Here is a 72,089-nt window from a genome sequence, read left to right on the forward strand (position 1 = left end):
TATATTGTTATAGGTTCGTGAATCAACCAGTGGCCAAGTCTTACTTCCCGACGAAGTAAAAATCTGTGAAAATGAGTTATAGTCCCACTTTTAAAATCTAATATTTTTGGGATGAGAATACATGCAGGTTTTATAAATGATTTACAAAATAGACACAAGTACGTGAAACTACATTCTATGGTTGAATTATCGAAATCGAATATGCCCTTTTTTATTGAAGTCTGGTAATCTAAGAATTAGGGAACAGACACCCTAATTGACGCGAATCCTAAAGATAGATCTATTGGGCCTAACAAACCCCATCCAAAGTACCGGATGCTTTAGTACTTCGAAATTTATATCATATCCGAAGGGTGTCCCGGAATGATGGGGATATTCTTATATATGCATCTTGTTAATGTCGGTTACCAGGTGTTCACCATATGAATGATTTTTATCTCTATGTATGGGATGTGTATTGAAAGATGAAATCTTGTGGTCTATTGTTATGATTTGATATATATAGGTTAAACCTATAACTCACCAACATTTTTGTTGACGTTTAAAGCATGTTTATTCTCAGGTGAATATTAAGAGCTTTCGCTGTTGCATACTAAAATAAGGACAAGATTTGGAGTCCATGTTTGTATGATATTGTGTAAAAACTGCATTCAAGAAACTGATTTCGATGTAACATATTTGTATTGTAAACCATTATGTAATGGTCGTGTGTAAACAGGATATTTTAGATTATCATTATTTGATAATCTACGTAAAGCTTTTTAAACCTTTATTTATGAAATAAAGGTTATGGTTTGTTTTAAAAATGAATGCAGTCTTTGAAAAACGTCTCATATAGAGGTCAAAACCTCGCAACGAAATCAATTAATATGGAACGTTTTTAATCAATAAGAACGGGACATTTCAGTAGGTCCGGATGGTTAAGTGACAAGGATCACGAGGACGTGATCGAGTTTAAGTGGGGGAGAGTTGTAAGACCCAAATATTTATGGTACATAATGTATTTATGGTGTACGATGCGTGTATGAGGTGTACGAAGCATGTACGTGTTACTTGCTCGAACGTCGAAGGAAACTGGACGTTGTCAGAAGTGACAAGGTGTGTACGTATCTTTTAAACCCCAAATAAAGTTTGTGTTGATGTTTCAAAGCCTTACCATTGGAAAGAAAATCTTATTACGTTTCCAACGATATTTGATTCATCGAAAACGGAGCTACGGTCAAAAAGTTATGGCCAAAATAAGTTTCTGAAAACTGACCTGAAGGTTAGAGCGGCGCTCCACTTATGGCGCAGCGCTCCGATCACGTCAGAAGCAATTTTCAGCCTTTTTAAAAGGTTTAAATGAGGGGTACTTTGGTCTTTTCAATTGAGGTCGGTTTGGGGTCATCAAGACTGATCTAGAACTCCATTGGAGCTCATTTCTCACCCACACAAACACTCTCATCCACATCTAGAGAGAGAGGAAGAGTTCTAGAGTGAGAGAGCTTGGTTTGGAGAAGAAGGAGTCGAATTCTCGCCAAAGCTCGGGTTTTAAAGTTGTTCATCTCGCTCCTAGCTATGTTTTGGTAGTATTGGTAAGTTCTAACTCCGAATTTCATTTGTTAGATTTGATATTCAAGTTAGGGTTTGAGATTGTTAGTTGTAAAACCCATTTGGTTGATGAAGAGGGTTTATGGAAACTTGCTATTTTGATATTTGGCGGGTTTTGGGTTGGTTAATGATTTAACCATGTTTAAGACTTGTAAATGGTGTATAATCACTAGTGTTAGTGATTATTGGTGTTTTGAAAACCATTAGGGTTCTTATGGTTGACTAATTTTGACTAGAGTCAAAATTAGGGTTTGTTGATGATTATGACTCAATTGCCGATTTAATAAGGTTTATAAACTTAAAATGGATTAAGTTGAAGCATAGAACCGAGTTAAATATGTTTTGGTGTCAAAACTTGCTAATGGCGTGATATTGACTTCTTATGGGTCAAATTAGGGTTTAAGTGTCATTTTGGGCAAGATAGGTGTTTAACACCTATGATTGGGTTTGATTGCCATATTAGGACAATTCTCACTTATGTTAGTGATTATTGGTTAGTTTGGGCGCGGTTTGTGCTTGGAAGTGCATTTGGGTCGAAATTGCACTAGTTGTCAATTTGGGTTGATTTGTATATCCACCCTAATTGTGTTACTTGTTATGTGATAAATGGATTAGGTACATTTCCATCGGCGATTGCAGATTATTCGGTAGCATTCTTCAAGGCGACAAGGTGAGTGTTAATATCCTATATGCATATGTATGTGTAGGATGGCTGCGGGTCGGGTGAAGGGGTTCTCGCTTGTAGAGCTCGCTTCTCGTATTGGTGGAATTGTTGGAGTTGTGTATAGGTTCAATTGGCACGGTTATGCATTTTGGTTGACCACTTTGACGAGGTGCACACTTTGTGTGTACGTTATCACATGGGCGGGTGATATGGATTATATAACCCCAATGGCGAAGGGTTAATATTGTGAGTGGAATAATTATGCGTTCATGTTTATGGCTTATTTGTTTGTGGATGTTTTGGTAGCATCGAGTGTGAACCACTAGCCGGTAGCACTATAAAAATAGAAGTGAACCACGAGCCGGTAGCATCGAGTGTGAACCACGAGCCGGTAGCACTGTAAAAATAGATGTGAACCACGATCCGGTAGCATCGAGTGTGAACCACGAGCCGATAGCACTATAAAAATAGATGTGAACCACGAGCCGGTAGTATCGAGTGTGAACCACGAGCCGGTAGCACTATAAAACGAGGCGTGAACCACGAGCCGGTAGCGTCGAAGTGTGAACCACGAGCCGGTAGCACTATAAAAGAGTATGACTCAAATACGTATGGTTTGAACCACGAGCCGGTAGTACCATAGCGTTATGGTTAACCATATTGTGTTTGTGATTGTTTAGCATGTTAAATATTGTATACGTATAATGTTGTATCGTCGTGATGTAGCTAACCCTCCGGGTGTAGCTTATTGGCATTTGCTCACATTGTCGTTGGTGAACTTACTCATTGTTGATGTTGTTAGCTTGTTGCTTAGTGATCGTACGGTATGCTTAGATTAGCTTGCCTTTATGCTTGGATGCTTCGGTATGCGGTATTTGTTTATTTGTGTGGCGTGTCCATTTTATGCATATATATGTATGTAGTATATTCTCACTCACTAAGCGTTAGCTTACCCTCTCGTTGTTTACCTTTTTATAGATTGGCATGGATGCGGTGGCTCGGGTAAGCATGGGACTAGTGGACTCGCGTAGTTGCTTTAGAAGGCTTGCTTTTGGATTAATTAGGATTGGGTAGCGTATCCCCAATCGCCATGCTCGGCTCTTATTTTGTGTTTAAAATTGTGGGGTCGAAACATGCAAATTGGTACTTAAAGGGTAATTTGGGCATATGTGGGCCCGATGTCGTAAAACCCTTTTTATTGATGGAACATGTTAGTTTTAACTATTATAATATGTTGTGAAAACCGTTTAGTCTAAATGTGTCGCGAAGTGGTCAAACATTTTCGCATTTGGGACTTTTTGGGACAGCAGCCTGTCCAGGCTATTCTGCGCGCCGCGCAGAAAGGTGGCGCGCCGCGTCATGTGCTGTACCAGCAAAAAAAAAAATTATTTCGCGTTATTGGTTGGTTAACGGGTTGGGTTGTTACACATTTTGTAACATCCCAATTATTTAAGGTATTATTTTATGTGAAATTTTATTGCTAAGAAATTAATTGGTAAAAGTTATTTTATGTTAAATGGACAAAAGTTAAGTTTATTAGTTAAGTTAAGAAGGACTAATGGTGCAAAGTTAGAATTAAGGACCTTCCTAGCTATAGAAGTGATGGGAGGGTAGAAAGTGCAATTAGGCCAAAGTTAATTTAAATAAAAAGGAATTAAAATGCTGGAAATTGAGTTATTCACAAAAATTATACAGAAAAACCTCCTGTATGTGTGTGTATGTCGATGTTGAGGGAGAAGGAGGAAGAAACCACAAATTGTTGAAATTAGACTCATGCAATTGAAGATTTGTGAAATCTAACACACCTTAATCACTCTAGCAAGCTTTAATCTTCCAATTTCACTCTCTTTGTGCATAATTAGGGTTCTTAAACTCTAAAAGTCAAGGTATGAATTTTATGTCTATGTATTGCTTTTATTGTGTGATAATGATGAGATTTATGCTTAAGAAGTTGCTAGTTGTTGAATGGTGCACAATTGTTTGAGTTAAAATGAAATTGTCATTGATTTTGGAAGAAGAATTAAGCATGAACTTTCATTTTGGATTTATGGTATGAATATGATGAATTTAGTGATGTTCTAGTTAAATTTCTAGTCATGCACACCAAGTGTTTGATAAAATGTCTCAATGAGATGTTCATGTGTTTTAGTTAGTAATTTTGAAGAAGGATGTTCATGTTTGAGTTATTGTTATTATTGTAAGTTATGAAATTTGATTAAGTAATAACTTAAGGGTGTTAGTAATGGAATTGGATTGTATGCAACTTATTAAATGAATAATGAAAAGATTGGTGGAAAGTTGCATGTATTACTAAAAGAGATGAACTAGTAATGTACATGATTAAAGTTATGAAGTTTAATTGGTAATATTCCTATCTTAGAAAAGATGAGATCAAGGCTAGAATGTATGTATGTTGTGATTAGGGGGTTAAGTGTATGTATAAGTATAGAAAGATGCAATGATTCATGAAAGTTGTGATTTTGTTGAGTTGTGTGATTAATGGGATTAGCTCATGTATAGGTGCTAATCAAGGAAAAGAGGTTACAAGTGATCAAGGAAATTCAATTAAGCAAGGTGAGTTTATAGGGGGTAATATGGGCGGGTCAATAGTGGCTTAGTGTTCTCGGATTGCATCCGTGCAAGAGAGTAACGACTAAGTGCACTATATATGTAGCTTAGATAGAATTATTAGGTTAGCCTAATAATTGTATCTATGGTTGATGTTTAGCTTAGGCAAGGTTATTACATTGCTAGTAATCTTGCCTATGGTTTGTTTTAGCTTAGACACATTAAATGTCTATGTTTGAAATGATGATGAAATGAAATGATGATAGCTTAGGCATATTTAGTATGTCTATGGTTAGCTTAGGTATGATTACTAGGGTTGGCCTAGTAAGTCATGCCTATGGTATGAATGAATCGGATCCGAAAGTAAGCAAACAACCGATGGGTTGAAGGATAAGTGTTATGTTTTATGTTTTACTACTTTCCTATAACTCACTAAGTGTAAAAGCTTACTCCCATGATGTTTTATGTTTTAGGTGCTAAGGTTCATCGCGAAGGTAAGGAGCCCGTTTGAAGCGCTAGGGGAGCATTGGCATTAGTGTAAGTGGTATTGCAAGTCCCTTTTGTAAACACGCTCTACGGTTACCGCTTATCAACGCCTAGTGTTTTGAATGTGTCATGTTTGTTATTGCCAAATTTGGGACCAAATGATGGTTTAGATTATGAAAACATGTTTTGATGTTTAAAAGATGTTTGCGAATGTTTAATGATATTAGAAACTGTTTCCTTAAGTTTGTGTATGAATTATGCAGTTTTGATTGTGTTGGAAAAATGATGAAAGGTGTAAAATTTGGTTTAAATAAAAAGTTGCAGGTCAGATCCTGGACACGAGTTGTGTCGCGCCGCGGCAAAGCCCTCCGCGCCGCGGCAATGGCCTGAAGTTGATATCAGAAACTGGGTTAAGATGTGTAATGTTTCCCGCGTTGTGTCGCGCCGCGACAAGGCAAACCGCGCCGCGGCATATGCCTTGTCCGGGCAGTGACTCTATTTTTCAAAAAAAATAAAAAATTTACTCGTTTAAAGGCGTTAAAAGTTGGTATCAGAGCTGTGGTTTAAGGGACTTGGATAACCCACGATAGGGATTATCTAGGCTTAAACCATTGTTATGAAATGATAAGCGGTTTAGGACTTGCATAAGTGTTAAGGTCGAATAGTTGTGCCATGCTCCATAGGGTAGAGTCGTTGACGAGACTTGTAGTTTAATGATTGAGATTATGATTGGTTTATGTAAGGAGTTTGATACTCGTTAGCCATGATGTCTTAGTAGATTAAATGTGTAATGGAATGGTGTAATAACAACATGCCATTGTTATTACTTCATTTTAGTACACATGAACGTCTACTATGGTCATGGTGAATCGAGTTAGGAATTCTTTCGATTTGTTTGGTTATGATGATGATGTAGGTATTTGAACTAACGAGTTGAATGTAATTTTCAGAATGGCTATTGTATCACCGAATAGAGGTAATGAAGAGGACGACGAGTACGTCCACACCCCATCCATGGAGTCTATTGAAGACTCTCAAAATGAATCCGAAGAAGTTAACATGCCAAATGACATTTCGGGGCAAATAGGGCAAGCCTTGATACGTTATACCCCAACCTTGTTAGAAAAGATCAAGACAATGATAAACGATCAATTAGACGAGAAGTTAAAGACTCTTATTGCTAATAACCCTACTTTAAGAGGCGAAGGGGGAAGCGGGGTAAGACAAGAAGAGGTAGAAGCCCCAAGAAGGAAGGATGATCGATTTGAATATAAGAACTTTGCAAATTGCCATCCCCGGAGTTTCATGGTAAGGTTGACCCAATTGTTAGTCAAAGATGGATCGATGAGATTGAAGAAACTTTTATGTTGTGTGAATGCCCCGAGCATTTAAAGGTAATTTATGCGGCTCATCAAATGAAGGGTAGTGGTTATGAGTGGTGGAATTTCATAGTTAAGTCTCATGGGCGAGACGTGGCTACAAGTTTCTCATGGGACAAGTTCCGTGAAATGTTTATGACCCAATTTGCTCCACCCGCCGAGGTTAGTAGGTTGAAATCCGAGTTTATGAATATAGAGCATGGAAGTAAATCGGTGACCGAGTTTAATGCCGAGTTCAATGATAAGTCTCGTTTTTGTCCGGACTTTGTGTCAAGTCCCAAGTTGATGATGGATCATTATCATGAAAAGTTGAATCCCGAGATAAGTGAATTTATCGACAAGAGCACTTATAAGACCTTAGCCAAAATGATGAATAGAGCACTTGTTAGAGAGCATGAACTTAGGAAGAAGGCGGCGTTTAAGCGAAAGTTAGATCAAGACTCTAAGGCGATGCATAATGTTAGTCCGAAGAAGGGTAAGTTTGGTTCCGAATCCCCGCACAAGTCAAAAGGGAGTTTTGTGTCGGGTAAGAGCGGTGGGAAAGAAGCCAAGTCGTGTACTAGGTGTGGTAAGAATCATACGGGTGAATGTAAAGCGGGTACCACTGATTGTTACTCTTGCGGGAAGCCGGGTCATAGGGCCGTCGAATGTCCTAAGAAAGGTAAGCAATGTTATTATTGTTTTGAGAAAGGTCACTTTCAAGCCGAATGTCCGGAATACAAGAAGGATTTAGCTAGTGGTAGCGTTAAGAAAGAGGTTAAGACAGAACCAAAGACTAGTGATAGCCGACCAAGGGCCCGAGCTCATCAGATTACCGCACTCGAAGCGAAGGAGTCCCAAAATGTGGTGTCAGGTACCTTTATTGTAAACTCTTTACCTGCGCATGTTTTATTTGATTCCGGTGCTACGCGGTCGTTTGTATCGTATTCTTTTTGTAAGCATTTTAATATGACCCCAAGTATGTTAGAACACCCATTAGAGGTTGAAATATCGGATAATAAAACCGTGATGGTATATAGTATCATTAAGGGGTGTGAAATTGTTTTGGATGATGAAAAGTTTGTCATTGATTTAATACCCATGCATATGGGGGAATTTCAAGTAATTGTGGGTATGGATTGGTTAGATGACAATGAAGGGATAATCTTGTGTCGTAAGAAAATTGTGTTAGTTCAATCGCCAAGTGGGAAAGTTATATGGATTTATGGGGAGCGAGCTAGGCGTGCTATTCCTATATGCACGTATGCTAGGGCTAAAAGATTTTTGTCTCATGGATGTTGTGCGTTTTTGGCACATGTTGTTGATAATTCGAAAAAAATTGTTGAATTAGATGATGTACCGATAGTTAACGAGTTTCCGGATGTGTTTCCAAGTGAATTGCCCGGTGTACCTCCCGAACGAGAGGTAGAGTTTAGAATAGATTTGATACCCGGGGCCATGCCAATTGCCAAAGCTCCCTATCGATTAGCCCCGTCGGAGATGAGAGAAATGATGACTCAATTACAAGATTTGATAGATAAAGGTTTTATACGTCCCAGTAGTTCACCATGGGGAGCTCCGGTTTTATTTGTGAAAAAGAAGGATGGAACTATGAGAATGTGCATTGATTATAGAGAATTGAATAAGGTCACTATTAAGAATAAGTATCCGTTGCCGAGGATAGACGATTTGTTTGATCAACTACAAGGTGCAAGTTTCTTTTCAAAGATAGATTTAAGGTCGGGTTACCATCAATTGAAAGTGAGGGAAGAAGATGTTCCTAAAACGGCTTTTCGAACGAGGTATGGTCATTATGAGTTTGTGGTTATGCCGTTTGGGTTAACAAATGCTCCGGCCGCGTTTATGGATTTGATGAATAGAGTTTGTCGACCGATGCTTGATAGATTTGTAATTGTATTCATTGATGACATTTTGGTATATTCTAAGAATGAAGAGGAACATGCGGTGCATTTAAGACAAGTATTAGAGACTTTAAGAAGAGAAAGGTTGTTTGCTAAGTTCTCTAAATGCGATTTTTGGCTTCGTGAAGTTCAATTTTTGGGTCATGTCATTAATAAGAAGGGTATTTGTGTTGATCCGGTAAAGATAGAAGCAATTATGAGATGGGAACCACCTACGAATCCTACCGAGGTTAGGAGTTTTCTAGGCTTAGCGGGGTATTATCGACGGTTTATACAAGATTTTTCTAGAATAGCCACCCCACTCACCAAGTTGACTCGTAAAAGTGTGCCATGGAAATGGGAAGAAAAGCAAGAACAAGCGTTTCAACTCCTTAAGGAGAAGCTTGTTCAAGCGCCCATATTGGTTTTACCGGAAGGGAATGAGAACATGACGGTTTATTGTGATGCTTCTAAGAAAGGCTTAGGGTGTGTATTGATGCAAAATGGGAAGGTCATAGCTTATGCTTCCCGACAATTGAAGGAACACGAGAAACGTTATCCTACGCATGATTTAGAATTGACGGCCGTAGTTTTTGCTTTAAAGATTTGGCGTCATTATCTTTATGGTGTTAAGTTTTCCATTTATACCGATCATAAGAACTTAAAATATTTATTTGATCAAAGGGATCTGAATGATAGGCAAAGGAGAGGTCTCGATTTGGTGAAAGATTATGATTGTGAGATCTTATATCACCCCGGAAAAGCGAACGTGGTAGCGGATGCTCTTAGTAGGAAGTCGAGTCATCAACCGATTAAGATAACGAGTTTGGCCATGGTAATATCACCTCAAATATTTGATGATATTCGTGTTGCACAAGGTGAAGCATTATCACCCGAAAACGTGAGAAAAGAAAGGATCAAGGGGCAAGTTGATGATTTTGTGGTAGATTCTCGTGGATTAAGACTTAGATATGGGAGAATTTGGGTACCTTTGCAAAGTGGTGTTAGAAGTGAGCTCCTTGACTTAGCTCACAAATCTAAATATTCGATTCACCCCGGTGCTACGAAAATGTATAGAGATTTAAGGAAAGACTATTGGTGGCTGGGAATGAAGAGGGATATAGTTAAGTATGTGCACAAGTGTCTTACTTGTCTTCAAGTGAAAGCCGATCATCAAATGCCTTATGGTAAGATGCAACCTTTAGAGGTACCGGTTTGGAAATGGGAGCATATTACAATGGATTTAGTGACTAAGTTGCCTAAGACCCCTAGACAACACGATGCAATTTGGGTTATTGTTGATAGATTGACTAAGAGTGCATTATTCTTGGCAATAAGAGAAGCTTCGTCATCGGAAGCAATGTCTAAGTTGTATATGAAGGAAGTTGTTGCAAGGCATGGAGTGCCGGTTTCTATAGTTTCGGATCGAGACACCCGATTTACCTCACGATATTGGAGAAAGTTTCAAGAGGAAATGGGTACTAAGTTACATATAAGTACCGCGTTTCACCCGCAAACGGATGGTCAAAGTGAACGGACTATACAAACTCTTGAGGATATGTTGAGAGCATGTGTCATCGATTTCGGTGGAAGTTGGGATACTCATTTACCTTTAGTTGAGTTTTCATACAACAATAGTTATCACTCTACAATTGGAATGGCACCATATGAGATGTTGTATGGAAGGAGGTGTAGAACCCCGACTTGTTGGGGCGAAGTGGGTCAACGAGAATTAGGAAGCACGGAAATAGTACAACAAACCACCGAGATGATCGACCAAATTCGTGAAAGAATGAAGGCGGCACAAGATCGACAAAAGTCTTATGTAGATAAAAGGAGAAAACCGATAGAATTTCAAGTAGGTGATAGAGTGATGCTAAAAGTTTCTCCATGGAAAGGCATCATTCGTTTTAGAAAGAGGGGAAAATTGGGTCCAAGGTTCGTGGGACCATTTGAGATAGTGGCGAAAGTTGGGAAGGTAGCCTACCGTTTGGCTTTACCCGAAGAATTGAGTAATATACATGACACATTTCACGTGTCGCAATTGAGAAAGTGTTTGGCGGATGAATCAACCTATGTTCCTTTGAATGAAATTGAGGTCGATAATAAGTTAAGATATGCGGAGAAGCCAATAAAGATTTTGGAGCAAAAGGTTAAGCGCTTGAGAAATAAGTCGGTTATATTGTTGAAGGTATTATGGCAATTTAGAAAAGGTTCCGAATGTACATGGGAACCTGAAGAATTGCTCATGAAGTATTATCCGTCGTTGCATCAAGAATGGTTCGCGAGGACGCGAACGATCCAAGAGGGGGAGAGTTGTAACATCCCAATTATTTAAGGTATTATTTTATGTGAAATTTTATTGCTAAGAAATTAATTGGTAAAAGTTATTTTATGTTAAATGGACAAAAGTTAAGTTTATTGGTTAAGTTAAGAAGGACTAATGGTGCAAAGTTAGAATTAAGGACCTTCCTAGCTATAGATGTGATGGGAGGGTAGAAAGTGCAATTAGGCCAAAGTTAATTTAAATAAAAAGGAATTAAAATGCTGGAAATTGAGTTATTCACAAAAATTATACAGAAAAACCTCCTGTATGTGTGTGTATGTCGATGTTGAGGGAGAAGGAGGAAGAAACCACAAATTGTTGAAATTAGACTCATGCAATTGAAGATTTGTGAAATCTAACACACCTTAATCACTCTAGCAAGCTTTAATCTTCCAATTTCACTCTCTTTGTGCATAATTAGGGTTCTTAAACTCTAAAAGTCAAGGTATGAATTTTATGTCTATGTATTGCTTTTATTGTGTGATAATGATGAGATTTATGCTTAAGAAGTTGCTAGTTGTTGAATGGTGCACAATTGTTTGAGTTAAAATGAAATTGTCATTGATTTTGGAAGAAGAATTAAGCATGAACTTGCATTTTGGATTTATGGTATGAATATGATGAATTTAGTGATGTTCTAGTTAAATTTCTAGTCATGCACACCAAGTGTTTGATAAAATGTCTCAATGAGATGTTCATGTGTTTTAGTTAGTAATTTTGAAGAAGGATGTTCATGTTTGAGTTATTGTTATTATTGTAAGTTATGGAATTTGATTAAGTAATAACTTAAGGGTGTTAGTAATGGAATTGGATTGTATGCAACTTATTAAATGAATAATGAAAAGATTGGTGGAAAGTTGCATGTATTACTAAAAGAGATGAACTAGTAATGTACATGATTAAAGTTATGAAGTTTAATTGGTAATATTCCTATCTTAGAAAAGATGAGATCAAGGCTAGAATGTATGTATGTTGTGATTAGGGGGTTAAGTGTATGTATAAGTATAGAAAGATGCAATGATTCATGAAAGTTGTGATTTTGTTAAGTTGTGTGATTAATGGGATTAGCTCATGTATAGGTGCTAATCAAGGAAAAGAGGTTACAAGTGATCAAGGAAATTCAATTAAGCAAGGTGAGTTTATAGGGGGTAATATGGGCGGGTCAAGAGTGGCTTAGTGTTCTCGGATTGCATCCGTGCAAGAGAGTAACGACTAAGTGCACTATATATGTAGCTTAGATAGAATTATTAGGTTAGCCTAATAATTGTATCTATGGTTGATGTTTAGCTTAGGCAAGGTTATTACATTGCTAGTAATCTTGCCTATGGTTTGTTTTAGCTTAGACACATTAAATGTCTATGTTTGAAATGATGATGAAATGAAATGATGATAGCTTAGGCATATTTAGTATGTCTATGGTTAGCTTAGGTATGATTACTAGGGTTGGCCTAGTAAGTCATGCCTATGGTATGAATGAATCGGATCTGAAAGTAAGCAAACAACCGATGGGTTGAAGGATAAGTGTTATGTTTTATGTTTTACTACTTTCCTATAACTCACTAAGTGTAAAAGCTTACTCCCATGATGTTTTATGTTTTAGGTGCTAAGGTTCATCGCGAAGGTAAGGAGCCCGTTTGAAGCACTAGGGGAGCATTGGCATTAGTGTAAGTGGTATTGCAAGTCCCTTTTGTAAACACGCTCTACGGTTACCGCTTATCAACGCCTAGTGTTTTGAATGTGTCATGTTTGTTATTGCCAAATTTGGGACCAAATGATGGTTTAGATTATGAAAACATGTTTTGATGTTTAAAAGATGTTTGCGAATGTTTAATGATATTAGAAACTGTTTCCTTAAGTTTGTGTATGAATTATGCAGTTTTGATTGTGTTGAAAAAATGATGAAAGGTGTAAAATTTGGTTTAAATAAAAAGTTGCAGGTCAGATCCTGGACACGAGTTGTGTCGCGCCGCGGCAAAGCCCTCCGTGCCGCGGCAATGGCCTGAAGTTGATATCAGAAACTGGGTTAAGATGTGTAATGTTTCCCGCGTTGTGTCGCGCCGCGACAAGGCAAACCGCGCCGCGGCATATGCCTTGTCCGGGCAGTGACTCTATTTTTCAAAAAAAAAAAAAAATTTTACTCGTTTAAAGGCGTTAAACATTTGATCAATGAAAGGTAAGGAAAAGTGATCTTTTCTGGTGGAATCATTTAATTTTCTATAATCAATACAAACACGCCATCCTGTTACAGTCCTAGTAGGAATAAGCTCATTTTTTTCATTTGCGATGATAGTCATGCCACCCTTCTTATGTACATTGAACTGGGCTTACCCATGGACTATCATAAATTGGATAAATTAAACCTGCATCTAGCAGTTTAATAATTTTTTTCTTAATAACATCTTGCATATTAGGATTTAGTCTTCGTTGGCGTTGCACATAGGTTTTATGACCTTCTTCCATAAGGATTTTATGTGTGCAATACGAAGGACTTATGCCTTTAATGTCATGAATCTTCCATGCAATAGTTGGTTTATGAGCTTTTAACACAGAAATGAGTTGAGATTTTTTATTTTCCGTAAGAGAAGACGATATTATTACAGGTAATTCAAATTCACCATGTAAATAAGCGTATTCCAAATGGGTTGGAAGTGGCTTTAACTCTAATGTCGGTGGTTCTTCTATCAATAATTTGTATTGATATCTGTCTTCCTCTTTTAACATTTGAAGTTCTTCTGTTGTTGGTTCATAATCATTAGCCATGAGTGTAGCTAACATTTCAGCTTTATCAATTGGTTCAGTTCCTTCTCCTAAAGAACATTCTCCTGTTCCTTGTAATTCTGAAAATTCTTCTAACAATTCTGCATGTGAATCTATAGTTTGAATGTAATAACATGTATCATCTGCAGATTGCGGTTGTTGCATTGCTCTATCCACAGAAAAGGTAACACTCTCGTCCTCTATACTTAGGGTCAGTTTCTTACCGAACACGTCTATTATTGCTTTAGCCGTGTTTAAGAATGGTCTTCCTAATATGAGAGGAACTCGAGAATCTTCTTCCATGTCCAGAATAACAAAATCTACTGGAAATACTAAAGTACCAACTTTAACTAGCATGTTCTCCATTATCCCTCTAGGATATTTTACTGATCGATCGGCTAGTTGTATGCTTATTCGTGTTGGTTTCAATTCTCCGAGGTCTAGTTTAGCGTATAGTGAATACGGCATTAAATTTATACTAGCACCTAAATCTGCCAATGCTTCTATTGAACTAAGACTACCCAGAAAACATGGAATTGTGAAACTTCCTGGATCTGAAAGTTTTTCTGGTATCTTATTCAACAGCACTGCAGAACAATTAGCATTCATAGTAACAGCTGAGAGTTCTTCCATTTTCTTTCTATTTATGATTAGATCTTTCAAGAATTTAGCATATCTTGGCATTCCTGAAATCACATCAATGAAAGGAAGATTGACATTTATTTGTTTAAACATATCCAAGAATTTGGATTGCTCGGCTTCAAGTCTTTCTTTTCTCATTTTACTCGGGTAAGGAAGTGGTGGTTGGTATGGTTTAACATAAGGTTTAGCCTTAACTGTGTTATCTTCATTAACCTTTTCAACTACCGGTTCTGATTCCTTCTCTTGTTCAGATTGTGGTTCTTATGGAGTAGGAATAGAGTCACCAGAAATTTCAGGTATTTCAGGTGGTTTAAGTGTAATACCACTTCTTGTGGTAATAGCTTTAGCTGTTTCATTCCGGGGGTTAGCATTTGTATCGCTAGGTAGACTTCTCGATTTTCTTTCACCTATCAACCTTGCTAGGTTGCTCACTTCTTGTTCCAGATTTTGAATAGAAGCTTGTTGATTTCTAAATGCTTGAGCATTTTGTTCATTGGTTTGTTTCTGAGATGTGAAAAATTGAGTTTGAGATTCAACTAGCTTTGACATCATGTCTTCTAAATTTGACTTTTTATCATCGGTTTGTGGTGGTTTATTTTGAAAAATAGGTCTTTGCTGATTGTAAGTATTATTGGATACTTGTTGATTGCTAGGACCTTGATGGTTGTTGTATGGAACATTTCAGTTATAATTCTGATTTTGATTGTAGTTTGGTCTTGGCGGTTGATAATTACTTTGATAATTATTTCCAGGCCTTTGGTTCATGTATGAAACATTCTCTCTTTATTCCATTGTTTGTTCAATACTGAGACAATCTTTTGTCAAATGTGGTCCTCCACACTACTCACAACTAATTCGTATTGAGTGAATATCTTTAGTCATATTTTCCATTCGTCTCTCGAAAGCATCTATCTTTGCAGAAATGGAATCAAAGTAATGGCTAGAATCGGCTCTAGCCGCTTTAGATGATCTAACGATGTCTTTTTCTTGATGCCACTCATGTGAGTGGGAAACAGTGTTATCAATAATTTTGTAAGCTTCAGTTGCGGTTTTCTTCATAATGGAACTACCAGCTGCTATGTCGATGTCTTTTCGTGTAGTGATGTCGCATCCTTGGGAGAATATTTGTACTATTTGATAAGTGTCTAAATCATGTTGCGGACATCCTCTCAACAACTTTCCAAATCTTGTCCATGCCTCATATAAAGTTTCATTTGGCTTTTGCGTGAACGTAACAATTTCTCCTTGAAGTCTTACGGCTTTAGATGCCGGAAAGAATTCTTTAAGAAATTTTTCAACTAAAACATCCCATGTATGAATCGCCCCTTCAGGTAACGATTCTAACCAATCTTTGACTTCTCCCTTTAAAGTCCAGGGAAATAACATGAGATAGATCTGTTCATCCTCAACTTCTCTTATTTTGAATAGAGTACAAATTCTATTAAAGGTTCGAAGATGTTCGTTTGAATCTTCCTTCGGCGCACCACTAAATTGGCATTGATTAGTTACCATGTGTAGAATTTGTCCTTTGATTTCATAATCTGGCGCATTAATGTCTGGTTGAGTAATTGCGTGACCTTAGCCAGTGCGTTTAGCCCTCATTCGGTCTTTCATACTTAGAGGTTCCAGATTTTCCATGATTGAAATTGTTGAATCTGAATCACTAGAGGATTCTGACTTAATGGTTTCCTCCTCGACAATCTCTGGATGAGTGATTTGTGGTTCAGGAGGAATGATTAGTGGTTCAGGATCTCTGAATTATCCCTGAATATCCTCCGGATTCTCAATTGTGAGGTCGGGTTCAAAAAATGGATTATCGGAAATTTGAATTGGAGTACTTGGTTGACTAGATGACGATTCTAAAGAAAAATCAACGGCGACAATGTTGGCTAGATGTCTTGATCGAGTTACAGGTGGTGAACGTATAAAAGGTGGTGAACGTTTTGCTCGGTGTATTCACTGAATATCCTATTAGTTATAAAGATAAAAATTATATAAGTTATCAAATTAATAGACTTTTCTGATTTTGCTCACGTTTCGAATAGCCAATAGATGCAGCAGGTAGCCAGGACCCTTTAAATCGGAAGCCCACAACTCGCCACTAACAAATCCAACTATTACTACGAACCAGAAAATTTTGGATGTCTATCAATTTAACCGCTTAAAATAATTTTTCGTCAAAATTTTGAAATAAAAATCTATGTCCTAAAAACTAGAGCGTCGAGAAATAAGAAAGAAAAAGAGTGCGTTGGAAAACGTCGAAAAATAAAAGGTCGAAAAAAATAATAATAAGAAAGTAAAGCGTTGAAACTTAAAATTCTAAAAAAACTTAAGACTAAAAGTTGCATCTAAAGGTATTAAAGCTTAAAAGGAATTCTATATCCAAAACGGCAATAACTTAATTAGGCACTAAAATCTATAAAATATTAAAGCGATAAGCGACGTCGTAAAATTCAAAGGCGTCTAAATCTTAATCTAAAGGAAAAGCACTTAAGGGATTTTACGGCAAATTTTAGAAATCTAACAATAAAAAATAAACTACGGCAAAAACTAACTTAAAACCAATTACGAACGATAAAAATACAAGTTACAATTAAACGATTGAAAAGATACAAAATTTAAAAATAAAACTAAAGTTATAAAAAATATAATTTTTATAAAAATATAATTTTTATATTATTATTTAATAAAAGTATTAATTTTATATATTAATCAAACTTATTTAAAACTTAAATATACAAATTTAATTAAAACTAAAATTAATTATTAAACAACTAAACCCTAATTATTATTAATTAATTATAATTAAAATTATATAAACCCTAACTGTGTAATTAATGCGTATCAGGTCAGGCGTGTCAGAATTCTCCGCGAGTGCGGATTTCTACAGCCCAATAACTCCGCGAGTGCAGAGGATGCAGATTCAGATGATGTGCAGGTTCAAATTATGCAGGTTCAGTTTTTTTTTTTAAATTTTAATTTTTTGTTTTGTTTTTTTTTATAAAATATAACTTAAATAAAACTTATATTTTAACGATTACTTATTAGATTTTTATAATTCTAAAAAAATAAACTTTTTAATTAAAACACCTAAATAGATATATATATATTTTTTATGTTTTTATATTTTTGTTTTTAATATTTAAAACTTATATTTTTACAAAAATAGATTAAAACTTAATAAAAATCTTTTTTTTATATAGCGTTTCGCTTCGGCGTTGAATTTTTCCCCGCAGCGGCGCCAAAAATACTTGATGTGTGCGAGGTGTAGTACGAAATAGATTTAATTTTACTACGAAATACTATTAAATACGATACAATTTTACACAAGTTATTTATTTATTTATTGAATGAGATATACCTAAACCTTGCTACAACACTTATAGGCAGTGTACCTAATCCTAGAGTAGTGTAGTTTTTAGTAAGTCCAGTTCGTTCCACAGGGAGCTAGCCAAGTTTAACGCTATATTTATTTTAAACTATATTTGTATAAATAAATATATATAAGTAATATTATTATTATTATTATAAAAGGGGGTTTTACCGTTTAGTGACCGGTTTGTCGATTTTAAAACTTAAGTCGCAATTAAAACCTAATGCAAAAATATAAAATATAAATATAACTTAATTTAAAGCGTTAAGTAAATGACGATAATTTAAGTGCGATAAATTAAAGTGAGATAAATAAAATGACAGTAAATAAAAAGTGCGATCATTTAAAAAATACAATAATTAAAAGTGTGATAAGATATAAAATAAAGGAATTATGCTTATATAAACTTCCGTAATCATGATGTTCAACATGTTGATTTTAAATTATTACCATGGGTTAATTGTCCTTTGTTCTGGATTATTCGATATGTCCATACGGTTTTGTCCATAATAGTCCATCAGTCATAAATATAAAGTGTGAGAGTCCTCGTCAAATTATCCATAAACCCGAAGTTAAATATTCCAACTAATTAGGGATTCGAACTGTAACAAGGTCTTAATACTTTGTTTAATGAATACACTAGGTTATCGACTGCGTGTAATCCAAGGTTTCAATACTTTGTTAACAATTACACCAATTACCCTTGAATGTAATCCACCCCTGTTTCAACGAGTCCATTGACTATTAATCTATCCTCGTGTCCGGTAAAATGAACAATTATTGGTATTTATAGATATCCCGCCCACCGTACCCGATGTATGTGGTTATTTATAGATACGTCGAATTGTAACCTTTAATATTAAATTAACGAGGTATCGTTTAGTTAATATAAAACCCATTAATAGCCCATAGTCTAATTTCCACAAGTGTCGTTCTTTTGTCCAAACCCCAATTATGGTACAAAGCCCAATAATCCCGTCTTTAATATTTAGCCCAACATCATGATTACTTCGGCTTAAATAAGCATAATAATAACTTAGCTACGAGACATTAATTTAAAAAGGTTGAACATAACTTACAATGAGTATTAATAGCGTAGCGTTACACGGACAGAGTTTCGACTTACAAACTTAAAACATTCATCACTATAACCTTATTATTATTAAACTTAAATTAAAATTAAAATTATAAAATATAAATATAAATATATCGTAGATAGATAGATAGAAAAAAGTGTGTTTGATCGATCAGAATGTGCGGCCTTTTATAGGCCTACGTTTAACTGTACAGCTCCGCGAGTGCGGAGGTTTTCTTCCTCACAGCTCCGCGAGTGCGGAGCTCTGGATTCCAGCTCATAGATCAAATTCAAAACGTGAGCTGCGTATAATTATAATATATAATAATATATATAATTAATTATATATTATATTATATTCTTGTGCATAGTTGACTTGTAATTTTTGGTCCGTTGCGTCGCGCGCTGAAAGTTGGTTCATGTCTCGATTCCGGATTTTCGAACGCCTTTTCGTATAATTTAATATCTTGTACTTTGCTTTTTGCGGCTTATACTCTTGCCATTTTTAGACGTTTCTCATCAATAATTTGAACCACTTGGATTGTACTTTGTACTTTTTAGCTTTTTGGTCATTTGCGTATTTAAATCGTCGAATCTGTCTTTTGTCTTCACCTTTTATTATTTAAACGAATATCACTTGTAAGTAGAACAATTGCAACTAAAAGCTTGTCTTTCTTGAAAGATAATGCTATGAAATATATGTTCGTTTTTAGCATTATCAAGAGGGTATATTTTTTTGTTATTTATTTATTTTTCATACCCAATATCCAATCAGATTTTAACACATCACCTTACAAATATTTAACACAAAAATTTGACAATTTGGGTTAACGAGTGTCAAATACAGTCACAGTCAAAAACCTACTTTTTCATCAAAAAGTGCACAATTCGACTCTGTCATCACAATCATGGTTGGAAACAGTCTAAGTGACTTTGATAACTTGAGGTTATCAAGTCTTGTTACGGCTCACCTAGTCATTCATAACACAAATATCCTCCAACTATTGAAATATTGATATGATGTTTACATGTACTACTACTTGAACAAGTCATCAAATTGTGTATATATATTTATTATTTTGCACACTCCTCTCTCCATCATCGCTTATATTTCATGGAAACAGTAACACCCAAATCTCAAAAATCACCCTCCATACCATGGAAAACACGTTTCGTACTTTCGGTTTTTTCCACCACAATCAACATCGCTAGTCGAAAAAACGGCACTGTGAACCGCAGTCTTCACAAACTCCTAGAATCCCGGGCCCCACCCAACTCCAAACCTATCAACGGTGTCAGAACATACGACGTCATGGTAGATCAAACTCGCAAGCTTTGGTTTCGCGTATTTGTCCCAACTGAACACTTAGAAGATATCCCAGTGATCATGTACTACCACGGAGGTGGATTCGTCTACCTTTCGCCCAACGTGAAGGCTTACGATGTTTTGTGTCGCGAATTTGCAAAGAAAGTGCCAGCTGTCGTTGTCTCTGTTAACTATCGTCTTGCACCTGAAAACCGGTACCCTGCCCAACATAACGATTGCTTTGATGTACTGAAATATCTTGATGATGAAGAGAATAGGTCGAAAGCGTTACCCAAAAATGCAAATATTTCACGATGTTTTCTTGCTGGTGATAGCGCTGGTGGAAACCTAGCTCATCATGTTACTCAAAAAGTATGCGAATCCAACTTCCAACAACTCAAGGTACTATACACGTTTATCTAATTTAATTAAAAATGAATTGGTTTGTGTTTCAAAATATAGTTTATTAGGACCAACTTCAGAAGTTTTCTGGGTTAAGTATATTTTTCAAAGTATGAGTAGTTAAACGTTCACTTAACGTGTCCAATTGACAAATCGATGTTTATCGTTTAAATAATTTATTACACAAAATACAAATGTCCAGGTCAAAATATTATTTAAAAGTACACTGGTAGGTCCTCACAATTTTCACAAGGAATTTTTTTTTTTCACAAGATAAAAAAAAACAATTTTCAGAAAATAAAATTCACAAATGAGTTGGGTTTAATTCCCTTTCATATTTTCACTGTTCACACGGAAAAGTTGCAAAATTCATTATTCGAAAAATAATCAGTTAGAACTTTGGATGAATTAATCAGCAGTTAAAAAATTAATCGAATTATACTTTTTATACATTTAAATATAAACATAAACATAAACCTTAAGAGAATTATCTAAATCATTTATTTTGGTCAAAATTCTATTTTTTATAGTTTAAATTCATCTTAAAATGTTGACCAATTTTATTTTTACCGATTCTGATCAACAAATCCGATTTTGACCCATTAACCGATATTGATCGATCAGCTAAATACATTCTGAAAAATTAGAACAGACTGCACGATCTTGAAAAAGGAATAATTGGGGACTAATTATGAGTAATCGAGATTTTTTACTATAGTGATTGTCGGTTGTATGTGTGAACTTTTTTTATACCATTTTTCTAGTTATTTAACAATATCCATAATCCAAAGTGGTGTACAATGATAAAAGTAGGGATGACAATGGATCGGATATGGATCGGGTGAGGCCGTATCCATATCCATATCCATTTATTTTTTTTACTTTTCATCCATCCATATCCATATCCGTCGGATGAAGCGGGTTAATGGATAATTATCCATATCCGTTTAGATTTATTTTATTTTTAACAATTATAAGTGGTGGTTCACTATATACGATTAAAAGTAATATTTTTAATAGTTTGTGCGACCGAAAGTCACATTTTACTAATCTATATAACAAATATTCAATAGATAACCTATTAAACGTGTAAAGATATCGACATATAAGTTGCTTACTTTTAGTTACATGAAATCGCATTTGAACCACCAAAGTACGATAAATACATTTGATTATTTAAACAAAACAAAATATAAGAAAAAAGTTATATTTTTAGAAAAAATATAATAAAAGATGAATATGAATATAATTAATGAAATATCACTACATAAATGATACTAATTTGAGTGATAAATTTATATATTTAGTTATTTCGGGTAAAAGCGGGTTCATCTACGGATGAAATTTTTTCATCCACATCCATATCCATATCCATTTAGATCGTCCATATCCACGAATAATCGAGTGAATCGGATGGATATCCACTGGATCGGGTATCCATTACCATCCCTAGATAAAAGTCAATCTCTCGTTAATTACAAATGATATACCTGTCAACGCTTAAAAAAACTATCTACATTATAGGCCGGTCTCTCGATGTTAAGGATAATTCAATTAAATCAAACGGTCCTCTGTAATTTGTTAAGCAATGAAATCCGTAAGTTATTATAATTTATTGATATGCTATTTATATATGTTATACAAAAGTTAATGCGGAAAACCCTAGAAATTGTAACAGATCCAAAGTTCATGTTCGGACTTGGGTCATGAACACCAAACCGTCTAACTTTGATTCGGAACCCCCGGCTCCTAAACGAAGGGACGGCTCTAAAGGCGCTGCCGCTGGTTTTTAGCACCGACTGAAGTTGCCCACCCCGCTCCCGATCATAAAGAGCGTGCGGGACTTCGAAGAGACATTCAAACTCGAATTCGTGAGCTAACAAAAGAAAGCCAAGCCACTTCCTCTTACACTGGGTCTTGTGTGTAAACTACCTCAGCAGAAACCTCAACAGACGTAGATACAGTTTGATCGGTAAAATTGTGAAAGTTCGGATTGGATGTAAACGCTAATATTGAAAAAATAAAAGAAACCAACATTTATTTTTTCTTATTTATTGCACAAATATTGACTAATATTCGCCAATCATATTTCGTATTGCTTGAATGTGTACTCATTTTCTATGAGGTAACTTTTTCTACATCAAACCGTCTAACTTTTTTCACGCTATTTATACTAAACACGTAATTATTTACTCTCTCGTCTCAATTTTAGTGTCACTAGATAAAACATACATTTTAAGAAACATTAACATTGCATTATACTTTTTTTTACAAATTTACGTTTTTATATTTTACTCTTTGCCTATCTTTTTAAGAACGTTAAAAAAGTAACTCATTGTTTTTTATTTATTTATGAAAATTGAAAGTTAACTTGGTACATTACTATTACTATTAATTTAATATTTAATATATTTAATATATATATATATATATATATATATATATATATATATATATATATATATATACACACACACACTAAAGGACATTATGATTCTTGTCATTTCATTTTCAAAGTTCTTAAGAGCACTAAGAGTCGTTCAGTGTTAAATCTCAGTGTTAAATTTAACACTGAGGTCAAAACAGGGGAAATCGTTCAGTGTTAAATCTCAGTGTTAAATCATTATTTAATTATTATTATTTAATTTATCTAACTAATAAAAAATATAATAAAAATAAAATTTTGGTGATTTAACTGTTTAACACCGGAGGGGAGTGGTGTGCACCGGTGTCCCCGGTGTTAAATCTCTAAACACACCGTTAGCCAGATAACGTTGAAGCATTTAACGCAGATTTAACATTGATTTAACACCGGAGGGGAGTGGTGCGCACCGGTGTCCCCGGTGTTAAATCCCTTTAACGGTGGCAAAAATGTTCGACTGCTAGAGCTCTAAGAAAATGTTGTTTTGGCTAGGGTATTTTGGTGTCAAATGCATGATATTTAAAGGGTAAAAGTTGTAAGTATTTTGGGGTAAAATTTGTTCAACTATCAAGGGATACAAATTGTAACTTCGAGGGCTAAAATGTATTATTTGAATTTAATATAATACCTATTAAATAAAACCACTCAATTTTTTGACGGGATTATTTTTTTTCGCTGCGATCTAGATTTCTCCGTCATCACCGTTCAACTCGAAATAATTTTACAAACAAAAGGCAACTAGTTATATTCAAAACAAAGTTTTCTTTTTAATTGTTTTTAGTGGCAAACATATATATAATAAACAAATCCAACTTATTATATTAAGTGGATGACTAAAGCAAGTGAGTTCATAACTTTTTAAGAAAAATAATCTAGGTTCGAGTCCTCCAGACCCATTTTTTTACTTTTCGCAGTTTTTTTCAGTTCTCGCTCAACATTAGTTTCATAAAAGACGTTAAAATTTTCAGCCACAAATGAGCGGTCCAAAATTTTTCTAGTTTATTTGGGGTGAATCAAAATACTCTCAACTTTGAGGGTAATTTGGTTATTATTTAAAAAATAAGAAACCCTTTTCCATATTATCTTTTTAACAATTTTTTTTAACCTATTTTATTCAACTTCTTTTTTCATTTCATTAGTTTTTCAACCTTAAGTTAACCAACTACTAACCGTTTTTCTAAACATTTCAATTAATCAACCGTACTTTTTTCACTTTCATTTTTCATTAATCTATTTTTCAAACGTTTAACTAAAAACCGTTAACTATTTTCCTAAACGTTTAGTTTATCGACCGTTAACTGTCAAAATTGCACCGCGGCCGTTAACTGTTCCATGCCAAATTAGGTACCAATTACCAAATGTAAATGTCATAAATATTTTCTGACCGAAATAAATCTCTTGGCAAAACTTACCGCATGTAAGTTAATTACCAATGAAAACACACCCTCAAACATAATAAATCTAAAAACCACGCAGCAACACGCGTCGGACCGAATTTTTTCTTTTTAGAAAGAAATAATGAACATTTTTGACAGAGGGGATGTAATTTAATACACTTAACCGTACTTAATAATTACTTCTATGTATGTATGTATATATTCTAAGTAACAACCTTCGGTGCATCAAAAGGACCCAACAATATATTTTAAAAACACAAAATAATTCAATGCATAACTTAATTGTAAAGTTTGAGCGTACAATTTATATGATGTTTGAAGGTAATTGGCGTGGTAGCAATTTTGCCATTCTTCGGTGGAGAAGAACGAACAGATTCCGAAAGACAATTTCGAAACACGCCTCTTGTGTCAATGAAGATGATAGATTGGTTTTGGAAGGTGTTCATGCCGCCAGGTGAAGACAACAATCGTGACCACCCTATTATCAACGTTAGCGGTCCAAAGGCAGTTGACATATCAAATATAGATTTTCCGGCAACTATAGTCATTATGGCGGGGTTCGATACTCTAAGAGATCGGCAAAAAATGTACTATGAGTGGATGAAGAAATCGGGGAAAGAAGTGTATTTGGTTGACTACCCAAAAATGTGTCACGGTTTCTACCTCTTCTCAGAATTAATTGAAACTGGCCAACTAATATCTGAGGTGAAAGAGTTCATTCACAAGGTTTTAGATAAGGTATTACGAAATTAATGTATACTTTTATGAAAATCTTTAATCAAAGAGAATTATAAATTATCCTTTAGATGATAATGATACGATGGTTGTTTTATTTGTATGTATCATGGACTTACGATCGATTTAACATGAAAAGATAAATAAGGTCTACTATTGTAGTTTTGAAAAGATAATTAATGTGTGCGAGTTATAGTACGAAATACTATTATTTTTATTACAAAATTCAGTTAAATACGATACAATTTACACAAGTTATTTATTTATTTATATAATGGATATACCTAAACCTTGCTATAACACTTATAGGCAGTGTACCTAATCGTAGAGTAGTGTAGTTTTTAGTAAGTCTGGTTCGTTCCACAGGGATACAGCTGAATTTAACGCTATATTTATTTTAATATATATATATATATATATATATATATATATATATATATATATATATATATAAAAGTAGTATTATTATTATTATAAAAGGGGGGTTTTTTAACGTTTAATGACCGGTTTTTCGATTTTAAGTACTAATAACTTAATTTAAAGCTTAAAGTAAATGACGATAAATAAAAATGCGATAAAATAAAAGTACGATAATTAAAATGACGATAAATAAAAGTACGATGAGATATAAATTAAAGGAATTATGCTTATTTAAACTTCCGTAATCATGATATTTGATGTGTTGATTTTAATTTATTACTATGGGTTAATTGTCCTTTATCCTGGATTCATCTGGTTTTGTCCATAATAGTCCATCAGTCATAATTATAAAGTGCGAGAGTCTTCGCCAATTTAACCTTATACCCGAAGTCAAATATTTCAACTAATTGGGGATTCAAACTGTAACAAGGTGTTAATACTTTGTTTAATGAATATACCAGGTTATCGACTGCGTGTAATCCAAGGTTTAATACCTTTTTAACAATTACACCAATTACCCTTGAATGTAATCCACCCCTGTTTTAACGAGTCCATTGACTATTAATCCATTCCCATGTCCGGTCAAATGAACAATTATTCGTATTTATAAATATCCCGCCCACCGTACCCAGTCAAACGTATGTGGTTATATATAGATACATCAAATTGTAACCTTTATATTAAATTAACAAGGTATCATTTAGCTAATTAAATATAAAGACCATTAATAGCCCATAATCCAATTTCCACAAGTGTCGGTCTTTTATCCAAACCCCAATTATGGTCCAAAGCCCAATAACCTCATCTTGAATATTTAGTCCAACATCACGATTACTTCGGTTTAAATAAGCATAATAATAACTTAGCTACGAGACATTAATTAAAAAATATTGAACATAACTTACAATGAGTATTAATCGCGTAGTGTTACACTGACAGAGTTTCGACTTACAAACTTAAAACATTCGCTACTATAACCTTATTATTATTATTAACTTAAATTAAAATTAAAATTATAAAATATAAATATATATATTTGAGAGAGAGTGAGATGTATGATATATGTGTACATAATTCGCAGAATTCGTTGCCTTTTTATAGCACCTGACCACCTTTTTGGGGCCATACGATCGCATGGCCTGGGAGTGTTATTCCCATGCGATCGCATGGTGTCTGGCACCAGCTCACATTCATTTGTTTTTTTTGTTTGCCGACACATTTAAATAATATAATATAATATATATAATTTTATATAATTATATATATATTATATTATATTCATGTGCATAGTTGACTTGTAAATTTAGGCCCGTTGCGTCGCGCGTTGATACTCGGTTCATGTTCCGGTTCCGGATTTTTGAACGTCCTTTCGTACAATTTAATATCTTGTACTTTGCGTTTTGCGACTTGTACTCTTGTCATTTTTAGACGTTTCTCATCAATAAATTGAACCACTTGGATTGTAACTTGTACTTTTTAGCTTTTTGGTCGTTTGCGTCTTCAAATCGTCGAATCTGTCTTTTGTCTTCACCTTTTATTATTTAAACGAATATCACTTGTAAATAGAACAATTGCAATTAAAAGCTTGTCTTTCTTGAAGGATAATGCTATGAAATATATGTTCGTTTTTAGCATTATCAAATATTCCCACACTTGAGCGTTGCTTGTCCTCAAGCAATATAGAACTTGAATATAAACATACTTGAATCACTTCTTTATTCTTCACACTTTGTACATCAGTGATTTTGATACGGCGGTATGAACAATGATAGTAACATTGTGATTTACAGTCCCACATGACTATGAAAATTTAGATCTTTTAAGGAAATTGGATCTTTATGAAAATATTTGATCTTTTGAAAATTTAATCTAGCTTTTACCCTAGATAAGTTTTCCGGAATAACCCTTCACCGGTGTTTGCAAAATGTTTTCATGGATTTTGTGGGTTTCAGATTTTAAAATTTTAGCTCAAAACTTGCGGTTTTGTGTCACCCACTTGCTAACCTTTTATTAGAAAAATAACACGTCCAGTATACTTGTTCCGTATATTACCTTTCGGTAAACTACCGCCCGGTTGTAAATGAAAGCGTTGAACAAGCAACTGTTAAGGCAATGTCTAATGACATGCAGATGTTCATGGTCCACAACGTATCGGATGCAATTACTATCCTTTGTAGGAGCAACAGCAAAGATCACCCTATAGTTTTTCGGTCTGGCACAAGGTCCTGTCTTCGACCATGCTATGCAACCACCATTCTTACGGTTGACACCCGATTTGGTTCAAGTGACCTAATGAATTTTGGTGAATTCCTAGGATTTTACGTTCAATGGTAATGAACGCATTGAAAATAGGGTTTTTCAGAAAACAAATCGGTTTTAGTTTTGATCAAAATATTTTCTCGTTCAAGCTCGAGTTTAGATATCATCGAATTCCATGAGTTTGTAATTCTCAATCTTTAAGGTCAATCTCAAGGATTGAGTAATATCAGGCTTAAAAGCTGATTTTTAATCTTTAAGGAGATTATCCTTTCTGGGGATCTGATTCATTAGTCTTATAAGCTAATTTGCACGGTGCCTCCCATTGTACGAGACAGATCCTTTCATGGATAGGATAAGTCTGACCACATGGTGACCCTGTTTGATGCTGAGGTCCGTGGATTTCCAGCTGATTTTCGAGAAAACTTTTCAAAGTTTTTCGTAGACTCTACAACTGGTCGGGACGACAACTTCCTGACCTAAATCAAGAAGTGCTTTTCTTTTTCTCGGAAGACTTTACTTCTTTTAAAATTCCATTTATATTACAATAAACTGGGTAAAACTGATTAATATCGTCCAAAACAAAAGTACCTTCAATTATTTGTACAAAATTATGTGATATATGTTTTGAATAACTTGGTAAATTTTTTCCACACTTGGCTTTTATTTTTCTTTCTTTGCCTTTTTATTCTCTTCTATTCCATTTTAAATGAATTAAAGCGTTTTGAGTTGTTTCTCAATTTATGTCCTCTCCAACGTAACAATAATTTTGGTGTTAACACCTAGTTTTATCGTTCATAAATATGTATAAACATGATTTTGAGTTCATTTAGTTGAAAATTTTTAAAATTTTTACTAGAAGTGGGTAGTCAGTATATAAGACTAGGGCTGTTCTTTATTATCAGAGAGCACTAGATTCTAATACAACTACTGCTTTACTAGTATTTTAACGGTGGCTATTAAACCAAGTGTATAAGTCAATTTTTTAAAACTGAAAGAATTTAATCCCTTCCCACACTTAAGATCTTGCAATGCCCGCATTTGCAAAAAATCAGTAACAATTTAAATTATTGAGGGTGATTAGCATAGAAAAATGATTAAATTTTACCAAAGTTTGCAAACATATTGTTGTTTGTTTGAATGATAAATGGTGCACAACATTTATTCATTGCTGTAGTTGTTATATCACATTTTTTTTCGTATTGTCGTCAAAATTAATAGCTTTTGCTGAACTTAATGCGAGTCTTTGAAAGTTCGTTGTTTTACCTTGTTGTGTACAATTGACAATATACATACAATACCAATATAAACATGCATGGTAATTTGAAATGGGACTTAGTATCTCACTTTTAAATTATAAATATGAAATATTAATAACACAATAATAAAAATGTTAAAAATTACATAAAAATATCAAAATATTATATGTTTAAACATAAATAGATAAAAATATAAGAAATCACCAATGGAACTGTATCAATCTGGATATGGATTCCAGTTCATGTCATCGCTCGGGTTCCATGGCTGGTGATAGGTGTCCTGATAAGCTTGGTTGGGGTCGTACAGGTTAAAGGGTGGTCGAATGTCAGGCTAATGTGGTGGATAGTAAGCAGGTCGAGTCGGGATATAGTTATGTGGTACCTGATATGATAGTTGGCTCATGATCTGGTGCTGATGAACTTGCCAGCTATCGTGTTGGCGTCGCCTAGATTGCTCATACTCATCTGCGGCTCTCCACTGTTCATACTGAATGCCTAGCCTGGTTATTCATTTCCACCTCATCTATATGCTGATAAACATCAGTATAACTATCCCTAATGACATCCCTAATGTCATCTGCTTCCTCCATCTCCTCATCCGAACCCCTCTCTACCTGTGGATGGTCGCACTGATATGGTATTGGCATATTGTGCCTCCGAGTTAGTACCTTTGCACCTTGATAAACCTGCAATCCTATCCTCTCGGCGTGTTCCTCAATCTCTACCATCGGACCCCCTTGCTCTTTATCTACACCTAAGTACTCTCCAATGAGAGTAACAAAAATACCTCCCCCTATAATACTTCCTGCTTGCATACCCTCAACAACTTTAGACAAATAGTGGCTGACGCAATAAGGAATATTAACAAAGCTCCTCGGGTCTCGAATACACTTAAGATAGAATAAATCGTTTTGGGTCATTTTCTCCTTGTTTCTACCCCGTTGTGTAATCGAGTTCGCTAAAAATCTATGTATTACCCGGAGTTCTGCCCTGTCAATATTTAAATAGGTGTGTCTTCCATCCCGCGTAAACTCCCTAAATCTTGACATACGCCTCCATATGGTGTCATTGTCAAAATTCCTATCTACTCCCTCACCTTCGTCAATTAAACTATTACAATCAGGTGTATTAATCTCAGCGGGGGTGTAGATTAATAAAGCTCTAGCCATGTCCAACATGGACATCCTGTACATTCTACCGTCTAACAAAAATCTAATAAAACTTTTATCTCCTAACATAGTAACCTGATTATTTAACTCTATAGTGCTAAGCAATTCAACACATCATTTTCTATATATAGTTCTACGCATGGTAAATAAACGGATCCAATCGTTAAATGTAGAGTTACCATACCTCTGAACTAGTAAACCTCTAACCGAGTTGGCTAGGTCAACCGCTTCCAAAGGCTCCCAATCGATTACCCGAGGCATTTTAATATTTTTGTGGTACAGGATGTGCATGTTCTTTTGAAATTTCGGGTACTCTGTCCAACATCGGTCGAATATTAGTTGGGATGTAACTGTTGTTCGTTGATAAATAGGTAAGTAATCCTCGGGTGAGGCTGAAATTGACGATAATGAGTGTAAAACAGTTGTTCCGGCTCATGATATGGTAAATGTTGATCATAGTGATGTTGTTGTTCAGGTTGTGGTTCTTGATCTGGTTCTTATTCAGGTTGTTGTGAAGACGAACCACCACCATCAGTGTTTGTAAATTTCTGCAAAACACATTAAACACAAAATTTTGTGCATCCAAATATGCATTAATGTTAGCAAAATAACAAATTAAAACAACTACAATAACATGTTTAATTCATATTAAACTTATACACATTTTCATATTTTTATCAATTCTACAATTTTTAAAATAAGCATATATGAAAATGTATACAATGTTCATAAGCATTCAACTCAAATAACATGCTAAAATAACCATTACTAGCAATTAAACAAGTTTCAAATGGCATTTATATCAAAATAATCAATTTCATGAATTTTAGACTTAAAAACTCCACTTTGATGCTCAAAAATCATGTTTAGGATCAAAGTTTGGATCATTTAGCAACCTAAACATGTTACACTACTTAATTTAGCAATAATTCATAACAAAAATTGGTCATAACCTATTTATATTAAAAAGCCCCAAATTGCTCAAGAACACAAACCCTATATTTCTAAAAATTTTGAAGTTTAAGGCTTCAAATCATGTCAAATAGCATCAATCTAGGTTATACAAGAATAATATACTAACAATTTAACTCTAATTAGGCTAGAAATCATCAAACTAAAATTATTGCAATTAATTGTAATTATCACTAAAATTAGGAAATTTAAGAGTTTAGGGGTAAAATTTCTACCTTTTTCCTTCTAAATCCAAGAAAAGGCATGATTATAGCGAATTGTAACACGAAATTTGGTGAAAAAATGGTGAAATATGAGAGGGTTTTGGAGTGTGTTCGTGTATTTGTGTGTGTATTGTGAGGAGACAGAAGCATATCGATGGGTTTTATGAATCTGACCAGTCCAGGGTTCCCATGCAATCGCATGGGTTCCCAGTGCAAACCCCACATGCGATCGCATGGGGTACAGTGTTTTTTTTTTAATATATAAAACCTTTTACTTATAAAAACAAAAATCGAATAAATTTAAAATTTTGTTTCTTTTTAGATTGAGGTCGTTTCGGTTTGTTTACCTAGTTCGTCTCTCGACAAAATTTTAAAATTTGTCATTTTAAAGCGATTGTTTTAAAATTAAAAATAATGATAATAAAATTAAAAAATTAAAAAGAATGATAAATTTTAAGATTTTTGGATTTTTTAATGTTTTTGGCATACTTTAGATCAATAAAATTAAAAATAATGATAATAAAATTTCTCGTCCCGCCCTCGGGTAAAGCAATTTCGGTTCAACGACCTAGTTTTCAACTCACGATGAATTTTAGAAATCAATTTTTAACTTAATGAAATAAAGTAAATTTTGTTTTTTTAAAATTCACACCAAACTTAAATTTAAAATGCATAAAATTTCATATAAATATTATTAATAATTATATACAGTAATTTTACAAACTTTCATTTAAAATATTATAATTATATATTGGTTTTAAAATTTTACAATAATAATTTAATATTTATATATTAATTTTAAAAACACGGTAAAAATAAAATTAAAATCTTTTTGGTCTTTTATCCCACTTTAATCAATCAAATATTATCAAAAATATGCGTCCCTCTTTTGGGTAAAGTAATTTCGACTATATACCTAGTTTTACTCCTGACGAATTTTTGAAATATTTTAAGTTGATTGATTAAAGATATTTATACCTTATGAATAAACGGTAAATTTTGCAGTGATGAATTAAATTTTTGTATGATATCAATAATTTCGATTTATTATACCTAATTTTATTGAATATCAATTTAATACTTTATAGTGAACGATTTAGCGTTTATTATCAAAAGGTTAAAAGCAATAAATAAAAATAAAATAAAAACTGTACATACTTACCTATGAGATAAAATTCTCAGAGACCTGCTTTAGTCGACTCATAGGAGAGTCGTTCGATTTGGTTTTCCATAGCTACGTAAGCGTATCCACGATTTTTCAATAACTTTTCCTCTAAACATATGAACGGTCCTTCTCTGCATAGAGTAACGAACTCGGTATTGGAATGTGTTTGATTGTTCGAACATTTACCTTTGTGTGACCATTTTCCGCATTTATGACATCTTTCAAGGTGTCGTGCTCTTCTTTTTGTTGCGGATTTTGATTTTCCTTTACCAAAATGTATCTTATTATGATCTTTCCTGAGTTCTTTCCTTACTTCGTCCATTTTTCCTCTTATGAATGATACTAGTTCACTCGGGAAAGTGTTATTATTACATTTAGTAATCATAGCTTGTAGTAGTAGACCATGGTCCAAATCAAAGGAATTCTTCATCTTGTAAAACCTAAAAACATAAAAATTCATAATGGAGGGAGAAGACTAGTTCTTTAGGGTCTGTTAGGGAAAGACCAATCGGATTCCATTCTTGAGAACTACACGAAAACAGAAAATCTAACTTTAGACAGCATTATATTATCCTTTAAAACATTTGAATCTCCCCACACTTAGTTAGATGTGGTATCGAAATTGTGATTAACTTCATTGTCGACTTCCATCGGATCAAGTATGTAATGTTTAACTCTGTGACCATTAACTTTAAATTCAATCCCATTTGAATTTATTAACTCTATTTTTCCGTATGGGAAAACTCTTTTGACTATGAATGGTCCGGCCATCTTGATTTCAATTTTCCAGGAAATAGCTTGAATCGTGAATTAAAAAGAAGGACTCTGTCTCCTTCCTTAAATTCTTTTGAACTTCTGATTCTTTTACCATGCCATTTCTCCGTTCTTTCCTTATAGATTAATGAATTTTCATATGCATCATGTCTTAATTCTTCTAATTCGTTTAGTTGACTTAATCGTAAATGTCCGGCTTCATGCAAATCAAGATTACAAGTCTTCAAAACCTAAAATGCTTTGTGCTCAATTTCTGCTGGAAGGTGACATGCTTTTCCGTAAACAAGTCTAAAAGGTGTGGTGCCAATTGGAGTTTTGTAGGCTGTTCTAAAAGCCCAGAGTGCATCCTCCAATTTTATGGACCATTCCTTCGGATTTGATCCTACGGTTTTCTCTAGAATACGTTTTAATGCTCGGTTGGTATTTTCAACTTGTCCACTTGTTTGTGGATGATAAGCGGTCGAGATTTTATGAGTTACTCCATATCTTTTGAGAACTTTCTCAAGTTGATTATTACAAAAATGAGTACTCCGATCACTTATTAAAGCTTTCGGTGTTCCGAACCTAGCAAAAAGACGTTTTAGGAAATTGACTACAACTCGTGTATCGTTAGTTGGGAAAGCTTGTGCTTTCGCACATTTAGATACATAATCAATGGCAACGAGAATATAGAGATTATTATGAGATTTTAGAAATGAACCCATAAAGTCAATACCCCAAACGTCAAATACTTCACATACTTGAATGACATTTTGTGGCATTTCATCACGTTGACTTATTTTTCCGGCCCTTTGACATGCATCACAGGATTTACAAAGAAGGTGTGCGTCTTTGAAAATTGAAGGCCAATAGAATCCAGCATCGTAGACTTTCCTTGCTGTGAGTTGAGGCCCATAATGCCCTCCTGTTGGTCCTGTGTGACAATGGTTTAAGATTTGACTAGCTTCATCCCCGAATACACATCGGCATATTATTCCATCGGGACAACTTTTAAACAAATGTGGATCTTCCCAAAAATAGTGTTTTATATCACTAAAGAATTTCTTTTGTTTTTGGTACGATAAACCTTTTCCAAGGAATCCACATACTAAGTAGTTTTCATAGTCTGCAAACCATGGAATTTCACTGTAATCGATCTTCAAAAGATATTCATCAGAAAAGTTATCTTGTATAGCCGATTCATTTAGAACTTCTAATTCGGGATTTTCAAGGCGAGAAAGGTGATCAGCTGCGAGATTTTCTGCTCCCTTTTTGTCTTGGATTTCAATATCGAACTCTTGTAAGAGTAAGATCCAACTGATTAATCGTGGTTTGACATCTTGTTTTGCAAATAGGTATCTAAGAGCAGAATGATCAGTATAGACCACCGTTTTAGCTAGAACGAGATATGAACGAAATTTTTCAAAAGCAAAGACAATAGCAAGGAGTTCTTTTTCAGTAGTTGTGTAATTCGTTTGTGCTCATTGTAATGTCTTACTAGCGTAATAAATAGGTTGAAATCGTTTTTCAATCCTTTGTCCTAAAACGGCTCCCATTGCAAAATCACTTGCATCGCACATGAGTTCAAATGGTAGATTCCAATCTGGAGTTATCATGATCGGCGCATTAGTGAGTTTTTCTTTAAGAATATTAAAAGATTTGATGCATTCATCCGAAAAGATGAATGGAGCATCCTTTTCAAGAAGTTTATTCATAGGAGTGGCCATTTTAGAAAAATCTTTTATGAAACGTCGGTAAAAACTGGCATACCCTAGAAAACTCCTAATTCCTCTAATATTGGTGAGATGTGGAAGTTTAGCAATTACATCTACTTTAGCTCTATCCACTTCAATTCCTTCCTTTGAAATTTTATGACCAAGAACGATGCCTTCTTTAACCATGAAATGGCATTTCTCCCAATTAAGTACTAGATTTGATTGTTCGCATCTAATAAGCATTCGTTCAAGATTAACTAGACATGTTTCAAAAGTATCACCGAAGACTGAAAAGTCATCCATGAAAACTTCCATGCATTCTTCTATCATGTCGTGAAAAATCGCCATCATGCACCTTTGAAAGGTTGCAGGGGCGTTGCAAAGTCCAAATGGCATGCGTTTGTAAGCAAAAGTACCATAAGGGCACGTGAAGGTGGTTTACTCTAGGTCCTCGGGTGCGATTGGAATTTGAAAGTATCCGGAGAAACTTTCAAGAAAACAATAGTAACTATTCCCAGCTAATCTTTCCAACATTTGATCAATGAAAGGTAAGGGAAAGTGATCTTTTCTGGTGGCGTCATTTAATTTTCTATAATCAATACAAACACGCCATCCTGTTACAGTCCTAGTAGGAATAAGCTCATCATTTTCATTTGTGATGACAGTCATGCCACCCTTCTTAGGTACACATTGAATTGGGCTTACCCATGGACTATCAGAGATTGGATAAATTAAACCTACATTGAGCACTTTAATAATTTCTTTCTTAACAACATCTTGCATATTTGGATTTAGTCTTCGTTGGCGTTGCACATAGGTTTTATGATTTTCTTCCATAAGAATTTTATGTGTGCAATACGAAGGACTTATACCTTTAATGTCATGAATCTTCCATGCAATAGCTGGTTTATGAGCTTTTAGTACAGAAATGAGTTGAGATTTTTCATTTTCCGTAAGAGAAGACGATATTATTACAGGTAATTCAAATTCACCATGTAAATAAGCGTATTCCAAATGGTTTGGAAGTGGTATTAATTCTAATATCGGTGGTTCTTCTATCGATGATTTGTATCGATATCTGTCTTCCTCTTTTAGCATTTGAAGTTCTTCTATTGTTGGTTCGTATTCATTAGCCATGAGTGTGGCTAACATTTCAGCTTCATCAATTGGTTCAGTTCCTTCTCCTAAAGAACATTCTTCTGTTCCTTGTAATTCTGGAAATTCTTGTAACAATTCTGCATGTGAATCTATAGTTTGAACATAATAACATGTATCATCTGTAGATTGCAGTTGTTGCATGGCTCTATCAACAGAAAAGGTAACACTCTCGTCCTCTATACTTAGGGTCAGTTTCTTACCAAACACGTCTATTATTGCTTTGGCCGTGTTTAAGAATGGTCTTCCTAATATGAGAGGAACTCAGGAATCTTCTTCCATGTCCAGAATAACAAAGTCTACTGAAAATACTAAAGCACCAACTTTAACTAGCATGTTTTCAATTATCCCTCTAGGATATTTTACTGATCGATCGGCTTGTTGTATGCTTATTCTTGTTAGTTTCAATTCTCCAAGGTCTAGTTTAGTGTATAGTGAATACGGCATTAAATTTATACTAGTACCTAAGTCTGCTAATGCTTCTATTGAACTAAGACTACCCAGAAAACATGGAATTGTGAAACTTCCTGGATCTGATAATTTTTCTGGTAGCTTATTCACTGCAGAACAATTAGCATTCATAGTAACAACCGAGAGTTCTTCCATTTTCTTTTTATTTGTGATTAGATCTTTCAGGAATTTAGCGTATCTTGGCATTCCTGAAATCACATCAATGAAAGGAAGATTGACATTTATTTGTTTAAACATATCCAAGAATTTGGATTGCTCGGCTTCAAGTCTTTCTTTTCTCATTTTACTCGGGTAAGGAAGCGGTGGTTGGTATGGTTTAACATAAGGTTTAGCCTTAACTGTGTTATCTTCATTAACCTTTTCAACTTCCGGTTCCGTTTCCTTCTCTTGCTCCGGCTGTGGTCCCTGTGTAGTAGGAATAGAGTCATCAGAAATTACAGGTATTTCAGATGGTTTAAGTGTAATACCACTTCTTGTGGTAATGGCTTTAGCTGTTTCATTTCAGGGGTTAGCATTTGTATCGCTAGGTAGAATCCCCGGTTTTCTTTCACCTATCAACCTCGATAGGGTGCTTACTTCTTGTTCCAGATTTTGGATAGAAGCTTGTTGATTTCTAAATGCTTGAGCATTTTGTTCATTAGTTTGTTTCTGAGATGTGAAAAACTGAGTTTGAGATTCAACTAGCTTCGACATCATATCTTCTAAAATTGGCTTTTTATCATCGGTTTGTGGTGGTTTATTTGGAAAAATAGGTCTTTGCTGATTGTAAGTATTATTAGATACTTGTTGATTACTAGGACCTTGTTGGTTGTTGTATGGAACATTTCGGTTATAATTCTGATTTTGATTGTAGTTTGGTCTTGGCGGTTGATAATTATTTTGATAATTATTTCCCGGCCTTTGGTTCATGTATGAAATATTCTCTCTTTGTTCCATTGTTTGTTCAATACTGAGACAATCTTTTGTCAAATGTGGTCCTCCACACTGCTCACAACTTATTCGTATTGCGTGAATATCTGTAGTCATCTTTTCCATTCGTCTCTCGAAATCGTCTAACTTTGCAGAAATGGAATCAAATTCATGGCTAGAATCGGCTCTAGCCGCTTTAGATGATCGAAAAATATATTTTTCTTGATGCCACTCATGTGAGTGGGAGGCTGTGTTATCAATAATTTTGTGAGCTTCAGTTGCGGTTTCTTCATAATGGAACCACCAGCTGCTGTGTCGATGTCTTTTCTTGTAGCAACGTCGCATCCTTGGTATAATATTTGTACTATTTGATAAGTGTCTAAACCATGTTGAGGACATCCTCTTAACAACTTTCCGAATCTTGTCCACGCCTCATATAATGTTTCATTTGGCTTTTGTGTGAACGTAACAATTTCTCCTTGAAGTCTCACGGCTTTAGATGCCGGAAAGAATCTTTTAAGAAATTTCTCAACTAAAACATCTCATGTATCAATCGCTCCTTCGGGTAACGATTCTAACCAATCTTTAGCTTCTCCCTTTAAAGTCCAGGGAAACAACATGAGATAGATCTGTTCATCCTCAACTTCTCTGATTTTAAATAGAGTACAGATCCTATTAAAAGTTCGAAGATGTTCGTTTGGATCTTCTTTTAATGTACCACTAAATTGGCATTGATTAGTTACCATATGTAGGATTTGTCCTTTGATTTCATAATCTGGTGCATTAATGTCTGGTTGAGTAATGGCATGACCTTGGCCAGTGCGTGTAGCTCTCATTCCATCTTCCATACTTAGAGATTCCTGATTTTCCATGATTGAAATTGTTGAATCTGAATCACTAGAGGATTCTGATTTAATGGTTTCTTCCTCAACAATCTCTAGATGCGTAATTTGTGGTTCAGGAGGAATGATTAGTGGTTCAGGATCTCTGAATTGTCCTTGAATATCCTCCGGGTTCTCAATTGTGAGGTCGGGTTCAAAGAATGGATTATCAGAAATTTGAATTGGAGTACTCGGTCGACTTGATGATGATTCTAAAGAAAAATCAACGGTGACGATATTGGCTAGATGTCTTGATCGAGTTACAGGTGGTGAACGTATGAAAGGTGGTGAACGTTTTGCTCGGTGCATTCACAGAATATCCTATTAGTTATAAAGATAAAAATTATATAAGTTATCAAATTAATAGACTTTTCTGATTTTTCTCACGTTTCGAATAGCCAATAGATGCAGCAGGTAGCCCGGACCCTTTAAATCGGAAGCCCACAACTCGCCACTAACAAATCCAACTATTACTATGAACCAGCAAATTTTGGATGTCTATCAATTTAACCGCTTAAAATAATTTTTTGTTGAAATTTAAAGAAAATAAAGAAAATTCTATGTCCTAAAAACTAGAGCGTAGAAATGAGAAAGAAAAAGCGCGTCGAAAAATAAGAGGTCGAAAAACAAACGTCGAAAACAAAAAGTCGAAAAATAATATTAAGAAAGTAGAGCGTCGAAACTTAAAAAACTAAAAATTAAAAGTTGCGTCTAAAGGTATTAAAGCTTAAAGGAATTCTATACCCAAAACGGCAATAACTTAAAAGGCACTAAAATTTATTTAAAATTAAAGCGATAAGCGACGTCGTAAAATTCTAAGGCGCCTAAATCTTAATCTAAAGAAAAAGCACTTAAGGGATTTTACGGCAAAGCCTAAAAATCTAGAAATATACAATAACTATGGAAAAATACTAAGTTTAAAACTAATTACGAACGATAAAAATACAAATTACAAATTAAAAGATTAAAATATACAATTTATAAAAAGAGACAAAAAATGATAAAATTACTTATTTTTATAAAAATATTATTTTTAAATTATTATTTTATAAAAGTATTAATTTTATAATTAATAACAATATTAAAACTCAATATTACTAAATATAAATTAAAACTAAACTTAAAAACTAATTAATTAAATAAAACCCTAATTACGTTAATAATAATAATAATAATAATAATTAATTTAAACCCTAAACCGTATTAATTACGTACTAGGTTTCAGCTGTCAGACCCTGTCATGCGGTCGCATGAGTTTAGTACACCTCAGCCATGCGATCGCATGGCCCAGAATTCTGGATCTGATTATTGGGCTGCTACAGTACCAGGCTCGAATCTTATTTAATTTTTTTTATTTTTTTCTGATTTAACTTTATATAAAATATTATGTAATTTGTGACGATCGCTCCAAATCCACTTGGACGAACACGTCATTCATCGATTTTATTGCGAGGTATTTGAACTCTATATGATACGTTTTGTAAACATTGCATTCTTTTGAAAAGGCACACCATAAATGAATATTTAAATCAAAGATTTTCGACATTTGATGATTTCTACATATAGACAATCACTGTAATATAATAGTTTACAATAATACTTCTATTGACAATGCAGTCAAAATAAGATAGATGGTGATGATTTGTGAATGCAACGTTTTCTCGAATAAAGCATGTATGACTCCATGCACATATCTTGTATAACATATAAGCAAACAGCGGAAGACTTCTAGGGAACCTGAGAATAAACATGCTAACAAGTGTCAACACAAAGGTTGGTGAGTTCATAGTTTTAATGTTTCGTATAATCTGTATATAAAGGTGGATCACAAGATTTCATTTGTTTTATCCAGAAACGTTTATCAAAATATTCTACAAAGTTGAGCACCCTGGTAACTAAACTTTAACGTCTATATAATAAATACCCCTGTTTTAACATACATGCAACCAACATGTACAATACACGCAAACCAACGTGTACTAAACTCAAATAGCATACGTCTGTTTTATAGTTCAGGCTAGGGTTTCTATACCTGGAACAGACGGGGATGTCAAGCCCTAACATTTCACATAGTTTCCCAATTCTTGTAAACTTAAACTATAGTTTTTATAAGGCTTTAAAATATGATAAAACAATCAATTTTGACAATTGCTCAACAAGACGAGACGTGCCTTATATAGAAATTCATTTACTCGATTAGTAATATTTGAAAATCCAATTTATCAATCTTATAAACAAGTTGTTTAAATATCAATTGCAGATTCAAAAGCAATTCAATTAATGTTAATCATAATTCAGTTGACCATATCTTTAAATTCGTTCATCGAAATTTCGCGATTTCTAAATGAAAAGTTATTGATTTTTCGCCAGCTTTCCAAAAACATGCATATCATATACCTTTTATCAGTAATTTATGTATTTAATTCGTGATTCATCATAAACTGTTTAACGACGAAATTTAGCATACAAGCATGCATAAACATATATACTCGAGCACTAGACATGGATATACTTTTAATATATAAAAGATAAGATATGAATGCTCACATATCAATATTGTGATTCAATATTGCAGGAAAGTACGTAGACGCAACGAAGATGATAAACACTAGGTTTGACTTGCGAACAATACCCACGAACATTACCCATAACCTCCATAGTTATAACCCATAGTTTCCTTAGCTCTATCTTGCTCGAAAACCATTTTGAAATCATTTGGACATAACCTCGTCGTAGTATTTTATGTACAATACTAATAATTATTATACTACTAATAATAATAATAATATTAATAATAATATTAATCTTAATAATAATAATAATAATAATAATAATAATAATAGTAATAATAATAATAATAAATTAAATTAAATAAATTAAATAAATATACGGAGTAATATTAGAGAAAGAGGGATAGATAGATTCAGCTGGAACCAGATCGAGCTTTTATAGTACCTGACTTGAAACAGTACCCCATGCGATCGCATGGGGTTTAGCCTCCTAGGCCATGCGATCGCATGGCTATGGGATCCAGCTCACAATCGTTTTGTACACTAGCTTGTCTACATTTTATTATAATATAAATATAATATATTTAATTTATATAATTAATTATATATTATATTATATTCACGTGCATAGTTGACTTGTAATTTTTGGTCCGTTGACTCGTACGTTGTTACTTGACTTATGTCCCGGTTCCGGTTTCTCGAATACATTTTCGTACGCTTAGAAAACTAGTACTTTTCATTACGCGACGTGTACCTTTATCAAAAATTAAACTTAATCATTAATAAACTATGTCACTCGAAGTGTAGCTTTAATCAATTAAGTGTTTTGGTTATTTACTTCTATAAATCATCGTCTCATATATACATTTTTATTTTAAAATAGTGTTTTACTGTAGCAAAGTTACTGTAGCAAATAGTGATTTTCGAAAACACTGTAGCTTTTCGGGTACTGTAGCAATTCAAAATTTAGCATACAAGCATGCATAAACATATATACTCGAGCACTAGACATGGATACACTTTTAATATATAAAAGATAAGATATGAATGCTCACGTATCAATATTGTGATTCAATATTGCAGGAAAGTACGTAGACGCAACGAAGATGATAAACACTAGGTACTGTGACGACCCGGGAATTTCTGACCAAATTTAAACTTAATCTATATATGTTTCAGATACGATAAAGTAAAGTCTGTAATGTTGAGTCTCAAATTTTTGAACTGTTTTCATACAATCAAATTAACTTCGACCGTTTCCGACGATTCACGAACTATTATATATAAATAAATAAATACATATATATTTAAATATATAAATATATATATAATACTTTGAAATATATGATTTAAATTATAAAATAATATAAGAGATAATAAAATTTATTATATAAAATAAATATATATATATATATACATAATAAGTATATTAAATATATTTTGTGTTTTCGAAGTTATTTAGTAAACAATGGTAACGCTCAATTGTAATTCGATTAATAGTAAACGAGTTAAAAAGGAACTTATGTGATTTTAAAATAAACGGTGATATGAAAATGAGTTATATAAGTTATAGGCTTATTAAGAGTATATTTAGGACCTAATTATTTAATTTTAACACTTTTTATATTTTACCCATAAAAGATAGGGACAGTTGATGTAATTTTTATTTATTAAATTAATGACTGAATTTTATACCATAATGATCAAAATAAATAAATATAGTTAATTTAAAAATATGGGATTTTTCTGAACACTTTTTATCCGCCATTAATTTACAACGGAGTACGAAATTTAGTCCGGGAAATAGTGTCGGTAGATACATGCCAAACAGGGTGGCTGCAATTACTTCTTTAATATTACTTTTTGAATTGATGTACGTTCATATTAGTGTTAGTGTGTATTACTATTAGAAATTTGACAAACTGTGATTCTTTGTCTATCTATCAATATCACAGTTGATTTTTAAGTGTATTTATTAAGACAACAAGTATTACAAAAGAATTAAATGAGGGATTGATTCAAAAACAATCGATCACTTAAATGGTTTGGTGGGTGGTCGTTAAGCGAGAGGTCGTGGGTTCGAACCTGGGGGCGAGCAGTTATTTTTCTTAAAGCCTTTTAAGGTAGCTTTTATTATTATTATTATTATTATTATTATTATTATTATTATTATTATTATTATTATTATTATTATTATTATTATTATTATTATTATTATTTTGATTATCATTTATGTGATTATTATTACTAATGTTATTACTATGATTATTATTATTGTTATTGATATTATTGTTATTATTAGTAGTATAACACTTATTATTATTATTATCATAGTTATAAGTATTAAAACCATTATTATTATTATTATTATCATTTTTATCAAAATTTATATTATTATAAAAATTATCATTTTTCTATCATCATTAGTAAAAGTATCATTTTTATCATTATTATTATTATTATTATTATTATTATTATTATTATTATTATTATTATTATTATTATTATTATTATTATTATTATTATTATTATTATAGGATGAAACACCTTTTATCTATTATTATCAATATTATTTTATCAAATAACTATTAGTTATATAAAAGCATATTTACTACATATAACATAACTATATTAATATTTTTACAATAAATATAAATAAATGTAACTAATTAGGTTATTAATGAAAAACATAACTAAAGTAACAATTAATACACTAATAATACATAAATTGTTCGATTACCATTATATGTGTTAATATATACATATAAATGATATAGGTTCGTGAATCCGAGGTCAATCCTGCATTGTTCAGTTGTTCAATACCGTCATATGTATTTTTACTACAAAATACAGTATTGTGAGTTTCATTACTCCCTTTTTAAATACTTTTGCAATATATATTTTTGGGACTGAGAATACATGCGCTTTTATAAATGTTTTACGAAATAGACACAAGTAATCGAAACCCCATTATATGGTTGAATGATCGAAGCCGAATATGCCCCTTTTGCTTGGTAGCCTAAGAATTAGTAAAACAGTCTACTAATTCACGCGAATCCTAAAGATAGATCTATTGGGCCTAACAGACCCCATCCGTTGTAGCGGATGCTTTAGTACTTCGATGTTATTTTATCATGTCCGATGGATGTCCCAAAATGATAGGGGATATTCTTATATGCATCTGGTTAATGTCGGTTACCAGGTGTTCAATCCATATGAATGATTTTTGTCTCTATGCATGGGACGTATATTTATGAAAAATGGAAATGAAAATCTTATGGTCTATTAAAATGATGGAAATGATTGATTATGATAAACTAATGAACTCACCAACCTTTTGGTTGACACTTTAAAGCATGTTTATTCTCAGGTATGAAAGAAATCTTCCGCTGTGCATTTGCTCATATTAGAGATATTACTTGGAGTCGTTCAAGGAATATTTCAAAAGACGTTGCATTCAAGTCGATGAGTTCTGTAAAGATTATGATTAAGTCAATTATAATTGGATATATTATGAAATGGTATGCATTCCTGTCAACTTTCGTTGTAATGAAAGTTTGTCTTTTAAAAACGAATGCAATGTTTGTAAAATGTATCATATAGAGGTCAAGTACCTCGCAATGTAATCATATGTTATTGTATTCGTTCTTATGGATTAGGACTGATCATTACATGTGGTATCAGAGCGATGGTCTTAGAGAACCAGGTCTTGCATTAGTGTGTCTAACTGATAGTTGTTTAGATGCATTAGTGGGTCTGGACTTCGACCGTGTCTGCATGTCAAAAGTTTTGCTTATCGTTTAGTGTTGAAAATTATTTGCTTATCATCCTTAAAGTCTAGACACGTCTTACTGCCTCTATTGCATAGACAGTGTATAGGTAAATTAATATCTTAGCGTATCTGTTATTGTTACCTTTGCCTGACAGCTTCCATAGATTCCTCCGTAACTTATGAGATTTTAGTATTATATATGCATATGTAAATTATGTATTGCAGGGTACTAATCTACATCCTATAATCTATTTCTTATCGAAAATCCTTCATCTGATCGTACGAGATGAATCCCTCAACCAGTTCGAGTCCCTCAGATTTCGATAGCTATTCCGACAGCTATTCCGGCATGAATATTCACCTAAGCTCCGAAAGCGGTGTCACCATAATGAATCAATCAATCAGCCATCCCCAATTCATCTGATGGGTTCATAGTCGACTTAATCAATGGAGACGCGAAGAAGGCGATTCCTTCCACCAACCGAATTCACCTCTTGACAATGAACCTGAAGCGTTTACCGGCGAACCTGTTCGAGACACCATTTTCTCTCTCATTTCCAGAGTATCTCATCACGATCATATACTATCTCAGATTCTAAACCTCATTTATCCGCTCGTCCGAACCAACAATCATCCCAGTATAATAGAAGAAGTCAACGAGCTTCACGCCCGAGTTATAGCCTTGGAAAATATAGTGCAAAACGTACCAGCTTTAACAACATCACCGGCACCAACAGTATCACCAATATCAATACCAGTACCACCAACAACCCAAGTTTCAACATCACATGCCTCAACATCTCATTCTGTACCTCGAGTATAATCATCGTTCTACATGACGTTCTATATCATTTATCTTCGTTCGACATGACGGTTATGTAATCTCTAATGTTTTAGAGACTATATATTCTAGTTCTAATGGTAAATCAAATGAGATTAATATCATATTGACTCATTAAATCCATGATTACATCTGAAGAAAATATATATGTATATATATTTTCATAAAGATTGTAATTAAAAAAATTCTTTTGTACAAACAGTTAATGGTGAAAATATTTTAACGGGTAGGTAATACCCGAGGAATATTTAGATTTCACATTAATAAGTTACATTGTACATTCTTCGAATCTGATTCAACAGTCATTTACTATCCTACCTACATCCACAGATATACGAATCTGTTCACCACGGAATAACCATTTTCATTCAATTTCATATTTGTATTTTGACCTATCAGAATCCAACAAGAGGCATAATGAGGAAAACATTGGACAAAATAAAATTTGTTAGAAACAAACAAATTAACTATGAGAAGAACTTTGTTAAGAATCCACACTAATTGTTCCTAGCTAACTGTTCCTAGCTAACTGGTTACATTTTATTTATCGCAATTTATATTCTCGCAATTTTATTTATCGTCATTTAATTTCTGTTATTTATTTTACGCACTTCAAATATCGGGACACGTATATAAGGTTTTGACATATCATATTGACGCATCTATATATATTATTTGGAATAACCATAGACACTCCATATGCAGTAATGATCGAGTTAGCTATACAGGGTTGAGGTTGATTCTATAATAATATATATACTTTGAGTTGTGATCGAGTCTGAGATATGTACACGGGTCACGATACGTATTAATTAATTCAAATATTGTATATTAAACTATATATGAATTATCGGACTGTTAACTGTGGACTATCGACTGTGGACTAATAAAATTGGACAATTAAAATGAATTAAAATATTGATTATAACATATGAAACTAAACATTTCTTCAAGTTTGCCACTTGATTTCATCTTAACCCTCATTTGTATCTTGACGATTACAATCTGCGTTCAAACCTTTCATGATTCTTGAAAACACCTCAATGAAGAGGATGAACCAACTGCACTTCATCTACGGAAGAAAAGATTAATGCATATAATTATGCACCTGAAAACACTCGGAACATGAGTAAACGTTTAACACGTATCTGTGTTAGATCCTTTAGGATTATTATTACCCAAAATAACTTTACAATCCCTTTCAAAGTAGTAAATTTTGTCACAGCTTCAGCAAGTCAACTTCGACTTTTCATTCAAAACAACCTTATTATAACCTTGATATATATGTGTACTCTTTTATTGTTACCAGGGAACCTTTTATATTCCACCATATTACCATCAGCGTTTAATCATCTAAAAACACAATTCTCCTGAAACCACCTCAGATTGATAACCGATGATTCAGATATCGTAGCATTAAATGCAGAGGAAACAGAAAAATTGTAGATGGTCTAAACGGCCAAAAGTTTGATGATAAAGAAGGGAGTGTTAGGAACGCTCGATAGAAAATTTGGTACAGAAAAAACAGATTGAGCAAACCATAAGGAGACCAAGGCCAAATACAAGGACCATATCATATATTCAAAGAATCCAGGTAATTCTAGATCCGATGAAACCTTCAACGAATATCTTGCTCCGTATTCATGTTAAAATCTTGCGGAAAATCTTTCTTCATCAACCATCGAAATTGGAAATTCCAAAATATCATCATAAATATCTTTGATATTTCTGAAGATATTTTCATAAATATTCTCGTCCGAAATTATTTATCTCTTCGTTCTATCTATATTACATCATAAAGGAAACTACTTTAGTTTCTAAATTCCTTTAAAATTCGAGTTTGAATTATGAATGATTTTGAAGTAGTGTTGGAAATTGATGCATGAGTTAGTATAATATAATGACACTTGATCAACGTGATTATATTACAGTAAGTCATGCTGAGTTTGTAATGGAACGTTATGATTCATGTAACATCCCGCCTTTTTCCGTTTTCTTTTCCGTTATACTAATTTAAACTCCGTTATATGTTTATAACATCTCCCGTTAATACGCGTTTTAAAATATTCCGTTTAGGTATTTTCCGCACCCGACTACAAACTCGAGGGACTAAAATTGACACGGGGCAAACTAGTTGACTAGGTCACCTAGTCCACCCCAATCACCACCATTCAACCATCTCTCTCTCTCTCTCTAGCAAGAACACACCCAATTTCCAAATTCATTCAATCATCATCTAAATTCAATCTTGGAAGCTCACAACAAATCCGACTACATATTCTTAATCCTCTCGTCATTCTCTACGATTTGATACTAACTTCATCGATTTTGGGTAACATTTCTAAAACTCTAGATTTCTCAAATTCGTGTTTTTGACTTGATATGTTGTTAGTTAGTGTCTATGGCTCGTGTATAACATGAATATATGATTTGTATGGTCGATCTTGATGTTTTGGTGTAACTAGCTTGAAAATGAAAAGTGTATGCTTAATCTTTGATTGTGGATGATGAAATGTGTTTAGATGTTAATGTTTGTGTGTTCAAAGTGTTAGTTACTTCAATAGCTTCGTTTTGGTGTGTTGATTGACATGAAAACCTTACATTAACGTGATTAGTGATTTTGAGGTTTGGTTAGGGTTTGACAACTCTTAAAACGAACTTTTGATGCGTTGAATGCTTATTAATGTTATTGATAAGTGTTTAGTTGTATTACACGTTTCATTACCTTCAAAACGGCATATCATATGTATAAATTGGATTCCCGAAACTTAAATTACAATTGATGAACTTGAAACTTGAAAATAAACCTTTATTGATCACTTGGCGGGATTTCGGTTATAGTATATGATGTTTTTGCTTGATGAAAAGTGCTTAGTTGCGTTCCTTGTCGAAAGAGCTTTCCGATGATATAAAATACATGTTCTAATTGTTTGCGGATCATAAAATGTGATTGTTTGTGTTTTGGTTCGTCCATTTGAGGAATACAGCAAACAGGGCCTGGAAACCGATCGGGACGCCGTCCAGATACTGGGGACGCCGTCCCACCTTTTGAACCTAGACGCCGTCTAGGATATCAGGACGACGTCCCACCCTTCATTGTGGGACGCCGTCTAGCCATTTGGGACGCCGTCCCATTGTACTAAAACTGGCTGTTTGCTTTGGTCATTTGACATAAAAATGTTTGCTATGCTACGGACCTCCGATTAACATGAAACTTGGCCAACATGCTCATATATGATTATATAACTTAGGAAATTGTCGGATACCCAACCCGACCCCGTTGACTTTGACTTTGACCAAGTTTGACTTTTAATCAAACTTAACCAAATGGTTGTGCAATCGTTCTAACATGCTTTTATACTTGTATCTTGCATGAAACATGACAACTTGATTCACATGCTACATTATTGAGTCGTAACGAGCCATAGGACTAATTGAACATCTTTGACCTATCGTGTTTACCGTTATTGATACAAACCTATTGTTTAGGTCAAGACTAGCATTGTTCTTTGCACACGTTTACTTGTCGAAGTACTTTACTACTCGTGCACTCAAGGTGAGATCATAGTCCCACTTTTACTCTTTTTGAACTTACATTTGGGATGAGAAAACATAAACATTTCTTTACTAAGTGAACACAAGTACAGGAAAACAAACATTCTACATACGAGTTTAGAACAAAATCCTCAATTCGATTATCATTAGTTACACTTGCCGGGTGTAAGCGAGAACTTATGTTGTATGGATCCATATGGGTTTGACAAACCCTCATTCAAACGGTTCGCTACCGTTTACGAATGAAATATATTTTCGAGAAACAGTGTATGTTCTAGCACTAAGTGATGGGGTTCAATGGAAGGAAATGTTAAGCATTGATAATTGGGTGCTCGTGAAACAAACTTTTGGAATGTATTACTATTATTTCATTGATGCAAATCTTGTGGTTCACTTGTACTTACTTACTTAAACCTATGATTTCACCAACATTTTCGTTGACAGATTTCTATGTTTTTCTCAGGTCCTTGAACGATACATGATACATGCTTCCGCTCATTATTTTGATACTTGCATTGGATGTCGAGTATATATGCATACATGGAGCGTCTTTTGGATACTTTTAAATTGTGTCGCATAAGTTTCATTTGTACTTAAAACTTTGTATCGTAACTTGTGGTGGAACTATTCTTGTAAACTTGAACAACCTTTACATTTGAAATGAATGCGACATATCTTTTGGTCAAACGTTGTTTTAAAGACTTATGACCACGTAACGGGACCTAAGTAGACGGCGCCGTCAATGACGATTTGGTCGGGTCGCTACAGATGGTATCAGAGCGTTGGTTGTAGGGATTTAGAGTTCATTGGTGTCGACCCCGAGTCATAGGGTACATTGGTGAGTCTAGACTACAACCGGCATATAGACTTGAAGTAGGAATTACTTGACTACTTGTGCATTTATACTCGAACGCTTCTACTCATATCTACTCTTAGTTCACCTTAATCTCACATTGTTTAATTTGATTGACACGCCACCTTGACTATATGAAATGATGTCGAATGCACATATGAATCAGGGTAATATAATTTCCGGGATTATATTACGGTGACTCATATGAACGTTCCGACATTATGACATAAAGAATTTAAGGCGAGTCGAGGAAAAACTTCTCTTTATCTTTATTCTATATCACGGTTAGTATTATTGAGAATACTAATCAATGATATTCTTGTGTCTTGAAGGAACAATGGCTCCTCGTCGTGTACGCCGCAATGAAACTCCCGAACAAGCTCTCGAACGGATGATAGCCACCGCCGTAGATGCGGCCATGGCCGGTCACTCATCCAACAACAATAATAATAACAACCACAACAACAACAACAATGGAGCCGGAAACTCAAACGAGGGATGCTCCTATAAAGCTTTCATGGGGTGCAAACCTCACACTTTTGATGGAACCGGGGGACCGGTCGTGCTCACCCGATGGTTTGAGCAAACGGAAGCCGTCTTTAGCATAAGCGGTTGTCGGGACCAAGACAAGGTCAAATACTCCACTCACACTTTCTCCGGAATTGCTCTAACATGGTGGAACACCTATGTTCAATCGGTGGGTACCGATGAAGCTCATGCCCTCTCTTGGGCCGATCTAACGGAAAAGATGATTGTTGAATATTTTCCGCGCGAAGAAACCCGAAAGCTTGAGGAAGAACTAAGAGCTTTGAAAGCGGTCGGAAACGATCTTAAAGCTTATAATCAACGCTTCGCCGAACTATCCTTGATGTGTCCTAATCTTGTTAACCCCGAATCTCAAAGGATTGAGCTCTACATGCTCGGTCTTCCAAAAAGCATCAAACAAGGGGTGATGTCATCCAAACCCACTACTCATCAAGCCGCTATGAACATGGCTCGCCAACTAATTGAAACGGTTGACGAAATCGTAGTTCCGGCACCTAAGGCCGAGGATAAATCGGGCGGCAACAAAAGAAAGTGGGAACCCTCCCAATCAAGCAACAACAACCTTGCTAAGAAGCCTTACACCTCCGACGGCAAGAGGGGTTATGCCGGGAACCTACCTCTTTGTAACAAATGCAACAAACATCACTTTGGTGAATGTGGCAAGTTAATTTGCCACCGGTGCCAAGGAGTTGGTCATAAGGCCAACGATTGTAAAAGTGCCACTCCCGTTGCTCGAAAGTGGCCCAATGCACCAAAGACGGGCACTTGTTACGAATGTGGTCAAACAGGTCATTATAGAAATGCATGCCCAAAGAAGAAAGATAACCCCAACACGCGCGGCCGAGCTTTCAACATCAACACCGAGGAAGCCCGGGATGACACTGAACTAGTCACGGGTACGTTTCTTCTCAACAATTCTTATGTCTCTTGCTTATTCGATTCGGGTGCCGATAAATGCTTTGTATCCAAGACTTTGACTCATTCTTTTAGCACTCCACCTCTTCCATTAGATACCACTTATACCATTGAAGTGGCTAACGGGAAACTATTAAGTGCCGACACATATTACCGGGGGTGTACGATAAACATTTTGGGTAAGGAATTTGAAATTGATTTGATACCCATGGAACTAGGAAGCTTTGATGTAATAATCGGTATGAATTGGTTAGTCAAAACGAAATCTCACATTCTTTGTGATCTTAACGCAATCCGAATTCCTATCGAGAATGGTGAACCTTTGATCGTCTATGGCGATAAGAGTTGCACCGGACTCAACCTCGTTTCGTGTGTTAAAGTTAGAAAACTACTCCGTAAGGGTTGTTTTGCGATCCTTGCTCACGTTAAGAAAGTCGAGTCCGATGAGAAGCACATCGATGATGTGCCAATTGTTAGTGACTATTCCGATGTATTTCCCGACGAATTGCCGGGTCTTCCGCCTCATCGACCGGTTGAATTCCAAATCGATCTTATTCCGGGAGCAGCACCCGTAGCACGTGCACCATATAGACTCGCTCCATCTGAAATGCAAGAATTGCAAAGTCAAATCCAAGAACTACTTGATCGTGGTTTTATCCAACCTAGCCATTCACCTTGGGGTGCTCCGATTTTGTTTGTTAAAAAGAAAGACGGATCCCTACGAATGTGCATTGATTATCGTGAACTAAATAAATTGACGGTTAAGAACCGATATCCTCTTCCTCGCATCGATGACCTCTTTGATCAACTACAAGGGTCTTGTGTATATTCGAAAATCGATCTCCGCTCGGGTTATCATCAATTGAGGGTTAAGGGGGAAGATGTCTCCAAAACCGCTTTCCGAACTCGTTATGGTAGTTATGAATTCCTTGTCATGCCATTTGGTCTCACTAACGCACCGGCGGTGTTCATGGATCTTATGAACCGCGTGTGCAAACCGTATCTCGATAAATTCGTTATTGTGTTCATCGATGACATATTGATCTATTCTAAAAATGAAGAAGAGCACGAACAACATCTCCGACTTGTGCTTGAACTTTTAAGACAAGAACAACTCTATGCCAAATTCTCCAAGTGTGAATTTTGGTTAAAGGAAGTTCAATTTCTTGGTCATGTTGTAAGTGACCAAGGTATTAAAGTCGATCCAACGAAAATCTAAGCCATTAGCAAATGGGAGACTCCTACTACTCCTACTCACATTCGTCAATTTTTGGGTCTCGTCGGGTACTATCGTAGATTCATCGAAAATTTCTCTTTGGTTGCACGTCCTCTAACCGCATTGACTCACAAGGGAAAGAAATTCATTTGGGCGACCGAACATGAATCCGCATTCCAAATCTTGAAAACGAAGCTAACCACCGCTCCTATCTTGTCACTTCCCGAAGGCAATGATGACTTTGTTGTATATTGCGATGCCTCAAAACATGGTTTTGGGTGTGTATTGATGCAACGAACGAAAGTCATTGCTTATGCTTCTCGACAACTCAAAATTCATGAACGAAACTATACGACACATGATCTCGAACTCGGAGCCGTTGTCTTTGCACTTAAAATGTGGAGACACTATCTTTATGGAACCAAGAGTACTATCTTCACCGATCACAAAAGCCTTCAACACATTTTCGATCAAAAGCAACTAAACATGAGACAACGAAGGTGGATTGAAACCTTAAACGATTACGATTGCGAGCTTCGTTACCATCCTGGGAAGGCAAATGTAGTAGCCGATGCCTTAAGTCGAAAAGAAAGAGCGGTGCCTCTCCGTGTCCGAGCTTTAAACATCACCATTCACACCAACCTTAATAGCCAAATTCGAGTAGCCCAAGATGAGGCTCTCAAGGATGAAAACATCTCTCTCGAACACTTGAACGTCCTCACCTCTCGATTCGAAGTTAAAGAAACCGGACTCCGATATTTCACCGGAAGAATTTGGGTGCCTAGTTATGGGGATCTACGAAGCCTTATTTTAGATGAAGCCCATAAGTCACGATACTCGATTCACCCCGGTGCCAATAAGATGTACCACAACCTTAAACAACTATATTGGTGGCCGAACATCAAAAGGGACGTAGCTACTTATGTTTCCAAGTGTTTGACATGTTCCAAAGTCAAAGCCGAACACCAAAGATCGTCCGGACTACTTCAACAACCCGAGATCCCGCAATGGAAGTGGGAAAGAATAACGATGGATTTTATCACCAAACTACCAAAAACGACGGGCGGTTATGATACCATTTGGGTTATTGTTGACCGTCTCACCAAATCCGCACACTTCCTGGCCATGAAAGAAACGGACAAAATGGAGAAACTTGCACAACTTTACATTAAGGAGATCGTAGCCCGACACGGTGTACCTTTATCGATTAACTCCGACCGAGATAGCCGTTTCGTTTCTAGATTTTGGCGTACTTTGCAAGAAGCGTTGGGAACGCGTTTAGACATGAGCACCGCATATCATCCTCAAACCGATGGACAAAGCGAACGCACAATTCAAACCTTAGAGGACATGTTACGAGCTTGCGTGGTTGATTTCGGAAAAGCTTGGGACAAGCACTTACCTCTCGCCGAGTTCTCTTATAATAATAGTTATCACGCGAGTATAAAGGCCGCACCTTTTGAAGCGCTATATGGCCGCAAATGTCGTTCACCTCTTTGTTGGGCCGAGGTAGGCGACGTGCAAATCACCGGACCCGAACTCATTCACGAAACCACCGAGAAAATCGTTCAAATCCGAGATAGGCTTAGGACGGCCCGAAGTCGTCAAAAGAGCTATACCGACAAACGACGCAACGATCTTGAATTTCAAGTCGGTGACCGAGTAATGTTAAAAGTCGCACCTTGGAAGGGTGTAATCCGTTTTGGGAAACGCGGGAAGCTAAATCCGCGGTATATTGGTCCTTTCGAAATCTTGGAGCGTATTGGAACCGTTGCTTATCGTTTAGATCTTCCGCCTCAATTGAACTCCGTTCATCCTACCTTCCATGTATCTAACTTGAAAAGGTGTCTTGCCGAACCCGATATCATCATCCCTCTCGAAGAACTTACTATTGATAACAAACTTCATTTTGTGGAGGAACCGGTTGAAATTGTGGACACCTCCGTCAAGACATTGAAACAAAGCCGAATCCCGATTGTCAAGGTTCGTTGGAACGCCAAAAGAGGACCCGAGTTTACTTGGGAAAGACAAGATCAAATGCAAAGGAAGTATCCTCATCTATTTGTGAATTCAGAAACGCAAGATCTCGAGGAAGAAACAACGACTACTACGCCTACTTAAATTTCGGGACGAAATTTCTTTTAAGGAGTAGGTAATGTAACATCCCGCCTTTTTCCGTTTTCTTTTCCGTTATACTAATTTAAACTCCGTTATATGTTTATAACATCTCCCGTTAATACGCGTTTTAAAATATTCCGTTTAGGTATTTTCCGCACCCGACTACAAACTCGAGGGACTAAAATTGACACGGGGCAAACTAGTTGACTAGGTCACCTAGTCCACCCCAATCACCACCATTCAACCATCTCTCTCTCTCTCTCTCTCTTTCTCTCTAGCAAGAACACACCCAATTTCCAAATTCATTCAATCATCATCTAAATTCAATCTTGGAAGCTCACAACAAATCCGACTACATATTCTTAATCCTCTCGTCATTCTCTACGATTTGATACTAACTTCATCGATTTTGGGTAACATTTCTAAAACTCTAGATTTCTCAAATTCGTGTTTTTGACTTGATATGTTGTTAGTTAGTGTCTATGGCTCGTGTATAACATGAATATATGATTTGTATGGTCGATCTTGATGTTTTGGTGTAACTAGCTTGAAAATGAAAAGTGTATGCTTAATCTTTGATTGTGGATGATGAAATGTGTTTAGATGTTAATGTTTGTGTGTTCAAAGTGTTAGTTACTTCAATAGCTTCGTTTTGGTGTGTTGATTGACATGAAAACCTTACATTAACGTGATTAGTGATTTTGAGGTTTGGTTAGGGTTTGACAACTCTTAAAACGAACTTTTGATGCGTTGAATGCTTATTAATGTTATTGATAAGTGTTTAGTTGTATTACACGTTTCATTACCTTCAAAACGGCATATCATATGTATAAATTGGATTCCCGAAACTTAAATTACAATTGATGAACTTGAAACTTGAAAATAAACCTTTATTGATCACTTGGCGGGATTTTGGTTATAGTATATGATGTTTTTGCTTGATGAAAAGTGCTTAGTTGCGTTCCTTGTCGAAAGAGCTTTCCGATGATATAAAATACATGTTCTAATTGTTTGCGGATCATAAAATGTGATTGTTTGTGTTTTGGTTCGTCCATTTGAGGAATACAGCAAACAGGGCCTGGAAACCGATCGGGACGCCGTCCAGATACTGGGGACGCCGTCCCACCTTTTGAACCTAGACGCCGTCTAGGATATCAGGACGACGTCCCACCCTTCATTGTGGGACGCCGTCTAGCCATTTGGGACGCCGTCCCATTGTACTAAAACTGGCTGTTTGCTTTGGTCATTTGACATAAAAATGTTTGCTATGCTACGGACCTCCGATTAACATGAAACTTGGCCAACATGCTCATATATGATTATATAACTTAGAAAATTGTCGGATACCCGACCCGACCCCGTTGACTTGACTTTGACCAAGTTTGACTTTTAATCAAACTTAACCAAATGGTTGTGCAATCGTTCTAACATACTTAACTACTTGTATCTTGCATGAAACCTGACAACTTGATTCACATGCTACATTATTGAGTCGTAACGAGCCATAGGACTAATTGAACATCTTTGACCTATCGTGTTTACCGTTATTGATACAAACCTATTGTTTAGGTCAAGACTAGCATTGTTCTTTGCACACGTTTACTTGTCGAAGTACTTTACTACTCGTGCACTCAAGGTGAGATCATAGTCCCACTCTTACTCTTTTTGAACTTACATTTGGGATGAGAAAACATAAACATTTCTTTACTAAGTGAACACAAGTACAGGAAAACAAACATTCTACATACGAGTTTAGAACAAAATCCTCAATTCGATTATCATTAGTTACACTTGCCGGGTGTAAGCGAGAACTTATGTTGTATGGATCCATATGGGTTTGACAAACCCTCATTCAAACGGTTCGCTACCGTTTACGAATGAAATATATTTTCGAGAAACAGTGTATGTTCTAGCACTAAGTGATGGGGTTCAATGGAAGGAAATGTTAAGCATTGATAATTGGGTGCTCGTGAAACAAACTTTTGGAATGTATTACTATTATTTCATTGATGCAAATCTTGTGGTTCACTTGTACTTACTTACTTAAACCTATGATTTCACCAACGTTTTCGTTGACAGATTTCTATGTTTTTCTCAGGTCCTTGAACGATACATGATACATGCTTCCGCTCATTATTTTGATACTTGCATTGGATGTCGAGTATATATGCATACATGGAGCGTCTTTTGGATACTTTTAAATTGTGTCGCATAAGTTTCATTTGTACTTAAAACTTTGTATCGTAACTTGTGGTGGAACTATTCTTGTAAACTTGAACAACCTTTACATTTGAAATGAATGCGACATATCTTTTGGTCAAACGTTATTTTAAAGACTTATGACCACGTAACGGGACCTAAGTAGACGGCGCCGTCAATGACGATTTGGTCGGGTCGCTACAGTACACTCACAAGTGTATAAATAATCCTCGAAGTACTAAACATCCGCCCACTAGCTCTTATGTCTAGTGCAGCCTACAGGATGGGGGTGTTAAGCCCGATAGATCTATCTTTAGGATTCGCGCTCACATGCTCGTATAACATGTAACTAAATTACCTAGCACACCAATCCGCATAATATCATTTTTAATCACTTGTCTCTATTTCGTAAAGCATTTATAAAACCAGCGCATGTATTCTCAGCCCAAAAATATATATTGCAAAAGCAATTAAAAAGGGAGCAAATGAAACTCACCATACTGTATTTTGTAGTAAAAATACATATGACATCAATGAACAAGTGTAGGGTTGACCTCGGATTCACGAACCTATATCATTTGTATATTTATTAATATTCCTAGTTGTAATTGAACCCATATATATATATATATATATATATATATATATATATATATATATATATATATATATATATATATATATATATATATATATATATATATATATATATATATATATATATAAGTTTATTAGTTATATTATTTTTATATTACAAATATATATATGATTCATATATTCATTTTGTATATGAAAATGTTAATTTTGTTATGTTATATGTGTGTGTGTGTGTGTGTATATATATATATATATATATATCGTTTGTTTGTTTGTTAAAAGTAGTAAAAATAATATTAGTAATGGTAAAAATGTTAATAATGATAATACATAGTATTACTAATAAAGATAGTAACGTTAATAATCCCATTAATGATAATAATAATAATAATGATATTAATAATAATAACTTTAAAAGTATTAATTTTATTATTAACGATAATTATGATAATGATTTTCAATACTTATATAATAATAATGAGTCTCAAGATAATATTAATTATAATACTTATAATGATTTGATCACCTTATTAGAAATGGTAATAATAATAATACATAATGATAATACACTATTAATAATCATAAAATGATTCTAATACTAAGATTAATGGAAATAATAACAAAGTATATTATTTTTATACTAATAATGATAATAATAATCATAATCTTAATGATAATAATAATTATAATTGTATTTATAATGATAATAATAATAAAAGGTAACTAATACTTTTTAGTAGCATTAATAATAACAATAACTATAATACTTGTTAATATTACTAATAATTAATATTATAATAATATTGATCACAATAATCATAATGGTGATAAAAATGATAATAAAGATAATAATACTAATAATTATGAAACTACCTTCAAGAAACACGTCTTTAAAAAAAATGTTATCTCATACCAAGCTCGAACCCCCGACCCCTCGAATACGAACCAAACACCCAGACCAGTTGGGCTGTTGCCCATTTTCTGATTTAATTACAATCCCTATTATTATAAACCGTATTATTTATCCCTTCTATCTTCTTCCTTCCTTCTGCCTATTAAGTCGACCAGGAGTTCCAATCTCGTAATTGGCTAATAGTTTTATTAAATTAACATTTGAAAATGACACAGAAACAATTAGGGATTTAGTTGATTAATTAAATCAATCAAGGGTTAAAGACACTCGCTGTGACAGAAAACAAATAACCCCGATATGAAACCCAAATCCAAATTCGAATATTAAATGTGTTTTAGCCAACGATTAAAACATGAAAAAGATAATAAATCATTATTAGAAACTTTTTGAAACCTTAATTGAATCTAAAAACATCAATTTGGATTCGAATTTGATTATGAACAAAAAGTTTGACTTTTTTAAATAAAGGTTTGACTCAGAAATTCACACTTGATATTTAGAATTGGAGGTTGGGATTTTGAAGAAAGATTGACTAGTAAATTTCTAACCTAACTGCATTAACACAATTTAATATAATATTCGAATTCAAGGAATTGCAGTGTGAGTTTAGGAATAGAGATAACGAATGGAAAAAGAAAAAAAATTTGTTTTTGTTCATTCGAATGAACTGGTACCAGTTATAGTGGAATATAGATGATATAAATTAAATGAACTCCTTAACAGCTTGTATAAATCGAATTATGTATTGTATTGAAGTCGACAAGTTAAATCAGAAATAGAAACATGAATAATAATAAAAAAATAAAACAGATGTAGATGGTTAACTGAATTTGTTGTTACCCTGTGATTTTATTCGATTTGCATTCCAGCTTATAGACAGAAATAAAAGTGTGACATAATTGATGGATATAGGCAACTGATCTTGGAGTCTTGTGAGATTTATAATGTGTTTATATATATATATATATATATATATATATATATATATATATATATATATATATATATATATATATATATATATATATATATATATATATATATATATATATATATATATATATATCTTACATATAAATTTATTTATATTTACTGTATTATATAAATCGTTATTTATCTGCTATATATTTATATAAATTTATAAGTAACTGAATTTATACTTATATTTATTTGCTGTATTTATATAATCGTACTATATATTTATCTGCTATATATTTATATTTATCTACATCTATTTATCTGTTTATATATAACGGTATTTTATGTATGTATTTATATTTGAGTACTACTGTACGATATATACGTATTTTAATATTACTACTAGTAATAATTATATAACTAATAATAATAATGATAATATCTAATAATACTAGTAACAACAAGTTATATGTTTCAATTTCTATATCTGTTTACTATATATTATATTAATACTACTAATATAGATAATGATATTAGTGGAAGTAATAATAGCAATATTAATATGACAATTATAATTTAACTTGTAATAAGGCTTAATATATTAACCTTACGTTTCATTTATTATGTATTAATTATTTTATATAATAACCTTATCTGAATATTTTTATATATTATATATATACATATTACAGTATACATATTAATTATTTATAGCAGTCATATATATATATATATATATATGTATATAATTTAATTACTTTGTATAATACTTACATTTCTATTTCAAATAATTATTTGTATTTTATTAACTCAAATTAATATATACACTTATATTATATATATATATATATATATATATATATATATATATATATATATATATGTGTGTGTGTGTAGTCATACATCGGTTCGTGAATCGTCGGAAATAGTCAAAGGCGTAAATGATTACATGGAATAGTTCAAAACTTTTGAGATTCAATTATTACAGTCTTTGCTTATTGTGTCAAAATCAAATAAATATTAAAGTTTAAATTTACTCGGAAATTTCCGGGTCGTCACATCCCTTGTCTTTATATTGCTATATTCATCGATATATACGGTTTATAATTTCTGGGTGGTTGTTGGGTTTTATATCTTCCCTTATATTTCGATGTCTCTGCTTCTGTCTTTCCATAATCATTGACATCCATAGTTAATGCTCTCTCCAATTTACTGTGATTTATATATACTCCCATTGATATTTTGAATCTTCATGCTTTTGTTTTATCTTCCCGACTATAAATCAAGCGAATAATGGTCCAGAATTCGTAGGTATGAATTTCGGAATGAACATAATTAATGTTCTAAGAAAGAAACGGTAATAGCACAATCTGACTTGTCAAATTACCAGAATACCTCGAAAAATAACCGAATCATTAAGAAAATATTTTCTTGATAGTTTAGAGGTTAAATAGAATGAAAGAGTTATGTAACATGGTTCATGATGAGGGTATGATCTGTGAACCTTTATCACGTTCCATTAGAAACTCAGCATGACTTACTGTAATATAATCACGTTGATCAAGTGTCATTATATTATACTAACTCATGCTTCAGTTCCCAACACTACTTTAAAAACATCCATTTCTCAAGATTTTCAGAATTTAGAAACTAAAATAGTTTCGTTTATGATGTAATACAGATAGCGCGAAGAGATAAATAATTTCGGATACTAATAGTTATGAAGATATCTTCAGAAATATCGAAGATATTTATAATGAAAGATATAATGATATCTTAGAATTTCTAATATCGAAGGATGATGATGAAGATTTGTTCGTAACGGTTTTGAGTCAGGAGCAAGGTATTCGTTAATGACTTCAGCAGATATTGAATCATTTGTATTCTTTGAAGGCAGGTTTAGTCTTTGTGATTTGTCCACAGCCTCCTTCATGATTTGCTCAATCCGTTTTTCTGTACCAAACTTTCTCTTTTTCTGTGCTTTTCCAATACACTACTCTTTATCATCAAATTTTCGACTGTTAAAGTCGTTTATAGTTTTTGCTGCTTCATCAGCATTTTTCCAAAATTCGGAGTACTAGTTTCGCAGTTTGGGTGTTTTTCAGAAACTTCACATTCGAGGTAAATAAGTCTAGAAGATAGACATTATATGTATATATATAACTGTTGGCGTAGAATTGCTGCAAAATTCGAAATACTGATTGCTAATTCCCGGTAGTTGGTATGGCAATTACCGTTACAAGATGTGGATGAGTACATGATAGGGTTTCAATGAACAATTATAATGGTTTTTCGGAGAGACTTTAAGTCACAGATTAATGAATTTGCTGGTACATTTACTGTTAATGTGGTGGAACATGAAAGGTTCCCCAGTAACAAAAACGTATATGCCAAAGTTACAAGTCTGAAAGGTCGTCATTGACTGGTTGAACGGTTGATAATACTGGATACTTTGAAAAGGAATTGCAAGGTTATTTTCGGTAAAAACAATGCTAAAGAATCTTGCACAGATTTAAAGTCAAAGTATAGCTTTGAAAGATGTATAGATCTAAGAATGATGTCACCGGTTCAGAGTTATGACTTGGATTCTGATCCATCAATATCAGAATATGTAATTGAATTTGTATGAAAACGATTGTATATCGTTGTGAGCATTGTTAATAATTTTTGAATCAAAGTTGAAGAATGTACAGTGTAACATATTAATTGCGAACTTATATATTTCCCGGGTATTACCTACCCGTTAAAGATTTCACAATTAATACTTTGTACAAAAGAATTTTTATTACCGTCTTTATGAAAATATATGTATGTATATTTTCTTCAGATGTAACACGGATTTAATGAGTTAATATCATATTAAGCTCATTTGATTTTCGGCTTGACTTAGAAATGATTAATCTCTAAAACATTAAAGATTACATAATCTTTGCGGAGTATTTCGCTAATGTAATCGATACTTCATTATTTATTCTTATTCCTCGGTAAAGGATGTTGATGCTCGTGGAATTTTTGTGAACCTTACAAGGCACAGATGATGTTTTCTGGAAAGTTTCGAGTACATCGAAAATAAAAATGTAAAATCAATTATGTAATTGAATAATACACTTGGTTTATTATGAAATGGAATTCATTAAGTTGAAACAAAGATTGTAGTTAACAATGGTTAAGTTGTTAAGGAAGGATGTACATCATTGCATATTAGTAATATGAACTAACCGGGTAGTACCTACCAGTTAAGATTCACACATAATAGCTTAGTACGAAAAGATTTATTTTGATTTCAAAATTCATATATATTAAATATACATAAAATTTCTTCAGGGAAAATGAGTTAATACTTCATCGGTTATTGTTGTTGGTATTTCTTGGTAACTACGGTGCGTATGACGTTGATGCTCGTGGAACAGATTGTGAAGTTGAGGTTTGTGATGCGGTTGTTGTTGGTGGTGGTAATGGTACTGTTGGTGTTGTTGTCGGTGGTACTGTTGCTGCCGGTGAAGCTGCTTGTAGTGACCCGAACTTTTCCATGTTTATATATATTAATTGAGATTGATATTTACATGATTAAATGTTTCCAACATGTTAAGCAATCAAACTTGTTAAGACTTGATTAATTGAAATATGTTTCATATAGACAATTGACCACCCAAGTTGACCGGCGATTCACGAACGTTAAAACTTGTAAAAATGACATGACGATATATATATGGATATACATATGGTTAACATGAGATTATGATAAGTAAGTATCTCCATAAGTATATTAACAATGAGTTATATACATATAAACAAGACTACTAACTTAAGGATTTCGAAACGAGACATATATGTAACGATTATCGTTGTAACGACATTTAAATGTATATATATCATATTAAGATATATTAATATATCATAATATCATGATAATATAATAATTTAACATCTCATTAGATATAATAAACAATGGGTTAACAACATTAATTGAGATCGTTAACTTAAAGGTTTCAAAACAACACTTACATGTAACGACTAACGATGACTTAACGACTCAGTTAAAATGTATATACATGTAGTGTATTTAGATGTATTAAAATACTTTTGGAAGACTTTAAGACATATATCAAAACACTCATACTTAACGAAAATGGTTACAGTTACTTTCCCATTCTTTTCTTTCATCAAGAATTCTAGTCGTATTCTTACCCGTATTATACACAGCTTCAAAACGTACTTACTATGGGTATATACCAATAGGAACTAGCATGGGATTCCACTCTTGATTATGTCATGTATGACTAATCAATTTTAACTTCTACCATGAGCTAGTCAACTAACTAGAACTCCTTTTAACCTCACTCATCATTCACTCCATTTCACTTCCAATTCTCTTTCTAATTCTCTCTCAACACACACACACACTATTATGAACGTATTTTTCCAGTAGTTAATCATCATCTTCATCAAAAATCACTTCAAGAATCAAGCTATAATCATCATAGGAAGAACACTTCAAGAACACTTCAAAAATCCCTTCAAGTTTACTAATTTACTTCCAAGCTTTCTAATCCATTCCAAGTAATCATCTAAGATCAAGAAACCTTTGTTATATATAGTAGGTTATCTTTCTTATTCAAGGTAATATTCATATTCAAACTTTGATTCAATTTCTATAACTATAAACTATCTTAATTCGAGTAAAAATCTTACTTGAACTTGTTTTTGTGTCATGATCCTACTTCAAGAACTTTCAAGCCATCCAAGATCCTTTGAAGCTAGATCATTTCTTATCACTTCCAGTAGGTTTACCTACTAAACTTGAGGTAGTAATGATGTTCATAACATCATTCGATTCATATATATAAAACTATCTTATTCGAAGGTTTAAACTCGTAATCACTAGAACATAGTTTAGTTAATTCTAAACTTGTTCGCAAACAAAAGTTAATCCTTCTAACTTGACTTTTAAAATTAACTAAACACATCTTCTATATCTATATGATATGCTAACTTAATGATTTAAAACCTGGAAACACGAAAAACACCGTAAAACCGGATTTACGCCGTCGTAGTAACACCGCGGGCTGTTTTGGGTTAGTTAATTAAAAACTATGATAAACTTTGATTTAAAAGTTGTTATTCTGAGAAAATGATTTTTATTATGAACATGAAACTATATCCAAAAATTATGGTTAAACTCAAAGTGGAAGTATGTTTTCTAAAATGGTCATCTAGACGTCGTTCTTTCGACTGAAATGACTACCTTTACAAAAACGACTTGTAACTTATTTTTCCGACTATAAACCTATACTTTTCTGTTTAGATTCATAAAATAGAGTTCAATATGAAACCATATCAATTTGATTCACTCAAAACGGATTTAAAATGAAGAAGTTATGGGTAAAACAAGATTGGATAATTTTTCTCATTTTAGCTACGTGAAAATTGGTAACAAATCTATTCCAACCATAACTTAATCAACTTGTATTGTATATTATGTAATCTTGAGATACCATAGACACGTATACAATGTTTCGACCTATCATGTCGACACATCTATATATATTTCGAAACAACCATAGACACTCTATATGTGAATGTTGGAGTTAGCTATACAGGGTTGAGGTTGATTCCAAAATATGTATAGTTTGAGTTGTGATCAATACTGAGATACGTATACACTGGGTCGTGGATTGATTTAAGATAATATTTATCGATTTATTTCTGTATATCTAACTGTGGACAACTAGTTGTAGGTTACTAACAAGGACAGCTGACTTAATAAACTTAAAACATCAAAATATATTAAAAGTGTTGTAAATATATTTTGAACATACTTTGATATATATGTATATATTGTTATAGGTTCGTGAATTAACCAGTGGCCAAGTCTTACTTCCCGACGAAGTAAAAATCTGTGAAAGTGAGTTTCATTTGCTCCCCTTTTAAATGCTTTTGCAATATATATTTTTGGGCTGAGAATACATGCGCAATTTTTATAAATGTTTTACGAAATAGACACAAGTAATCGAAACTACATTATATGGTTGAATTATCGAAATCGAATATGCCCTTTTTTATTAAGTCTGGTAATCTAAGAATTAGGGAACAGATACCCTAATTGACGCGAATCCTAAAGATAGATCTATTGGGCCTAACAAACCCTATCCAAAGTACCGGATGCTTTAGTACTTCGAAATTTATATCATATCCGAAGGGTGTCCCGGAATGATGGGGATATTCTTATATATGCATCTTATTAATGTCGGTTACCAGGTGTTCATCATATGAATGAATTTTTATCTCTATGTATGGGATGTGTATTGAAATATGAAATCTTGTGGTCTATTGTTACGATTTGATATACATAGGTTAAACCTATAACTCACCAACATTTTTGTTGACGTTTTAAGCATGTTTATTCTCAGGTGATTATTAAGAGCTTCCGCTGTCGCATACTTAAATAAGGACGAGATTTGGAGTCCATGCTTGTATGATATTGTGTAAAAACTGCATTCAAGAAACTTATTTTGTTGTAACATATTTGTATTGTAAACCATTATGTAATGGTCGTGTGTAAACAGGATATTTTAGATTATCATTATTTGATAATCTACGTAAAGCTTTTTAAACCTTTATTGATGAAATAAAGGTTATGGTTTGTTTTAAAATGAATGCAGTCTTTGAAAAACGTCTCATATAGAGGTCAAAACCTCGCAACGAAATCAATTAATATGGAACGTTTTTAATCAATAAGAACGGGACATTTCAGTTGGTATCCGAGCGTTGGTCTTAGAGAACCAGAATTTTGCATTAGTGTGTCTTATCGAGTTTGTTAGGATGCATTAGTGAGTCTGGACTTCGACCGTGTTTACTTGAAAAATGATTGCTTAACAAATTTTGTTGGAAACTATATATTTTTAACATGTGAATATTATGTGATATATTAATCTCTTAACGCGTTTGATATTATGTGATAGATGTCTACCTCTAGAACAAATCCCATTGACTCACCTAATAATAATGAGGAGTCAAATGTAAATTGGAATGATTCGTGGACTGATTCACAAGTTCCCGAAGAGGAACCGGAAGAAGATTCGGAACCGGAAGAAGAATCGGAACCGGAAGAAGAATCGGAACCGGATGAAGAAATAGAACCGGTGGGGGAAATAATAAAACGGTTAAGTAAAAGAAAATCCTCAACCAACCTACCAAGGTTAATTATGGTCAATGGTGTTTCCGCCAAGGAAGCAAAATATTGGGAGGATTACCAATTCTCCGATGAATCGGATTCCGACGAGAATTTCGATGATGTTATAGAAATTACCCCAACTGAATTTAAAAAGGCAAAAGAAAATAATAAGGGAAAGGGCATAAAAATGGAGAAATCTAATTCCAACCCCGATGAACTTTATATGTATCGTCAACCCCCGAAGTCTTTAAGTTGTAATAGTGACCCGGGAACCTCTAAACCACCAGGTTTTTCTAAACCAATGTGGATAACGACGGCTCGTATTAGGGGAACATCATATATCCCTAGAAACTTGGCAAAACGAACCAAAACTGAAGAAGAAGAAACAAGCTAGTCGGAATAAGATAGTTGTATTCGTGTGGTGTAATATATGTAATATAGTGTGCTTATGCTTTATGATATATGTAAAAATTGCTTGTATTAATAAGTATTTTTTTTATGAATCTAACTCTTGTTCTATTTTACAGTATAAAAACATAAAATGGATAGACAACCCAATATTTTAAGAGACCTACCCGGAGACATGATTGATGAAATCTTGTCTAGAGTCGGTCAGAATTCTTCGGCACAACTATTTAAGGCGAGATCAGTTTGTAAGACATTCGAAGAACGTTCCAAGAATGCCTTGGTTTATAAAAGGCTTTCGTTCGAAAGATGGGGGATATCACATTGGAAAATCCATAAGTTACGATGTGTTTACTTTGACGCATATATTGCGGGGAACCCAAATGCTATTTTACGCAATGGGTTAAGAAATTATTTTGACTCAATATATCCGAATATTGGACTTCATGATTTAGAAAAAGCGGCTAACATGCAACATAAAGAAGCATGTTATGCTTACGGATTAGTAATGTTTGCTTCTCACCAAAGTGAGAACAAGAACATCGGCCTACAACTATTAAACAAAACGTTCCCACAAGTGACGGAGTCGGTAATTGGGGTAAGAAATGAGGTTTTTAGATTGTTACGGGACTGTTGGACATTACGTAACCCTCGTCCCTTTGATGACGTTACAACACGCTGTCTTATCAACGGCCATAACGGTTATGTTCCACAAGACCAAGGATGGGAAGTAGTCCAAGTAAAACCAGAATGCATGACTTGTTTCTGGACGTATGAATTACGTGTCTTTATTGCCTTTGCTGAACGACTTGTGTACTAGCTAGAATTATCTTCACAACTATCTTGTATCAAAGTTATTGTGTGCTATATTTCATGCTTTATGTAAAACAAGCGGTATTGTAAGTTTGTAAAATATTGTATAAAAGTTTGAACGCCAAATATTATTATAATCAGTTTTTCATATAGAATTGTAGTAGTTGAATTGTATATTAGCTACTAAGTATGAACTTAACGGGTAGGTACTACCCGAATTTAAACTTATAAAACGCTAATATGAAGAAAAAGCTTTTATAAATGAGTTCATATTATGCTACGAAATACTATTAACTACTCTTAATATTCTGTATGATTAACTTGTTCCATTTGACTATTTTGAAGGAAATGGCACCGACTACTCGACACACCGTGAATATGAATGAAGAGGAATTCCGTACTTTTCTAGCTTCAAACATAGCCGCAGTACAGGCTGCGCTACATACCAACAATAACCTTGGATCTAGCAGTACAGGAAATCGTGTAGGATGCACCTACAAAGAATTCACTGCCTGCAAACCTTTGGAATTTGATGGAAGCGAAGGACCGATCGGATTGAAACGGTGGACCGAGAAGGTCGAATCGGTGTTTGCCATAAGTAAGTGTACTGAAGAGGACAAAGTGAAGTACGCTACGCATACCTTCACAGGTTCTGCGTTAACATGGTGGAATACCTATCTAGAGCAAGTGGGACAAGACGATGCGTACGCACTACCGTGGTCAGTATTCAAGCACTTGATGAACGAGAAGTACCGTCCCAGAACCGAGGTCAATAAGCTCAAGACAGAACTTAGAGGGTTACGAACCCAAGGATTTGATATTACCACGTACGAAAGACGATTCACAGAATTGTGCCTATTGTGTCCGGGAGCATTCGAAGATGAGGAAGAGAAGATCGACGCGTTTGTGAAAGGATTACCGGAAAGAATCCAAGAAGATATAAGTTCACACGAGCCCGCCTCCATACAACAGGCATGTAGAATGGCTTACAAACTAGTGAACCAGATTGAAGAAAGAATTAAAGAACAGACTGCTGAAGAGGCCAATGTGAAGCAAGTCAAAAGAAAGTGGGAGGAAAACGGTGATAAGAATCACCAATACAACAACAACAGCAATTACAACAATAATCGCAACAATTATCCCAACAATCACAACATCAATCGCAACTACAACAAACGGCCCAACAACAACAACAACAACAGCAACAAGAACAACAACAACTACAACAATCATCCCAACAACAATAATAACCGCAACAACAACAATAATCAGAAGCAGCTATGCCAAAGGTGTGAAAAGTATCACTCGGGGTTCTGCACCAAATTTTGCATCAAGTGTAAAAGAAATGGTCATAGCGCGGCGAAGTGTGAGGTCTACGGACCAGGGGCTAATAGAACAAAAGGAACAAATGGTGTCGGAGCAAGTAGTGTCGGAGCAAGTTATGCCAATGTAGTTTGTTATAAATGTGGAAAACCGGGCCACATTATTAGAAATTGCCCGAACCAGGAGAACACGAATGGACAAGGCCGCGGAAGAGTTTTCAATATTAATGCGGCAGAGGCACAGGAAGACCCGGAGCTTGTTACGGGTACGTTTCTTATTGACAATAAATCTGCTTACGTTTTATTTGATTCGGATGCGGATAGAAGCTATATGAGTAGAGATTTTTGTGCTAAATTAAGTTGTCCATTGACGCCTTTGGATAGTAAATTTTTACTCGAATTAGCAAATGGTAAATTAATTTCAGCAGATAATATATGTCGGAATCGAGAAATTAAACTGGTTAGCGAAACATTTAAGATTGATTTGATACCAGTAGAGTTAGGGAGTTTTGATGTGATAATCGGTATGGACTGGTTGAAAGAAGTGAAAGCAGAGATCGTTTGTTACAAAAATGCAATTCGCATTATACGAGAAAAAGGAAAACCCTTAATGGAGTACGGAGAAAAGGGCAACACGAAGCTACATCTTATTAGTAATTTGAAGGCACAAAAACTAATAAGAAAAGGTTGCTATGCTGTTCTAGCACGCGTCGAGAAAGTACGAACTGAAGAAAAGAGCATCAATGATGTTCCCATTGCAAAATAATTTCCCGATGTATTTCCGAAAGAATTACCGGGATTACCCCCACATCGATCCGTTGAATTTCAAATAGATCTTGTACCAGGAGCTGCACCAATAGCTCGTACTCCTTACAGACTCGTACCCAGCGAGATGAAAGAACTGCAAAGCTAATTACAAGAACTTTTAGAGCGTGGTTTCATTCGACCAAGCACATCACCGTGGGGAGCTCCTGTTTTGTTTGTCAAGAAGAAAGATGGTACATTCAGGTTGTGTATCGACTACCGAGAGTTGAACAAACTTACCATCAAGAACCGCTACCCACTACCGAGAATCGACGACTTATTTGATCAACTACAAGGCTCGTCTGTTTATTCAAAGATTGACTTACGTTCCGGGTATCATCAAATGCGGGTGAAAGAAGATGATATTCCAAAGACTGCTTTTAGAACACGTTACGATCATTACGAGTTTATGGTCATGCCGTTTGGTTTAACTAATGCACCAGCTGTGTTCATAGACCTTATGAAACGAGTGTGTGGACCATACCTTGACAAGTTTGTCATTGTTTTCATTGATGACATACTTATTTACTCAAAGAATGACCAAGAACACGGTGAACATTTGAGAAAGGTGTTAGAAGTATTAAGGAAGGAAGAATTGTATGCTAAGTTTTCAAATTGTGCATTTTGGTTGGAAGAAGTTCAATTCCTCGGTCACATAGTGAACAAAGAAGGTATTAAGGTGGATCCGGCAAAGATAGAAACTGTTGAAAAGTGGGAAACCCCGAAAACTCCGAAACACATACGCCAGTTTTTAGGACTAGCTGGTTACTACAGAAGGTTCATCCAAGACTTTTCCAGAATAGCAAAACCCTTGACTGCATTAACGCATAAAGGGAAGAAATTTGAATGGAATGATGAACAAGAGAAAGCGTTTCAGTTATTGAAGAAAAAGCTAACTACGGCACCTATGTTGTCATTGCCTGAAGGGAATGATGATTTTGTGATTTATTGTGATGCATCAAAGCAAGGTCTCAGTTGTGTATTAATGCAACGAACGAAGGTGATTGCTTATGTGTCTAGACAATTGAAGATTCATGAACAAAATTATACGACGCATGATTTGGAATTAGGCGCGGTTGTTTTTGCATTAAAGACTTGGAGGCACTACTTATATGGGGTCAAAATTATTATATATACCGACCACAAAAGCCTTCAACACATATTTAATCAGAAACAACTGAATATGAGGCAGCGTAGGTGGATTGAATTGTTGAATGATTACGACTTTGAGATTCGTTACCACCCGGGGAAGGCAAATGTGGTAGCCGATGCCTTGAGCAGGAAGGACAGAGAACCCATTCGAGTAAAATCTATGAATATAATGATTCATAATAACCTTACTACTCAAATAAAGGAGGCGCATGAAGGAGTTTTAAAAGAAGAAAATTTAAAGGATGAAATACCCAAAGGATCGGAGAAGCATCTTAATATTCGGGAAGACTGAACCCGGTATAGGGCTGAAAGGATTTGGGTACCAAAATTTGGAGATATGAGAGAAATGGTACTTAGAGAAGCTCATAAAACCAGATACTCAATACATCCTGGAACGGGGAAGATGTACAAGGATCTCAAGAAACATTTTTGGTGGCCGGGTATGAAAGCCGATGTTGCTAAATACGTAGGAGAATGTTTGACGTGTTCTAAGGTCAAAGCTGAGCATCAAAAACCATCAGGTCTACTTCAACAACCCGAAATCCCAGAATGGAAATGGGAAAACATTACCATGGATTTCATCACTAAATTGCCAAGGACTGCAAGTGGTTTTGATACTATTTGGGTGATAGTTGATCGTCTCACCAAATCAGCACACTTCCTGCCAATAAGAGAAGATGACAAGATGGAGAAGTTAGCACGACTGTATTTGAAGGAAGTCGTCTCCAGACATGGAATACCAATCTCTATTATCTCTGATAGGGATGGCAGATTTATTTCAAGATTCTGGCAAACATTACAGCAAGCATTAGGAACTCGTCTAGACATGAGTACTGCCTATCATTCACAAACTGATGGGCAGAGCGAAAGGACGATACAAATGCTTGAATACATGCTACGAGCATGTGTTATTGATTTCGGAAACAGTTGGGATCGATATCTACCGTTAGCAGAATTTTCCTACAACAACAGCTACCATTCAAGCATTGAGATGGCGCCGTTTGAAGCACTTTATGGTAGAAAGTGCAGGTCTCCAATTTGTTGGAGTGAAGTGGGGGATAGACAGATTACGGGTCCGGAGATTATACAAGAAACTACCGAGAAGATCATCCAAATTAAACAACGGTTGAAAACTG

At 34.4% G+C, this 72,089-nt stretch overlaps 1 protein-coding gene and 1 non-coding gene across 2 annotated transcripts; both read left to right on the forward strand.

The window, feature by feature from the left end:
• The first annotated feature begins 19,854 nt into the window (after positions 1-19,854).
• On the forward strand, positions 19,855-25,020 carry LOC139847825 (probable carboxylesterase 18). The gene is made up of 2 exons (XM_071837552.1): positions 19,855-20,448; positions 24,589-25,020. Exons 1-2 carry the CDS (start codon positions 19,855-19,857, stop codon positions 25,018-25,020), a joined length of 1,026 nt encoding a protein of 341 aa, XP_071693653.1.
• Positions 25,021-37,830: 12,810 nt separating this feature from the next.
• LOC139886897 (small nucleolar RNA R71) lies at positions 37,831-37,937 on the forward strand. The gene has a single exon (XR_011772757.1). It is a non-coding gene; the product is annotated as a small nucleolar RNA R71 (small nucleolar RNA).
• The last annotated feature ends 34,152 nt before the right edge of the window (positions 37,938-72,089 follow it).

The sequence above is a fragment of the Rutidosis leptorrhynchoides genome, chromosome 1 (assembly GCF_046630445.1).
Source record: "Rutidosis leptorrhynchoides isolate AG116_Rl617_1_P2 chromosome 1, CSIRO_AGI_Rlap_v1, whole genome shotgun sequence".
Lineage (NCBI taxonomy): Eukaryota > Viridiplantae > Streptophyta > Magnoliopsida > Asterales > Asteraceae > Rutidosis > Rutidosis leptorrhynchoides.

What these genes read in the sequence shown, in the direction of transcription:
- LOC139847825 (XM_071837552.1), top strand. Translation starts at nt 19,855, where the DNA reads ATGGAAACAGTAACACCCAAATCTCAAAAATCACCCTCCATACCATGG. An exon ending in CCAACTTCCAACAACTCAAG is followed by an intron (nt 20,449 to 24,588) that starts GTACTATACACG and finishes TGATGTTTGAAG; the next exon opens with GTAATTGGCGTGGTAGCAAT.